Source organism: Epargyreus clarus, unplaced genomic scaffold (assembly GCF_041222505.1).
Source record: "Epargyreus clarus isolate Ecla_fem2 unplaced genomic scaffold, WU_Ecla_fem_2.2 ptg000013l, whole genome shotgun sequence".
NCBI lineage: Eukaryota > Metazoa > Arthropoda > Insecta > Lepidoptera > Hesperiidae > Epargyreus > Epargyreus clarus.
Genome location: NW_027332221.1, coordinates 754,390 through 826,478, shown reverse-complemented (window position 1 = coordinate 826,478; position 72,089 = coordinate 754,390). Strand labels below are relative to the sequence as shown.

At 36.0% G+C, this 72,089-nt stretch overlaps 2 pseudogenes; both read left to right on the top strand.

The window, feature by feature from the left end:
- Positions 1–24,317: 24,317 nt before the first annotated feature.
- LOC140746641 (tRNA endonuclease ANKZF1-like) lies at positions 24,318–52,348 on the top strand (annotated as a pseudogene).
- A 2-nt stretch (positions 52,349–52,350) lies between these two features.
- Positions 52,351–58,533, top strand: LOC140746640 (uncharacterized; annotated as a pseudogene).
- The last annotated feature ends 13,556 nt before the right edge of the window (positions 58,534–72,089 follow it).

Sequence of the window (72,089 nt, the reverse complement as noted above, 5' to 3'; positions counted from 1 at the left end):
CGTCAATTTCGACGATTTCGCCGACGCCTCCTATTTGACCTTCAGCCTCGAACTCCTGGTCAAGAGCGACCATACAGACTTCCCGGCAAAAAGAAAAACGGTCGGAAACAGATTCTGTTGAGAGCTGCTGACCCTCCACAATACTGCATTCCCGGACTGTCTGATTAAAATTCAAGTTTATGGAAAAACTGTAGGTGATAAGCATGACGCAGGCAGGAGAAATGTGGCATCTCTCAAACCAAGTATTTTCAGCTACGGTTGCTGAATGATTGTACCTGCCTTTTTTCTGGCATAAAAACTTCCCACACTCCCTTCGTTGAGAACCATATTTTTTTTGTGCGTCCTGCAATAACGCTCTCGTGGAATAAGTTCAATTTCACGTAACCACTCAAGGGTGGTTTCGCGAGTTCGCAAAAGTGCGCTTAAACTGAAAATGTTGTAGACTCGATCCATCGTACGTGATGCGAAGAGGTGCAATGAGCGATTGAAATCTCCGAAGTAGCGCAACGCTAGTAGAAGACTCGAAGATGTTGGGTGTATGAATATACAAACGTTCTCAGTTTCTTCTCAATATAGATATGTATATATATATTCCCAAAATCAATGTGTCTTTTACAAGCGTTTTGCAAGTTCAGTGATTTCAATTGCTAACATTCCCCGTTCGCACCTTTTGTGATTCACCGAGGTACAATATCTTTAATTTGAGCGCAATTCTGTAAAATTTCCGCATAAACCCGGTCGCTTAGGAGAAAATTGGAAAAAACATTAAAAAATTGTATTCTTTTGTGGATGTGTGGGCGAAATAGTAGGAGGGGTGGAAATAGTGGGGTGGGCGTTTAGCACCTCGGGTGTGTGGGTGAAATAGTAGGAGGGGTGGAAATAGTGGGGTGGGCGTTTAGCACCTCGGGGTGTGTGGGTGAAATAGTAGGAGGGGTGGAAATAGTGGGGTGGGCGTTTAGCATCTCGGGGTGTGTAAGCGAAATAGTAGGAGGGGTGGAAATAGTGGGGTGGGCATTTAAGCTGCGCACCCGAGTTTTCGCAAAATATACAGATGTCTAATGTTTTTTTCCATTTTTCTCTTAAACGACTGGGTCTACGCGAAAAACATACGGGACAAAAAATGTTTATCTTTTGATTGTCTACAACTTTTGTTCGGAACATTTTCCTCTAACATTCATATTTGTTGCTATAAATGCGAAAAACAGTAAAAAAATATATTTTTCAGCAATTTGACCTTGAAAATTCAATTTGCGGGTATTTTGATCATGATATTCTTACTCAGCGAGCCAAAATACATAAGTAAACCAAAATTCAGATCGATCGGAGGTATGTTCTAAACGGAAGTACACCCCAACAGGGTTTTGTTGTTTAAATCAATATTACATTAAGACTAACGGTCCATCTTTAAATATGGCGTGAGCTCGTAAACTTATAAAAATGCAAATTATTCTCAAATTAAATTAGAATAATACTTAACCTTCTGCGGCTGAGGTGCAGCGTGATGTTGTGGTGTCTCGCTCAGTACCTTCCTAAGATGGTTCGTGCTACATGATAGTCGCGGCTAGACGATCACACCATTTTAACTTTTTGAGTTACAACGTGTTAGTGTCTCACAGACGTAAGTACAGTAATAAATAACACTAGTTTACAAAATTATTTTTTTTATCTGTTGCCGCCAATTTTATGAATGTAAATGTTCATTTATAACTCGTTTTTTATATACAGGGTGAATTTTTAAAACGGGCCTTCAGGGCCAAATCCGAAACTATGAGGATTAGCGAAAAATGCTGAAGGAGTTACGAGGCCGATTTTGATAAAAACTAAAACTGCATCATTAGTTTTTTAAAATATCTTTTTCCCTAGCCGGGAATCGAACGAGTTCATTTTGAAAAAAAATACACCCTCTATATTATTCCACCATCTCATAGTGTTGCTTATAAGGATCAAATTCTGGGAAGTAATGTTAAATGACAAAGTAAAGGAAAAGCCTCATTTTTGAGAAAATTCAATTTTTTTCATAATAATTTGGCAGTTAAGTTTCCGCCATTCATTAATTTAAACATTTCGCGTATTAACAATTTTTTGGCCTAAAATTTCAAATCATTCGAAAGCGGACGTTTTGTTCTCCTAGAATTTATATTTTTATGTTCGACTTAGTTAAGATTATTTTGAGGACCATTATAATAGATTTTCAACTTGTACCATTGTAACATTATAATAGTGTTTCGTTTAATACAGGTGTAAAGTTGACAATTTGCGAGAATGACTTTTTCGAGTCAAATCCGAGTGATTACTTAACAAACAGATATTGAAAATCATATTCAACGTTGAAACAAAGTTGCAAACAACAACAAAATTAAGAATTTACTAATTAATCACTTATCTATTTTTATTAAAAACTAAATCCTAAAAACGGCGGGAACATAATTGCCAACCTATTACTTTCTCATACTAAGCCGTTTGTCATGGCCATAACATCGAAGAATTAGTTGATTAACCAACAAATTCTTCAATGTTATCACTTATGTATAGTCCTAAAGAATTATACATAAGTCATATGTTATGTATAATCCTTAAGGATTAGTATGCCAAGGTATGAAAAAATATGTATTTTCTTCAAAATTTTCCTTTTTCTTTAATTTGTCACATAACATTACTTCCCAGATTTTGATTCCTATAAGCAACACTATCAGATAGTGGAATAATATAGAGGGTGTATTTTTTTTTCAAAATTAACTCGTTCGATTCCCAGCTAGGGAAAAAGATATTTAAAAAAAGTAATGATGCAGTTTTATTTTTTATCAAAATCGGCCTCGTAACTCCTTTCAGCATTTTTTGCTAATCCTTATAGTTTGGGATTTGGCCCTGAAGGCCCGTTTGAAAAATTCACCCTGTATATACTCTCAAAAATATTTGTATAGCTCGAGTTCTTTTGTTTTCTTTTTTATATATTTTTTTTATTTATTAGTCCATAACGAGCATATTTTACTGTGTTAAGAATAATATCTGACTTTTTGTGACATGAGTACTTCAAGAAGACGTTGTTTGAATAATCCAAATAACTTTTGCACCATTTGCGGAGAGTACGTGTTTAAGAATTGTCGGAAAGTTATATCAGAGTTGGTTAAAAAAACCTATATTCTGTACTTTAATAGTCCTTGGGTAAAAAAGACAAGTCCTGGGTGCCTAATTGTGTTTGTATATCGTGTTTTGGATATTTAAGATTATGGACAAGTCGTAAAAGAAGTGCCTTTAAATTTTTTAACACCAACTATTTGGCGAGAACCACAAAATCATCTCCATGACTGTTACTTTTGTAGCACGAACATAAACTCCAAATATCGAATTTAATGGCAATACCCAAGTACTACTTGTTAACCGGCTTTAAAAAGGAGGTGGTTATCAATTAGACCGGTATCTTTTTTTTTATGTATGTACACGAATTACTCCGCCGTTAGTGAACCGATTTTAATAATTCTTTTTTTATTGTGTAGAGACGAGCTGGAAGTTGGTCCCATTTAAATATGGTTAGGATCCATCGATGGGTTCTGGAGAAAATGAGGGGAACTCCTCCACCCATGTAAATATAACAGCCATAACTTCGCCGTTTATGAACCTATTTTAATGCCTTTAATTTTGTGTGTGGACTATTGCTACAAGTTGGTCCCATGTAAATATGATGAGGATCAGAGTGGGTTCTGGAGACAAAAAATGTAACTCCTCAACGGATGGGAATAATTGAGTTGTGTTTGAACATATTTGGTTTAGGTTCTAATGAAATTGCAAAGCCAGTTCATCATTGACTATTGAGTTAGGTTAGGTTGGAACATATAAGACAATATAAAACTAAGCGAGCAGGGCGCGGCAGCGCCCTGCGAGCGAGCGGTTCCAATCAATGGAAATTCAGACCTTACCTTTATTCATGATCACGTTTATACAATTATATATTGTATTAATATAAATTTTATTATGTCATCACTAAAAAGGGTGAAATAAAATTTTTAGCAAAAAAAATACAACCGACTTCTATGTCACTACAAAGTAAATAATAATTCAAATAAATGTTGGTTTAGTACATATTTCTGGAGTCGGCGCTCATATTAGACACACTGTTTACATCGTTATCCAACGAAATACATTGAGCGCCGACTTCAGAAATATGTACTAAACCAACATTTATTTGAATTATTTTTTACTTTGTAGTGACATAGAAGTCGGTTGTATTTTTTTGTTAAAATTTTTTGTTCAGCTTCCAGTGCAATATACATCTGACTTGTTACTGTAAAAAAATATATCTGGACCCTTAGAAGAAATTGACACTGAAACACCATGCTCATCACCAAATGATGTTAATTTTGAAGGTATACCAAATGAGTCGAAATGCTTTCCCCAAAACGAGTTAGATGATCTTGTAAGAGATTTGGATCTTTCTAAACGAGCTTCAGAATTGTTGGCATCAAGACTTCAGTTCGTTCAGAATTCCCTAGCAGCTCGTAACAAAATCATCATTCCGCCATTGCATATAAAATTGGGCATCATGAAACAGTTTAAGTCACTAGATAAAAACGGAAATTGGTTTAGTTTCATTTGTCAAAGAAATCCTCAGCTTACTATCGAAAAGATTAAAGCCAGGACTTTTGATGGGCCCCATATTCGACAACTTAAGAAAGATTGCCAAATTTAGAGATTCAATGACTGAGCTTGAATTAAGAGCTTGGATATCTTTCCTCTCTATTATGCAAAATTTTCTCGGCAAATAAGAAATCGGAAACTTATATTGACCTTGTTGAAGACCTTCTTTTACAATTAAAAAATATGGGGTGCAATATGAGTATAAAATTCCACTTTCTCCATAGTCACTTGGACAGGTGTCCGGAAAATTGAGGAGATATGAGCGAAGAGCAAGGAGAGCGTATGCATCAGGACTTACGCGTGATAGAAGAACGTTATCAGGCATCCGAACATGATGTCTGACTATTGCTGATCTCTGATATGCCATTTTCCTAAATCAACACGTAACAGAAGAGCTTTAAAGCGAATTTTTTTAGATCTAAATGTTTAATTTAATTTTTTATTTATTTGTTTTCCATATAAACACTTGTTTTTTTCTGTTTGAAACGTATGTAGCTGAAACTGAAAAACTAAAGCTGATAAAAAAAATAACTTATATATTTAACATATGAATAATATACGTATTCAAGAACAGATATTGTTTTTTCCGGCAACAGATGTACTGTAAACTAGTGTAATATATTCTAATAGACGTCACATCAGCAAGACCATATTAATTCCCTTGTGTCTATAATACGGGTTCTCAGTAGATCATCAATAATTCCTAAGTATCTTAAACGTAACCTCATTTTCATTATGGTAAGACATATGTTTACCATTCAAAGGGACTCGGGATTGATTCCCGGCAGGAACAAACACGCAAAAATTACAATGTTTGTTTATAAGTTTGAGTGTGTCGTATGTTTCTTATTTACACTTTATTTACAAAAAAGCATTAGTATTTGTATCCGTGATGGTCGTGCTAAGTTTAGGGCTAGTTGGCGCTGTGTGTAAGTGGTCGAGCACTTATTTTATTTTTGTCCTTTTGTAGTTGTTTTACTAAAAAGATCACTGTATGCTTGGTACATGAGACTGTAGGGCAAAGTTAAAATACGAGTATTAAAAGTCAAAGTAAAAGTTTAATACGAAGAAATTGAAGAATGGCTGTATTTAGAAGGTGAGAAATGGTTCAAGATGAAAGGGAAAACCAAACCAAACCAGAGAACCAGGAAGTAATAGAGGAATCTGAAAATGATTTATCCCCTAGTGTGTCTTAACTTGAGAGGCCACCAAGAAGAAAATTATGCATCATTTCGACCAGCAGATTACTGCAGACTCAAAGACAAACAAGGTTCTCCTTCAGTACATGTTAAAAAGCCAATCTGCCTTGAGTGTGCCTCGCAATTTTGCGTAAATTATAAATTTAATTTTTTTAAAAAGGTCAAAACTTGATGCTAAATTGTGCTTAAATTAAGTGTGATTTCCATATATTTTCTATTGTAAGTCTTATACGATGTCATAATTAAAATAATAAACAAAAATGTTAAGTTACTTTGAATATTTAAAAAATACGTGTTGTTACTTATACCTAATGTAAACAACTGTTAAAAAGTCATATTTCAGTAAAAAATACAAAATAAATATTTAGCTTTATATATAAGCCTTCATATTTGATATTGTAAACTGTAACTAAGTATGTTTATGTCTATTTTGATATATTTTTTTGGCTTTATTTATATATATTAAAAATTGGCGTGTTTTATTTTGACGTCTGTCAGACTACGCCTCAGTCAAGTTTTACCAAAAAAGTCACTTCAGTCGCAGAAGGTTAATATAGAATGTAGGTATAGGCATTATCTACACTCTCTCTAGAACTTCCCTATTATCCGTTAAAAATAGCTTATATTCCTAATTAACTCTCTGTAATTCTTAAAATTACCGTAATTTGAAATTTTTGTTCTAGGCCTAAATATCTAGTGCATGATTTAGCTCAACAATGCACTGAAGAATACACCATGCAAAGGATTTGTCTTTGTCGTCCTGCAAAAGGAATAAAATGCAATTTTTGAAAATGGAAATATTTTTCAGTGGGTAGATAGATAGGTAGGTACATGCTCAGTCTATATAGTTTGTAACAGAAAGAAAAAAAATGTGCCTACTTTCATACATTTCGGAAGATAAGTTTTATTGCCCGGTAAATGAGGTACGTCTACCTAAGTTTTTGAAAAATATTAAACATTATTATGACAAAAACACATTGTCTATAAAATACATATCCATTGTTAAATTGATTTTAATAAAAAAACAAAACATAGTTAAATAAGAAATAATCCTACGATTATTGTAGGTAGTCCTTAGGTATAATGGATTCCAATTCGGGGTTACAGAATTAAGCTCAAGACTCCTGGTAGAGGGTACTTTTCCACCAGAGGCTTACCATCCCTGGTAATCCTTGGTTTCCACCAAAGCTGAGCGAATAAAATGTGTTATGAACATTTTATAGATAAGTGAATATTTTAGAACACAAGAACAATGTGTCTACTCCTTTATGTGATAAAACAAAGAAGTGCAGTGTCAGAGGACGCCGCCACAGGAGGTTATATGATTATTTAGCAATTTAAGTTAGCGTAAAATTACTCATTAGTCTTAAATAGGCTAGCTTATAATTAATATAACTAATTAACACAACTGAGCAGTGATAGCCTAGTGGTTAAGAAACTCGGCCTCTCGATCGAGGGTCAAATCCCAGGCACGCACCTCTGATTTTTAACAATTATGTGCGTATTAGAAATTAATGATCACTTGCTTAAACTGTGAAGGAAAACATCGTGAGGAAACCTGCACACCTGAGATATTTATAAAAAAAATCTCAAAGGCATGTGAAGTCTACCAATACCCACTTCGCCAGAGTGGTGGACTATTGCCTAATCTTTCTCATTCTGAACGGAGACCCGTGCCCAGCAGTAGGACAGTAATGGGTTGATGATGATGATAATTAATATAAAGTACCTATTACTCACTTGGTACTTTATACAAACAAATAAAGAATATGTTATTATCAATACATATAACAATTAGATCTTTAGTTTGTATCCGTGAATGCAATCCTTAGCTCGCATACATCCATATTCTAGTATTGTCTATATTTTTAGTATTGGCTTTCTTAGCAGCCACCGTTACATACTATGTAAAAATCTAGTTTTGTTTATTACAGGGGGGTTACTACCATCTCTTAAAACAATATTATTTTAATCATATTTTTACTTTTTCTGCAGGAAATTAAAGTTTTTAAGCAAAATATGACAAATTCAGTTGGTTTTATTCAGTGGATAAGCGAAAAATTAATCAGGGTTTAAGTTTGTTCAACTGTGTATAACGGAATATTTGACTGTTTTAAGGAGGAAATAAAACTTTCCTGAACTATGATAGTTTTTAAAAGATGGTGGTAGGCCCCCAGTTTACGAGATAGAGTCCTGTGACAGGCGAACAGACGAACAGACAGTGGAGGCTTAGTAGTAGGGTACCGTTTTTACCTTTTGGGTCCGGAATCGAAAAAAAGAAACGGTCGCTCTCGTCTGTCGGTCGTGTCAAGGGTCAAGTTACCACTTCAAAAAAAAAAAAAAAAGTCAAAAAAGAGGTGGTTATCAATTCGGCCGGTATCTTTTTTTTTTTTTTCTATGTATGTACACGAATTACTCCGCCGTTAGTGAACCGATTTTAATAATTCTTTTTTTATTGTGTAAAGACGAGCTGGAAGTTGGTCCCATTTAAATATGGTTAGGATCCAACTATGGGTTCTGGAGAAAATGAGGGGAACTCTTCCACCCATGTAAATATAACAGCCATAACTTCGCCGTTTATGAACCTGTTTTAATGCCTTTAATTTCGTGTGTGGACAATTGCTACAAGTTGGTCCCATTTAACTATGATGAGTCAGAGTGGGTTGTGGAGACAAAATATATAACTCCTCAACCGATGGGTATAATTGAGTTTTGTTTGAAGATATTTGGTGTAGGTTCTAATGAAATTTCAAAACCAGTTTATCATTGACTATTTAAGGGTCTGATAATGTGTCTCGGAGTCAAAATATGTAACTCCTCAACCGATGGGAATAATTGAGTTGTGTTTGAAGATTTTTGGTGTACGTTCTAATGAAATTACAAAGCCAGTTCGTCATTGACTATTTAAGGGTCTGATAATGTGGCTCTGAGACAAAATATGTAACTCCTCAACTGATGGGAATAATTGAGTTGTGTTTGAAGATATTTGGTGTAGGTTCTAATGAAATTGCGAAACCAGTTCATCATTGACTATTTAAGGGTCTGATAATGTGGCTCGGAGACAAAATTTGTAACTCCTCAACCGATGGGAATAATTGAGTTGTGTTTGAAGATATTTGGTGTAGGTTCTAATGAAATTGCAAAGCCAGTTCATCATTGACTATTTAAGGGTCTGATAATGTGGCTCGGAGACAAAATATGTAACTCTTCAACCGATGGGAATAATTGAGTTGTGTTTGAAGATATTTGGTGTAGGTTCTAATGAAATTGCAAAGCCAGTTCATCATTGACTATTTAAGGGTCTGATAATGTGGCTCGGAGACAAAATATGTAACTCCTCAACCGATGGGAATAATTGAGTTGTGTTTGAAGATATTTGGTGTAGGTTCTAATGAAATTGCAAAGCCAGTTTATCATTGACTATTCAGTTAGGTTAGGTTGGAACATATAAGACAATATAAAACTAAGCGAGCAGGGCGCGGCAGCGCCCTGCGAGCGGGCGGTTCCAATCAATGTAAATTCAGACCTTACCTTAATTCATGATCACGTCTATACAATTTTATATTGTATTAATATAAATGTTATTATGTCATCACTAAAAAGTGTGGTGTACTATGCGATGCACTATGATTGGTATGATCGAATGTATTGAAAGTATTGGTTAGTAATAAATCAGGACTCGAAGATTACGGTCGTTTCATTTTACTCGAACCTTAAGCATCTTACATTACATGGCGACCCTGCCATATACGGGCGGTCTGCCTAGGTTCGGGCGCGAGCTGCGTGCGTGTCGTGTAACAGACTAAAGAACAATATGTAAAAGTTATATTATATAAAACATCATGTGCCGGTCTTCTGTTGCCAAGGACGAGGTGTTCATTAACCAAAATACCTCAGGAGGTTCAAATGAAGCAACGGTAGTTCAACAGCACCTGACTACCATAAGCATAGTGCTCATCATTATATGCACTGTACTGGGCATCGCGGGGCTGTACCTCATATATAAAGTCTACAGAAGATGCCATACAAGCTGGATACAAAACGAAATCTTGATGAGCAGCCTACGGCGTTCGTTTTCCACACCGAGACAAGGGAGCTGGAGATTCTACGAGCGTCGCCGTGACCATGACCTGCACCAGGAGCGGTCGGCTCCGGCACCAGTGGCTGACAGTAAAATGTGATAGGGAAGATGACATTAATTTTTTTTTCTTTTCTCTTTGCGTGTGTGACGTTTATTGTAAGTTACATAAATAATTATAATGGTCAAGGTATATTTTGTTTATTTTTGTTCTTTAAATGTTGTTACACATGTTTTATTGAAGATATATTGAATTATATTGTATTATGGCTCATGACTTAAAAACTATCTATGAGAAAGTTAAAATTTTAAAAGAAAATTTGTTTAAATTAAGCTATGTCCGTAGAACTCGGGACGTTTTAGATATTAAAACTAAAGGAAGCTAACGAATTACGTTGTGAATTTGACAAATGTTTAATTGTTTTGGGTAATCAGATAGCCGATAAAAAAAAATAAAAAGCGAAGCGTTGAAAGAAATCCAATCATATTGCGATTTAATTAGGGATCACATTACACAAATCGAAACATTTTGTTCCAAAGATTATAGCTCGCAATCTACGTCGGAGAGCACCGTTCGCGATCAATCTGTCACAATGGAGGCCTTCGATTTTAGGACAGCGGTATCGTTGCTGCCCGTCATGACAGGCGATGAAGCCGTCACCAAGTCCCTGATGGATGGGATAGAATTGTATGGCTCCACGCTCACTGACCAAGGTAAGGGTATGCTTATAAAATTTGTTTTAAAGACAAGATTAACTCAGAGTGCAAAATTAAGACTATCCAATTCATACGACACGTGTGAATCACTCATTAGTGATATGCACAAACATCTTTTCACTCAAAAGTCGAGCACGGCCATTCATAAAGAACTGATGCAAATAAGACAGAATAGCAGCTCAATTGATAGCTATGCAGATAAAATTGAACAATTGTTTGTAGACTTGACGATATCGCAATCCGATGGTGACCAAAATGCGTATAAAATATTACGTCCGATAAATGAGAAAATAGCAATTAGAAGTTTCACGGACGGATTGCGAAATCGCCAACTAAATACGATTTTGTCTGCACGTAATTATACTACACTGAAGGATACCATCAGAGCAGCAAAGGACGAGGAGGCGTCCTGTGGCCGTAGTTACGAAACAGTTGAACCATCGATGTATTTTGGTAATCGTGGTGGTGTAAGTATGCGTCAAAATTATTCTCGTAGATATACAGGTAGTCGTATACCAGGACGGAGTCATCAGCAGCGACAGCAGCCAGATCGTCAAATGTTACGGAGTTCGGCATACCACGGACAAACGTCACGTGGAAACCAACATCACGAATTTCGCGGGAAAAATTCGCGCGCTTGTCATCATCGTAGGTATAACAAACGCGGACCCTTTCGTAGTCGTAACCAGAGAATACGTTGCATGGATCCGACGAGTCAGGTAACTCAAAATACCGAAAACGTTGATAATGACCCGGATAGTAACCTATTAGAGTTTTTTCGAGACCAATAATATATTTAGTTGCCAACTTAGCAATTCAATTGAGTTAGCGATAGGTAACACCAAATATAGATGGCTCGTGGATACAGGAGCATCGGTAAGCGCAATAAAATACGAGACGCTTACTAATCTAAACATACCTATTAATAAGAAACCGATTTACATAAATGGTATTGGAGGCAGGTTACAAACCGAAGGCTTTGTTTATTTAACGTTGTCTATAAATGGAATGGAATTTAATAATAAATTTCATGTAATGAAACAGTTACCAACTCGGACTTCTGGAATTTTAGGAGTAGATTTTTTACGTAAATTCAATTGTAGCATAAATTTTGAATATAATAACATAACTTTGCATAGTTCTAATAAAACAGTCATATTACCTTTGCAAATGGGTACGTTAGGTAATAATAACTTTTTGTCGATTTCTCTTAGGTGTGAAAAAATATTTTATATAAATTCGGTCATGAAAGAAGATTGTGTGATTTTTCCAAGAGAGTTGTGTAAAGGAGTTTTTCTTTCTGGTGGAATTGTAAAAGTAGTTGACGGAAAAATACCAATACAGATATTAAATACACGAGAGGAACAGGTCAATCTTAGCTACTTTAGGCCGGAAACAGATTGTTTGCGTAATTATTCAATTTGTAACTTTGATAAATATGATATTAACCCCGAACGTGTTCGTAAAATGTTATCTTTATTACAATTAGATCATTTAAATAAGGAGGAGAAACCTTCTATCATGAATATTTGTGCAAAATTTTCTGACGTTTTTTTTGTGCCAGGAGATCAATTAACAACTTGTAACTTATATGAACATAATATTCAATTAAAGCATAATGCGGACCCGGTGTATACGAAACAGTATCGCTTACCTTACTCCCACAGAAATGAAATAGAAAATCAAGTGAAAAGTATGTTACAAGACGGAATTATTGAACCCGCTTGTAGCGAATGGTCAAGCCCAATACTTTTGGTCCCCAAAAAGTTTGGTAGTAACAATGGGAAAAACTGGCGCCTGGTTATCGATTTTCGTAAATTAAATAATCGTATAGTTGACGATAAATTTCCATTGCCCAACATAACAGATATTCTAGATTCTTTGTCTGGTGCTATGTACTTTTCTCATTTAGATCTCAATCAAGCTTTTTACCAGTTAAAACTTAGTCCCTCTAGTAGAAAGTACACAGCCTTCACAACACCGTCTGGACAATACCAGATGACCAGGATGCCCATGGGATTAAAAACAAGCCCAAGTTCCTTCTCTCGAGCAATTACTATTTCCATGGCTGGATTAAATTATGAAAAAGCACTCACATATTTAGATGATCTCGTTTGCATTGGCCGAAATTTAGAAAGTCACAATAAAAATTTAATAGATATTTTATCTCGATTAAGAAAAGTTAATTTAAAATTGAACCCGTCTAAATGTGTTTTTCTAAAAAAAGAACTACTATATCTCGGTCATGTCGTATCTGCCGACGGTATCAAACCTGACCCGAATAAAATTTCAGTGTTACAAAACTATCCCGTTCCCCAAAATGTAAATGATGTTAAGAGACTTGTAGCATTTGCGAATTATTATCGTAAATTTATACCGAATTTTTCTGAAATAGCATTACCCCTAAACAATTTATGCCGTAAAAATGTAATATTTAATTGGGATAATAATTGCAAAAAATCGTTTTCTAATATTAAAAATGCTTTAACGACCCCACCGTTACTTCAGTATCCAAATTTTGACGAAAATCATAAATTTATTTTAAAAACAGACGCTTCAGGTTTTGCCATCGGTTCGGTCCTGTGTAACCAAGATAGACGGCCAGTGGCATACGCTAGTCGTACATTGAATAAGGCTGAAAGAAATTACCCTACTATAGAAAAAGAATTATTATCTATAGTATGGGCCGTAAAGTACTTTCGACCTTATTTGTACGGACGCGACTTCATAATAGAAACTGACCATAAGCCTCTCGTATATTTATTTAACATGACAAATCCGTCAAGTCGATTGACTAAGTTTAGGCTATTGCTCGAGGAGTATAAATTTGTAATACAGTATGTGAGGGGATCGGATAATGCAGCTGCAGATGCATTGTCACGCATCCAGATATCGAGTGAAGAATTGAAAGAGATGAACGAGCATATAGTTTCGGTACTCACTAGAGCTCAAAGAAAACGTTTGAACGACGTGCAAGTTAATTCTAACAAACCTACGTTTGATAAGGCAACCCCTAACGATTGGACTGATCACCCGAGAGTTGTGGGAACACTTAAAAAACCGGAGGATTGTGTAGAATTACTATTTGTTGATGAAAGCGAGTGGAAAAAGATTGAGAGTTGTAAAGAAAAGCATACGCTGTTTTATTTTATTTCCTCAAAGTCAATAATTTGTGTAAACCCTTTATTCCGATCATATTGCGCACGAGCTGCCTTTGTGAGGGAGTTGGGTTTATTTTGTAATGAGAGAAATATAAATCGTCTCTATGTTATCCAAAATAAAAATAATATTGAATTAATAAAAGAGTTAACTCGTACGATAAATGAGACACCAAATTGGTCCGGACCGCGTTTACTTATTTTAAATGGTGTACAAAGGATAACTAATCACGAGACTAAGCGTATTATACTAAATGACTATCAACTGTTGCCGACCAGCGGACACGCCGGCATAAGACGCATGGTGAATAATATACAAAAGAGATTTTTTTGGCCGGGATTAGTCAAAGATGTCACTAACTATGTTAGTCGATGTGACAAGTGTTTAAGACAAAAACACTTTAATAAATATATAAAGGAACCCATGAGTATCACAGATACGGGATATTCCGCTTTTGATAGAATTTATTTAGATTTAGTAGGGCCCTTATGTAAAGATAGTGATAGTGATGCATATATACTCACACTACAGTGTGATCTAAGTAAGTATGTGGAAGCATATCCACTTAGGAATAAGGATACTATTTCAGTGGCAGCAGCATTTATTAATAATTTTATTTTGCGATACGGAATTCCTCGCCAAATAATATCAGATCGTGGCACCGAATTCGTATCAACCGTCATGAAAGAGGTTTGTAAAATTCTCGACATACAACAGGTAAGTTCAACCGCATATCATCATCAAACCATTGGGTCTTTAGAAAATAGTCACAAAAATTTAATGTCATTTCTTCGCATTCAAACAGGTAATGAACCTCAAAACTGGAGCACCTGGTTACCCTACTGGTGTTTCGGTTACAATACTACAGTGCATACGGAAACTAAATACACACCGTATGAACTAGTATTTGGAAAACTATGCCGTTTGCCAAGTAATTTAACTTTAGATATAGATCCTTTATATAATCATTATAATTATCCCCAACAACTAAAATACATGTTACAAAAATCGCAATATGATGCAAGGACAAATTTAATTTCAAGCAAACAAACCCGCAAAACAATGTATGATAATAATATTAATTTAAAAAAAAATTTTAACAAAAAATACAACCGACTTCTATGTCACTAGTGACATAGAAGTCGGTTGTATTTTTTGTTAATTTTTTTTTAATGTTCCTAAATTTAATGTTCTTACTAAACGAAAAAGAGTTTAATTTAAATCTTCGGACATCAATTATTTAACTGTGAAATAATTCGGAATACTAGATACCTAATACTTATAAAAACAAAAATAAACATTTTTTTTAAATTTGGTAATTTTTTAAAAGTTGTTATAGCATTATATCTACATATTTTGTGAAAATTTCAAACGTCTCTGTGTATCTATTACATTTCCAGACAGCGAAAGCTTAGTAATAGGGTTCCCTTTGTGTACAAAACCCTAAGAAGAGATGGGAATCTTGCAAAGAGCTATCTTTTCAAATTTAATAGGAAGTAAAAAGTGTTCCTACTTTTCAGGAGTAATTTGGAATATGATATTTTATCTTGTAAGTTTGTTTAATAGGTTTTGTTTTCTTTACGAGGGGGAAACTTTAAAAAGGTACCCGACGACGTGGGAGCGCCGCTGGGTTATGTGGGATTTTTACCGCGCTAAATCCCCCCGGTGGCCGTCCTCAACACTTATTCGAGAACTCCGGGATCTCTGACGGAACGCAACCGGAGTCCTCCAAGCGCTATGCCCCGATCGGACTCTGCCCTGGGGGAGTTTTCGCTTCTCCCACACCATCTGGTGTTCACGACGATATGCGACACATACCGCCGTTCTTCCCGGGATCGCTTACTAGACGGTTCGAACTCCTACTCTTGCCCCCCGCAACCCCCGAAGGACCCTTTAGTCGCGTCTTACGACAGGCTGGGAATACTGTAGCCCTATTATAGTCCCGGAACTACAAGGACAAAGTTTGTTTTGTACATACATGTCCCTTACTACACTCCATCTCGAAGTGTTTTACCGTCCAGTAATGCAAGATTTCGTTAGTGACAAATTTAATGGTCAACCATTTTCAAATGGCGAAACTTCATTTATAATACAAGTTATATGTCAATAAAACGAATAATATGTAGGTTAGTACTAAAGAAATTAGGTAAGTACTAAAGAAGGAAGTACTAGGTAAGTACTTACTAAGTTAGGAACTACGCACTTGAAAAAAATTAATGTTTTGGTTAATTAAACTTTCTGAAGCTTATCAAAATACAACATTTGCTACTTCGCATTATCTACGTTTTGATTGTTTTTGTCCTCCAATTTATAATTACGATTTAAATATTATTTTTTAGAAAACGGATAGCTAATAATTTAGAATACAGTGCAAGTAGCGCCATCTCTTGGCAAGTGACATATAACTTTTATAATTATTATAACAAAAATATTGTAGGATACTTAAATGCTCAATATTTAATATCACAAGTATTCGAATTTAAGCATCTGAAATAAAAATACATTATTTCGATGTTTGCTTAGTAGGGATTGAACCCGGGACCCGGAACCCAATGCACGACAAAGGTTATAAAACTACTGTAGAAACGTAGGTAAAAGTTTATTCTTATCCCTGTAGTTCCGGGACAAGAATAGGGCTACGGTATCCCCTGCCTCTCGTAAGAGGCGATTAAAAGGGGGCTTCTGGGGTCGTGGGTGGCAAGAGTGGGAGCTTGAACCGCCCAGCCAACGGCCCCGGGAAGGACGGCGGTATGTGTGGTCGCATACCGTCGTACGCACCAGACGGTGCGGTGAGCGATAAGCTCACCTGAGCGGAGCCCGACGGGGCAATGCGCTAAGAGGACTCCGGTTGCGTTCCTTTGGAGATCCCGGAGTCCTCTACGAAGCGCTGAGGACGGCCACCGGAGGGTTTTAGTGCGGTAAGAGTCCCACATAACGCTGTGTCGCTCCCAAGGCAATTTATAACTGTACATTACATTAGTAAATAAAATGTTGACATTGTAAAATTTTACTCTAAAATATATTTTATAAAATAATTGACATAAACATCATTAATAATTGTAATACTAACTATGATTTTATATTTGCATGCTTTTTTGGCAAAATAAGAGATCATTGTGTTAATTGAAACCAATTGTATAACCTTATTTGCAAATAAAGACTGATTTGATTTGATTTGACTGACTCTACCCTTGACTAACCCTAAAAGCTCAATACATATCTGCATTTTATTATAGGTGGTTATTATTCTTTAAACCTAAACCTAAACCTTATCATTCAAAAGCAATGATAGTCTAGTGGTTAAGAAACTCGGCCTTTTGATCGAGGGGTCCGAGGTTCAAATCCCAGGCACGCGCACCTCTGATTGAAAAGTTATAGATCAAGAGCCCGCGGCCCCCAGACCTTCCTTATTTTATAAAAGCTGAAAGTTTGTCTGTGCACGACCCTAACACACATGAAAACGTTCAGCGACTATGCAGTTTGGATGATGGTGGCTTTGGCAGATATCAGGTAGTAAATGTGTGAAAAATAGTACCTTACTTTCGTTAAAGTATAAAGCTCAGTTCTTATATATTTTATTTGTAATAACGTTAAAAACGACCTCGTTCATTGCCAGACACCTACTGAAGTGGCCACGCCCTGCCAGACACCCTTAAAGTATAAATAATTATAATTCTACTTTCGTCATGGTATAAAGGCTGAACTATAAATATGTTATTTGGGCAACTATAAAATGATGTTTTCTCTGTAGCCAGACAGTTCCGACTTTCCGAGAGTTCCCCTATCTTCCCAGACACATTGAAAATCACTCTAGGTGCGAGCGCGAGAGTAGGTGCGAATGAAATACTGCGTTCTATTTACTAGATTTACCAAGAAAGAAGAAGAATAAGCAGTGAAAGCTTAGTGGTTAAGAAACTCGGCTCTCTTGATCGAGGGGTCCGTGGTTCAAATCTCAGGCACCTCTGACTTTTCACACGTATGTGCGTATTAGAAATTAATTATCACTTGCTTAAACGGTGAAGGCCAACATGTTGAGCCTTGTTGAGAAATCTTAAAAAAAGATGTTTTCAAAGGTATGTGAAGTGTACGCATTTGGCCAGCACGGTGGACTATGGCCTAATCCTTCTTTTTGATGAAATTTTGATGCTATCAGTTTACCATCTTGTAAAAGAGACCAATTACAACAATTTTTGCTAACTATATTAGTAAAATTTAGAATAACGCTCACCTAAAAAAACAACTTCAAAAGAATCAGAAAATAATGGCTGACCAATACCATTTTAAATTGTTTGAAGGGCATCAGCTTACTTCCGTGATTTTCTAAGGACTTTGTCAGGTATGTACTTATAATATGAAATTATTTTAAATTTATTCAGAGGAACTACAATACAATTTTAGAAATACAATTAAACAATATTTAAAGTTAAAATACTAAGATTAACACGAAAAATTTATAAATAAAATAAAAGAGCCAAATCGCTGCCCCGAGGAAGTGTGCCCAAGATACTGGTAGCATTACCTCGCTGAATTGACAAACTAATTTGCTGGCCGAGGTAAGCTATAGCTCTTCATCCCATTATTTTAAATAAATCATAGGCTATTCATAATTATTTTAATTTGTTGAATTATTGTAGAAACAGACGAAGAAGGCGATAACGTTAATGACCAATAAGTACACAGATTGAAGTGGCAGTGAAGATAATGAAAATATTGATGCAAACGATGGAGACGATTGAATATATTTTTGGATTTAATAATACGTGTTTGAAACATAAATTTTTATGTATAGTAATGGCTATAAGTTGAATTAAATTTCATTTTTCATTGGATTTATTAATATCTCAATAATTTTCCCTCTATAGTAAACCCAGCATACTTCCAAATAATTCTATTAGTATTTTAATAACTACAAATTTTAGTTTTCTCAAATGTCCGTTTCAGTCAATAAAAGTTGTTTTAAAATGTTAAAATTTTTGTAGAATGTAAAAAATCATAAAGTTTACACATCCCTACAACTTAATTTGTTACATTACACGATTGTTAATTTGGTAACTTTATTATACATGATTTTTTCTTTATTCCTTTTTTAAAACTTCTTTTGAAGCCCTAATAATATTTTAAACAACAATTTTCATGGTACCTCTAGTTAATAGAACGCAGTATTTAATATAATAATTAATTTCTATTACGAACATAAGTGTGAAAAGTTAGAGGTGCCTAGGATTTTAACCTCGGACCCAACGATCAAAAGGCCGAGTTTCTTAACCACTAAGCTTTCACTGCTTATAAAGCCCTAATTATATTTATAAAATCAATTTTCTTGGTAAATCTAGTAAATAGAACGCATTATTTCATTCACACCTACTCTCGCGCTCGCACCTAGAGTGATTTTCAATGTGTCTGGGATGATAGGGGAACTCTCGGAACTGTCTGGCTACAGAGAAAACATCAATTTATAGTTGCCCAAATAACATATTTATAGTTCAGCCTTTATACCATGACGAAAGTAGAATTATAATTACTTATACTTTAAGGGTGTCTGGCAGGGCGTGGCCACTGCAGTAGGTGTCTGGCAATGAACGAGGTCGTTTTTAACGTTATTACAAATAAAATATATAAGAACTGAGCTTTATACTTTAACGAAAGTAAGGTACTATTTTTCATACATTTACTACCTGATATCTGCCAAAGCCACCATCATCCAAACTCCATAGTCGCTGAACGTTTTCATGTGTGTTGGGGTCGTGCACAGACAAACTTTCGGCTTTTATAAAATAAGGTAGGTCTGGGGGCCGCGGGCTCTTGGGTTATTATGTGTGTATTAGAAATTGATTATCACTTGCCTAAACGGTAAAGGAAAACCTCGTGAGGAAACCTGCATACCTGAGAGATTTGTATAAAAAAAAGTCAAAGGTATGTCTAGTGGCGGACTAAGGTCCGGACGGAGGAGGACAGGAAGGAGGCCCGAGGCGGAAAGATGAATGGAGACCTCCAGTGTAAAAAGTTTGTGATTAGGTGACCTTTTTTTCGTTGACTGCATGCTGACTAATACATATTTCATAGATTGTTTGGTCTGCGCGGTAGACCATGGCCTAATCCTTCTCATTCTGTGCCCAGCAGTGGCACAATAATGGGTTGATGATGATGATGATGATGATGATGATTATTCAAATAAATATTTTTGCGTCTCGTTTATAGTAATACTCATAATCATAATAATAATGTAATTTATATTAGACATTTATTCAGAAAATATTATATTCTGTGGTCGTGAAACTGTCAAATCAATGTATGTCAAATTGTCATTTTAAGGCAGCAAGAGCAGCAAGATGGGACTTCATACCCACCGGTCTCTCATATGCCGCGTCTGCGTTTGCAATATGGGGGTGGGTAGGGATTATTCGGGTCTCGAGGGTACCCTCTTTGCCCGGGCAAATTCTCAAGGGGGTGAATACCCCCCGGATTTTAATATTATTTCATAATAATATAATATTATTAATAATATTATAATAATATTATAATAATATTATAATATAATGAGACAACATTAAAATTATACCAACCCCGCTGTTTAGCGGGGGGTACAGGACTCGGTCAAATTACCAGGCTGGCAGTCCCCCTCCTGATGGTCGGAGGGAGAAACCAACCCTGGGAGCTCCCGCGGAAGCGGCCGCCCCTCAGGTGGTCGATCGTGAAGGGGCGCGAACCCCTTTAGGTGGGAGTGTGGTCCGGCCTCAGCCCGCTCGTACATCGAGCGAGCGAGGCGGACCACAAACTCCTCCACGGACTGCATTTTAAGGTCGCGCTCCAACACGTCGTTCCTGACGTAGCGACCAGCCCCAACGATCACTCGCAAGGCCAGGTTCTGCTGCGCTTGGAGACGCTGCCGGTTCGACCAAGAGACCAACGCATACCATGCCGGCGCCGCGTAGGTGAGTCGGGAACGAATGTAGGTCTTGTAGATACCTAGTCTCGTTCGTAACGGTAACCTGGATGTAAGCACCGGTCGGAGCATCGCTCGGGCCACTCGGGCCTGGTGGATCGAGTGCTCCACCTGCGGGGTCATACGCAACGAGCGATCGATGCTACATCCTAGGTATTTAACATGGGTCTGCCAAGCTACCTCCGTTCCCCGGAGACGTAGCGGCGACGGCATAATACGCTTGCGGCTGAAAAGTATTGCGACTGTCTTACCGACATTGACAGCCATGCACCACTTATCCAGCCACATAGGTAGTAGGTTGAGCAGGCGCTGCATCCTGGCGGCAGCTAGTTCAGCTCGGCGGGATGACGCGAAGTACGCACTGTCGTCTGCGAACAACGCGAGCATAACGTCTCGTTCCCACTCCTCCAGGTGACCGCGAAGGGTGGGAACGTCGTTGGTGTATAGCGAGTAGAGCCACGGCGAGAGGCAGCTTCCCTGCGGAACCCCCGCACATATGGGCCTAGGGTCTGAGGCGACGTCCTCGACCGAAATATAGAACTGCCGCTCACTTAGACACGATGCTATCAACCGTGTCAGCCCCGCCGGGGCAGGTGTATCCATCATTTTGCACACGAGCCCACTGTGCCATACACGGTCGAACGCCTTCTCTATATCAAGAAAGACGCCGACGGTGTGACGGCCGTAATTAAGCTCGGATGCCAAATGATGGATAACCCGCGTGAGCTGTAGCGTTGTAGAGTGGCCAGCGCGGAATCCGAACTGCTCGTCCCTTATATTAAGGAACGGGCGCAGTCGTTTCAACGCCAGCCTCTCAAACAGATTGGTCGTGGTTGACAGCAGGGTTATGGGGCGGTAGCTACCCGGGAGACGGCGGTCTTTCCCCAGTTTCGGGAGGATGATTACCTTCCCTAGTTTCCAGATGGCCGGAAAATGGCCGGTGCGGAGAATGCCGTTGTAGACCCGGGTCAGAGCGACCAGGGCCCCTCGGGACAACATACCAAGCGCCATGTTGGGGATTCCGTCGTGGCCTGGAGCCTTACGCCTGGGTAGGCGTGAGGCCGCCTTCCTTACCTCTGTAGGAGAGATAAACTCAATCCCTTCGAGTGCCGGTGTCGGACCCCTAAGGAAATCCCTTACTCTACCTTCTACCTGCTCATGGTGCGCGGAGACGTATGGTGCGGGTGGGTGGTGTGAGAATTGCACTTGCATGTACTCCGCAAGCACCTCCGCGCGGTCCTTTGCTGCGTGGACCCCCCGCCCCTCGCCATCTAGGAGGGGGGTGACGGGGACCTTAGCTCGAGTCAGCTGTCTGTTCAAATGATGAAGTGACGTCTGCGTCTCGCTCGCCTGGTCGATCCTCATCTCCCAGGCGGCACCTCGCAGCTCCACCATCTCAACATACAGCCGCTCGGCCAACGCATTGAGGTCACGCTTGACCCGGGGGCATCGGGTGCGCGCCCAGAGCTCACGCAGTCTACGCTTTTTAGCGAGGGCCTCGCTCAGACGAGCTGGGAGAGGTGTTGAATAGCGACCCGCCTCCACAGGAATCAGGGTGGTCGAGGCCGCCAGGGCATTCTGTATAGAGGTTTGTAATACCTCGGTGGCGGCCTCGATCCCCTCGGGTGAGGAGAGTGGGCCGCTGAATTTAAGTGATGGTAATTCGTTTTTAAATTTCTCCCAGTCCGTCTTACTGCGGGCTCTGGGGGGCTCCACACACGCCGCCCCCACGCCAAGGGTGACGAGGATGGGCAGGTGTTGTGTGTCTAGGTCATACAACACCTCCACGTGGACCGGACACGGGATGTTCTTGTGGAACACTATGTCCAGGACATCGGGACGGTGGGACTCTACCGAGGGGATATGGGTGGGAGCCCCAGTACCTCATATCCTTTAGCCTCAGCGTCTAAATACAGCTTCCGTCCCACGGGGCTGATGACTCTAGAACCCCACGCCAGATTTTTTGCGTTGAGGTCACCAGCCACCAAGGTCGGAGCACCACCGTCCAGGATGTTGTGGATGTCCTGCGGGTCAAATTGGGGACCTGGTGGGCGATATGCCGCATAGAGACGCAGCTCTCCTTCCGCCACTTTAAGTGCGACCTCTATAGATCGCGTATAGTGACAACTCCTCGTGTATCACGTCGTGACGGACTGCCACCGCAGTGCCCCTGTAAGGGAGCCCCACTGGTGTGGTTTCGTCTCGCCGGTACACGTGGTAGTTGGGCAGCTTCAGGTCGAGGCCTGGCCGCAGCTTAGTCTCGCCCAGGAGTACGACATGAATGTCCTGCTCGTGTGCGAGACGTCGCAGCGCACTCAGGTGGGATTTAATCCCCTAATTTTAAGGCGATGTCTCCTGGAGTTGAAGTTTGACAGCTGTCATCGTGTAATGTGGCCAGTTATGGAGGTATTGCCCATTATTTAAGCGATACACTCTAAAATAGTATAGCTATAAATAAGGTGATAAAATATATTTATGAAGTTATACTTCCTTTGGGGCGTTGGGAAAAATAATGAAAGTGAATTCATATAAACAAACAATTATAATCGACGTAATAAAGTTGGCCAATAAATATTAAAAGATTTGCAGAAAAATATGTTTTTCGGTGTTATATAATTCGATATGATGTTTCAATCGTGTCGTATAGTGTAATATCATTTTGTACCAATCATTTTGTAATATTTGTTTGTTTCAAATAGTTTCACTTCTTGCACACATTCATATATATACACTCTTTTTATTTTCTATTACATACACCAAATCACTATTATTATAGCTTCTTATGTGCATATATAAATAAACGCACTTTTTCCTGAAAATGCCACTACCTATAATAAATCTAATGTAGGAGTAATAAACAAACGAAAATCGTGTATTTCTGCACCGCTTTTCGTGTATAGTGCAGTTATTAGAATAAACTACGATAAGTTCTGTGTTGTGCTGACTTTTTGTTTTAATATGTAGTGACATCTATATATATAAAAGCGAAAAGATATTTCACGTTCAAAACGTATTAATCAAGGTTTTGACTAAACTACTGAAGCTAGAATCATGAAATTTGAAATATAGCTTCATTTTATAATGTAGATGCGCACTAAGAACGGATTTTTTGATATTCCACCGTTAAGGGGGTTAAATGGGGGTTGAAAGTTAGTATGAAAGTCCGTCAGTTTTAAAGCAAACTGCATGAAAATTGGTATTTAGCTTTCTGATTTAAAGTTATAAAAATCTAATCTAAGGGTTTTTCCAAAATCAACCCTAAAAGTGGTTAAAAAGGGGTGGACAGCTTATTTTAAATTTTGCCATTTTGGAAGCCAGCACTATGAAAGTTCTCCATTGCTTTACTGGTTAGATATAATAGAAGTAGAATAAAGTAGTTATTGTTAAAATTGTTAAAGGTACATATTTAAGATTACAGTTATTTGTAAGTCATATCATATTTTTTTTTACGCGGTCGAAGCCGCAGATTCTGCTAGTATTGTATAAATTTATTATGTATAAATTTGTAAGCAGTCCGTCCTATTTCAAACTTTTACTTATTAGCATTTATTATGTTTATGTTCATTTTATCATCTATTTCCATCGAATTACCAAACTATACTATCATAATTATTGAAATTACTAAATCGAACATCACCTTAATTTTTTACAACATTAAAAACAGTTTGGCTTACTTCTAGATCCGTTGTCGATACAGTTTAAAAATATATAATGGGGAATGACTTTTAGGGTAAACGTATTTAGTAAAACTAGCAACATTAATTTTACTATCATTCATTTCATTTGTCAGACAAGTTTAAGTAGTGTAGTATAGTTGTCAACATGTGAAAGAGGTTATTTCTTTTTCAAAATTCTTAGAAGCATTATTATGTAGGCACTTGCACAACATTTTAGATTTGTGACCTTGGTTTATTTATTCGTATATTAAATACTTGTGCCCATATTGAGTATAAATTTGTGTTAGAACTTAGAAGTTAATTTACTGCCATGGCGTCAAAAGATACTGTGAAACCTAAAATTGTAAGGGTTTTTGAATAAGATGACTTTGAAAAGTTACTGAAGGGCTTGAAAGTAGCAGCATGCATGATAACAGAGTCGCACCAGATTGGTAAGTTGGATGAAACTTAACTAAACTTTGAACATTAAAAAAGAACTTATAGGCAAATTATGAGTTTCCATATTACAATATGTGTCGTAATAATGCACATAATAAGGAAAGTGTAAATTGAAACGTTGGAAGCTATTCTTTGTTTTATTTTTTAATACATTTTCCCTCATTCATAAACTCAAACATTAATTATTTAGCTAATTAATATGTTTTCCCTTTCATTCATAATAGTTTGTATGATAGAGAGATAAGGCATTCAATAGACGATAACTTGTATTAAGAATGAACTTACAATACCTATGCAGTGTGTTACAGTTAAGTTACATGGTGATTGCGCAATATTAACATATCCTTAGTTAGTTACAGAAATTATTTTTACCTGTGTTGTTAGTACTTGAGCGTTTTGTTACATTTTTTAAAATGAAATTAACTATAAAAAATATATATTAAGCACCAAATTTTACAGGGTATATATATTAATGATAACCCTCCAGATCAGGTAGGTAGATTAGGATTAAAGAATTTTGCTTTGTACTACTATGAAACCATGTGATATTCACCCAAGATCATACTTACACAAATTGCTATAGACTGGTTTTGGCTCACAAATGAAATAAATATATTCAACTCATTTTTTACTAAATCATCCTTTAATTGTTTGTATATGTAACAATGTCATTGAAAAAGTAAAAAAACATTATAATTGTATTTCGTTTATTTATTTATTTATTTATTTATTGCACCTCTATAAAAATAAAAAGATACAATAGGGCAAACTTAATGCCTGATGGCATTCTCTGCCAGTCAACCCTGGGTGAAAGGAGAGAATGGCGGTAGGTGTTAATTATATATACATAAAATACATATACATATATATATATACGTATATATATAGTTCAGATATATATCAAAATATATACAAATACATACATATTAACTAAACAGTACAGATGATTACGATATTGCAGCGGTGTTTAGAAAATGCTCTCGGACAAGTTTTTTAAACACTGTTTTACTTGGTGCTTTCCTGATATGCACGGGCAGAGCGTTCCAAAGCAGTACTGCCTGAACAGAAAAAGAAAAATGAAAAAAACCAGTCGTATGCGGTGGAATATCTGCCCTTAAGTTACGAGACGACCGAAGCATTTTGTCATGGGTTAAGAACCTGTACTGGAAGTAATCCTTGAGGTAAGGAGGAGTATTATTATCATTCAAGATAGTGTAAAGCTGAAAAAGGATTCTAGAGTTACGCCTCTGACGAATAGTAAGCCACTTGAGTTGGCTGCGAAACTGAGATATATGATCATATTTACGAAGGCCAAATATGAATCTGATAGAATTGTTGAGAAGGCGCTCTAGTTTATTCAGAAGTGCTTCGGTAAGATCTGGGTAGCACACGTCTGCATAATCAATGATAGGAAGAATGAGGGAGTTGACCAGCATAAGTTTGGTCTTAACAGGGAGGAAATGTTTGAGACGGTATAGAGATCGCATAGTGACGTTGACCTTCCGGGATACTTCAGTGATGTGCGGTTTCCAGCTTAAGAAGCTATCAACATGAAGGCCAAGGTTCTTTACGGATTCAGAAAACGGAATATGTGTACCGTTATAAACTATAAGTGGTACTGAATCACGATCTACTTTGGCCAACAGTCTCGAACTACCAATAATTATAGCTTGGCATTTGGCGGGGTTGACTGACACTCCGTAGCGCAAAGACCAGTTTAGGAGAGCATTTAAATTATTATTTATTTTATCAATTGCGCTTTGAAGATCATCCACGTCAGCTTGAGCATAAAGTTGTAAATCATCAGCGTACAGATGATACGAACAATTGAAAACATGTGTGATGGAGTCAATAAATAAAGAAAATAATAATGGAGAGAGAATACCGCCTTGCGGGACGCCAGAATCTAAATCAGCCCAATCCGAGGAAGTGTTTCCAATTCGAACGGACTGCTGGCGCACGCGAAGATATGAAGAGAACCAATCCAAGGCGGTACGAGAAATTTGTAAGTGGTTTAGGATGGCAAGGAGAATATCGTGGTCGACTGTGTTAAAAGCGTTTGAAAAGTCTACAAGCACCATCACCGTGAGCTGTCTATCGTCCATCCCGTGTCGGATATCATCACATACTCTAATTAATGCGGTGGTGGTACTGTGACCGGAGCGGAACCCAGACTGATAAATATTCAGCAGGTTATGTTTAGATACATGAACAGAGAGTTGCTTATGTACACAGGCTTCCAGAATTTTAGAAAGGAAAGGAAGTATAGATATTGGACGATAGTGATTAGGAAGGATTGGATGGGATATTTTGGGAAGTGGACGTACAAAAGCTTTCTTCCAGATAGAGGGGTACTGTCCGGAGGAAAGGGAAAAGTTAATAATGTGAGTAATGGCGGGAAGAAAGCTGTCAATGACATTGACTAGCATAACTCTATTCACTTCATCACATCCTACCGCCTTAGATTGGATACTGAGTAAAATATTTTTTACCTCATCCTGATTAACGGGAGAGAGCTCGAAGGTAGGAGCTAGAGAAGATTGCATTGAAGCAATGGAAGCTATGGTGTGCGTACGGATTGTATTGTTTAAAGAAAACGTTGATATAAAATGACGATTCAAGTCATCCGGAGAGTGAGGAGAACAACAATCCATCGCAGGTGGTTTACCCACACCTAAAGATCTAAGGAACTTCCACATATCAGCGGCTGACGAGATGGAGATGTTTGAATGGATATATCGGCGTTTAGCTATTCGTACCATCTGATTGCATCGATTACGAACAGCTTTAAATGCAGCCCAATTGACTTTAGTCCGCTCCTTCTTATATTTCCGAAAAGCCCGATCCCGTCGGGCCATCGCCATACGAACATCATTTGTGAACCAGGGAGCAGGTGGACGCCTCAACTTCACTTTATGCATCGGAGCATGAGCGTCATACAGTGAAATAATAGTTCTGTTAAGGAAAATAATTTTATCATCCACTGTAGCCGTATCCGTTAAAGGTTTAAAATTAATAAGCGCGGCATCCCTCTTAAGATTTACCACATCCATGCTTGCAAAATTTCGCAGATATAAAAAAGAGGGCTTTTTTTTGGGTGGTTTCAATTTGTAGCTAGCAAAGACAAGATCATGTCGTGAAAAACCGGGTGCAGAAAGTTGACCAAACGTCTCAACGCACTCAGAAGAGGCAGTAATGATAAGGTCTATCCAAGAGTCATCGGTGGTGATATTATATATTATGTGTGGCAGATAAACCAAGAAGTGTGAAATTAACCGACTCAATCATGGATCTAAGTTTTAAGGAACGAGGAGTGCATTTTAACATGTCTGTATTGAAATCACCCATTATTATGCAGTGCGTGTACTCAGATCCCAAGGTCTCAAAAACTGACTCAAGAGCGACAGAAAATTCAACGGAAGGAGGACAGTATACTACACCCAGAACGGCCCTGGTGCCCATGATATCTATCTCAACGAACAAATACTCAGGGGAAGCTGTGTATCGTGACGGAGATGCCACAATAATTTTGTACTTTAAGGAATTCCGTAGGTAGATCGCAACACCACCACCCCCTTTCTCTGTTCGATCATTCCGAATCAGCGTAAAGCCACGAAGAGGAAATAAGGCTGAATGGAGCGAGGGTTTTAACCAAGTTTCCGAAATTAGAATAGCATGCAAACTATGTACACTAAAGGCAGCCTCAAGTTCGGAATAGTGACTTGGGATACTTTGCGCATTTATATGGCATATATTTAAGAAATTATTTGAAGAAGAGAGCACCCTAACCAAGTTACTATTTAAGCTATTATCCGAAGAGCTACGACAAGAACCAAAAGATTCTGAAGAGTCGCTAAAAAAGCAATAATCATCATCTGACATAATTTATATACTAAATAATATATTTAAAATAAATAAATGTAAAATAATAATAAAGACTACAATTTAAAATTACAAAAATGATTAAAACTAAAATTCAAATTTCATTATCCGGCACCAATCCCAACGGTTGACTGTTCACATAACATTAATTAAAAGTACCTACTGAGGACATTTGCAACATACATAACAAAAAAAAAAAAACATGACAAGAAGTAGTCAATAACAATAAAATAACTACTGTAGTAGTTAAAAATGGCTGAAACACGGTGTATTTACAAAATCATGGCATTAAGGTATTAACAAAGTCTATGAAGACTACTAGACTATAATGTCAGCAATCTATGAACGAATTAACAAAGTTTGTAAGACCAATAAATTACTAAATACACTAAACATCGCGGTTTGAACACATAACGAAAATAAATGAACAAAATTTACAAAACAAAACAAGATGTGATGTAGTAATTGGGTACTTGACAGTTATAACAATAAAATATAAAATATGTTGGATATGATAGCTTATAAGTAAACATAAATTATGCAGTATTTCGTTTATTTTTTAATACGTTCTAAGTATTTTAATTTTTAAAAAGAAATTTTCGATTTTTTATCTGTGGATTTTAAATCCCAAAACGGCGACAGTGCTGCCTCAAATGTCATGTGACGTCACTACATCAAAACCAAACAAGACAAATAATAATTAAATCGTTTGCTGTTAGAGTTGGTTGAATTTATGTTGTGAACCGAAATGAAGCCATACTATATTAAAGCTGATAGCGTGAACCTGCTTAAAGAATCTCCATATATGCAGTGCAATAAATCAAAATGGATACAAAAACTTCCGTGAGATAACCTATGGAAATATCAAATAATCAATGTAAGTAAAACATTCTTTATATTTACATTTAATCATATCGGACAATTAAAACATTTCTTAACTGACTTCAGACAGAAGAAAGGTTGTCTTCAAGTGATTATTAAGATTTTTTTAAATATACTTATATTCTTATGTGAACTGTTTTAAGGTTATTAATTGGTTATATTTATATTTACAGATCTTCCCGACAATCGTATAGTGACGACGTTATAGAGTATGTGCAGTTTAAGAGGAAGGCAAGTTTGTGTTTCATGAAAAGTAAAAGTTGTCCTGAACACAAGGTACATCAATGAAAATGAAAATGTGATGACTGTCCTGCCTAGAAGAAGTGAGGAGCCAAAAGTTTCGAAAGTGGGCACCAGTCTGAAATACATAAAGTAAAGTACACGGGAAATAGTACTTCTTTACTTGCGTAACCTACCCAACAAGATGAAGGAAGAAAAGTGACCATACAGTTCCTATTATTGCATTGCAATTTAATTCTGAAAATGACAGTGATAAAAATATATATCCATTTGTTACGGAAAATAATTCTAGTAATGAAGAAAAGCAGACACGCAAGCAGCACAAAAATTTAGCTTAGGTGATCTGTAGTAATTATTGTAACTGTAACATATGATAAATATATACAAAAGTTCTACTGTGTGTACTCACTAATAGAACCATATAAACCAAATAAACAAAGAAATCGGTTAATAAAATACTAATATTAGCAAATCATGTATTTTTAATTATACAATCATGTGACTTAATCAGTGCACATGCACCATCAATAATAACACAGTCATGAAATATTTTGTGTCCTATTAATTACAGAATGGGCCCTTAAAATAGAATTCTCTTCTAATTCTATTCTTATCATAGACATCTATATAATATATTAAATATATGAATACTTCCACTTGCTGTTTTGTTTTGATTACGTCCCGTTCCAATGATTTGGAATTGACGAATCACTCGAGAGTTACTAAATTTATTCCTTTTTTTCAATAATACTTCTCTTACATAGATAGTATAAAATGTCATTGCTTGCAAACAGAGGATTTAAACATATAAGAATCTGCAAGTTCTTTAACGTTTATGAGATTTGGGTTTAGGAACTTGTAGAAGCAAATTTGTTAGGATATTTAGCGATCGTACTTGAACACATCGTCACTGCACACGCCTTGTAATTTGACATTCTTGCAATTGTACTAATAAAAGTTAAATAATTCCCAAGATTTCCCCTAAAGTATGTGTAGCGTCGAAGTTTATTTCTATATTTTCAATGTGTTGACGTCACGCTACGAAATGACACTTGACCGCCTGTTTTGGCGTAACGTTCCGTTTACCGTAATAAAAATATGTTTTTTATTAATAAATAGCCCTTTTTTTCGAAAAAATGATCAATGAAAGGCATATATAATACGTATATGAATTCATTAAAACAGTTTCCCAAAAAGTGTCAAGTAGCCAATTAACAAAATAAAACTTGTGTTACCGCAACATAAAACGTGAAACGAAACGCAGATTACAAGGTGGGACAGATGTCACCGAGACATGACGTTAACATTGACATTTGACAACAATATTTGATAGTTGACATAACTGTGCAAGAGTTATTATCGTTTGACATTATTTTGAGTGTAATAACAATAAGTAATAACTAAATATGACAACCAATCGAGCCGTAGTTGTTTTAGTACCCACAAAGTATGAAAGAAAAGAAAATTTGTTTACAACCTATGTGAATCAAACTCACTTCTTGGGGACAGCACGTCTGCTCCGCTTGAGGTCGTCTCCAGACGTACCACCAAGAGGTAATTTGCGCCGGGCGTCTTGTATGCGATTGGAAGACTGCAGAGGGACGCGGCTGCCTTTCTTACCGCTCCCAGAACCTCCAGACCTCACATCAGATGATGGGGGAGAGTTAGTCTCGGGAAACTTTGAGATGAGTTGTTGGAGTTCTTCGTCCGAAGTAATCCTCTTTCGACAGCCGCCAGGAACTTTGATGTGTATCGTCCCATCAAGTGACCATACATTTTTAATCCCAAAATGCTTCCGTGCTTTAGTATGGATTGACTGTCTGAGGCGAGTTAAAAATTCGGACAGAGTTATACCGGTGCCCTTGAGCTTGCTTTTAGCTTTCCACACCTCGGATTTAATGCGATGGTCTCTAAAATGCACCAGAACTGCACGGGCACGGTCACCTCCTTGAACACCTAGACGATGACACCGTTTGAAGGAAGACTCGGAGATATGAGTATGGCCTAATTTGTCACCAATTATCCTTACTACTTCACGCTGGATGTCAAGCTCAGGATCCTCAGGAATACCTTTAAATAGCAACACCTTCTGCCGCTGCCTCATATCCATGTTGTCTATTGTTCGGGTGCAATCCACAACCTGCTGGCGAAGCAAATTAAGCATGTTGCCAACTAAATCCTTGAAAGCTTGGAAATCTTGAGCGAGTTGCGTCACTGTGGGATTCGTTGGAGCACTTGCAGCCTTGAGCCGGTCCTCAAACTCTGCCATTCTTTTGTTCCAGTTCAGTTCCAGTTCATTGACATTTGCCATGTTGAATGTGGAAATTGTGCAAATCAGTGTAGTGAAAGTGATGAAAGTAAGGCTGCACAATTGGTACTTGTAGTGCTGAAGGATGGTGCAGGTAAAAATATTTTAGCACTTAATTAAACTAGGCATTTATTATGCCAAATTGTCCCCACAATAACTAGTTAGCAAAATAAAACTTTTAATAAAATGAATATTTATTTAAATCATACTAATTGAATTTAAATACAGGAGGGAAAAAATCAGCTGTTTACAATTTAACACCTACCCTCGAAAAACATTTGTTTCTTCGTTGAGTTTCTTATAACTTCTTATAATTATATTATATTCTTATAACCCGCAGGCATATACAAAATAAATACATTTAATTTCTTTTTTCCACAGTGGATGAAGCTAGCGTACTCAAACGCCTCAACGCTCTGACTCTGAACAATGCGTCTGATGGAAACTGTTGTTCTTGCTGTGGTGTTGGACCCTTCGAGACCTGAGCACAGCAAACCTCCCATTACAAGCAACATTGGCACACACACAACCTGAAGAGAAAGCTGTTTGGGAAGTCTCCACTATCATTGGGGCAGTTTAACTCTCGGCAAGGTGAGAATAATATAGAAAGCAATTGCAAGCGATGGAGATGAGGGGTCCGAAAATGAATATCATATTCTTAAGTCTAGCTATAACCTCTTAGGAGGGAACAAATTTTCATAAGTATGAATACCTAACCCCTCCAAAGATACAAAATTGTGTATTTGATGCAGTGATCCTAGATCTCTCACTGAAAAGAAATGGGCTCATAAAGCCCTAATTTATATGAACAGCTTCAAAGAGAATAGGACTTGTATGTTAAGTCTTTTTGGTAGGCTTTATAAACTGGTGCATATGAGTAAATGTCCTACAAATAAAACCATAAGCATAATTATTGTGTCATAGCTAATAGTCTTTAATTATAACTATTTTTATTTTTTCTCATGTTCATGTTGTATTATAAAACTTTAATATTATTGATCTCATTGAAACGTAAACAAACAAAATCGAAATGCAAGAAAAGCCTAGATATATTTATTGTGTAACCCACATAGTATTGTCTTGCAGATGACTCCAGTGTGTCCGGTAGCGATTCAGAAGCAGAGGAGACCAGTCAACCGTCCAATCCTGCAAGTGACCTATGTGCAGCGGCCACCAGACACTGTAAAGCTTTCTACACCAACCACTCTAGCCAGGTGTTCTGCACTTATAGATATATACTGCATGATAAAAAGGTATATTTCATTTTTTTTGAGATATGATTGTAGAGTTAGTGTGTTGTTGTGTTAATTTACAAATCATAAATATACCCCATTGTTTTCATATAAGCTTAGTATAATTTCATTACATGTTATTGAAACAAAAGGTATAATTATTTTATTTCACTTCATTTCGTCAGTGCTGTCACAAGACATAATAAAAATTACAGACAATTTTATTTTAATTCTTTTTACTAGTGAAGATTGCTTATATAGTTTAATTAACAGATTTATTATAAACTGGTGAAGTTAAAAGTAGTCACAAAGTCTATTTAAATAATGAATATCAAACTTTTACATTGATTTTTAATTTTACATTAATGAGTGACTATTGTATGTAACATGTGTTACTTATCTTTTTATGTTTGTCATAAATAATGATTTTAATATAACTTCAAATAGGAGGCTCTGTATTCAACCGCTATGTATGTATGTAAATTGGATTGTCTGTGTTTTTTTTAAACTTCTCATCCAATTTGAATGGGGTTTTGGTTAACTTAAAGTATTTGAAACAAGGAAGCTTTTAATATTTAAATTATATTAAGACTTTTTTAAATATCCACTCTATCCAGGAAGAGCTATCAACTGATGGTGATGGTAGCGCATGGATGGAGCGTTGTACACGGCTGTCCATCCCTGGCTTCCAGCGCTGGGCCATCCTCATGGTCTCCGGTGGCCATTTTGCTGGTGCTATCTTCTCAGGTATATCTGAAAATAAATATTTAAAATATATAGGCATCTGAGAATATTGTATTATTATACATTATTTTTTATTTGCTGTAATATACAATATAGATTATAGTAATGTAAAAATATATACATTTTATATTTTATAAAAATCTAAAATTATGAGTGTACCTAATGTATTAATCACAACAGGTTTGTGGTATTAAGTAGGCAGACTTTATTCATCATTAAAAGTTAGTAATAATATGAGGATGTTATGATATCACATAGATTAATTATGTAACTGAAGTTAAAATATTTGGAAAATGTAAGGAAATAAAAAAAATACATGCTCAATTATAAGTTTTATATCTCAATGTTTTATTATAGGCTACATCATTGTTTTATATTTCTATCATTGTTTAACAATTTTATTATACAAATACGCAGTAGTCTACAATTATACCAACTTACTTCTTCTTGTTTTCATCAGGGGGTGTGGCGGTGGTTCATAAAACATTGCACTCGTACGTGACGAGGCGGGGCCAGGAGCAGGCGCAGGCGAACAGAAACTCACACGGCAACGCCCCGAGATCAGGTGGATCCAGTCTGAGGAGATACAATCAGGCGCAGTTCCTGGAGGTAGGTTGCTTACCATCAGATGGACTGCATGCTTTTCTGCTATTCCTGTAATATAAAAAAAAAATTGTAAGTCTTAAAATTACACCTAAAACAAATTTGTTTTTTAAGCCATAATGTTTGACTTGGGTTTTAATTTCCAGCACGTCCAAGAAATCGTACAAAGTTGGGAAAAGGATCTTGTTGGTTGTTCCCTGGTACTGGGCAGTGGGTCCTATGAACCAGGCGGCTCTCTTTGGGAAGAACTCGTCAATAACTAGAGACGATATGCGCGTGTTAGAAAATCCCTAAGACCCATGTTAAAATATATCAGATAATTCAATTTATTTAGGAAAAGCTAATGATTTTAGAAATATAGGTACGGAGTCTATGTAGTTTTATTAATCGTGTAAGGGATGTTTTTAAAAAAAACAATAATACCCTCATAAATTTATAGTTTATTTTTAAGGTTACATAACACCTTTACATTTGTTACGAAAAAGAGAACTTTAGACTTAAACAGGACATAATATCTTAATATTATATTATTATACATTTACAATGACAGAGTAATTGGAAGGTAATTAGAAATAATGACCAGTAGTCTTACTAAAACGTAATCCAAAAAAGTAGTATAAGTAATACTAAATAGTTAGCTTAAAAAAATAGCAAGTACACAATAAATAATCACAAACAATTGAATTACAGAGGAATATAACAAATATTAATTATTAGATACCTAATAGTCAGTACACAACAATTGATTACAAAGACAATGAAAATAAAATTATATTAAGAAGTAATTAACTTACGTAAGTGCGGCGGAAGTCCAAAAAGTGGCTTCCCTTTATTGTCCTTCCTTTTTATATCCTCTGAATTTTACACACACACATCAATTGTGTAGCCAATCAGCATCAAGCATAAGTTATATTTAAATTGTCTGACAGTCCAGTATCACAGCTAAGATTCTTAATACAATAATTGTTTTAAAACATATTTAGATTATTCTTATACATATTGTTATTAATTTTATTTGTGTTTTAATAGCATAAAAGAGTTTATTTATGAATTACCATTATCCAATCAGTGTCGAGAACCCCCTTGACCAATCGTATTTGATGCAAATCAACTAATGAACTATACTCATTGCACATTTTAATTTCTATTTTTATTTATTTTTCTTTCTCAACCTCTAAACTAAAATTACTTTAAATATTATATTTTTTTAACATTTTAAATCATGTCTCATATATAGTAAATAATGATAAATCATAAATACATAAAAATCACTTGAGGTAAATAATCATTAAACCTTCTTAATAATAATGTAAATATTATTATAAATAGTACTGTATATTTGCTGATACATATAATTAAATAAGACTTTTTTAAACATTATTACATAATTACATAAGTTATAAAGTGCTGATTTTAAACCGGAACTTCGTTCCGAGTACTGTAAGGATCTAACCCTAGTGCCATCTAGTGTCGAGTAGGATTATTTTATTTCGATCAAAGCAGTGATAAAAATTGTAAGTGATTGCTAAACTAGTGCCATCTAGTTTTAATTGATACAATCATTTTGATCAATAGAAAACTACAAGTTATCGCTAAACTGGTCCCATCTATATTTTATAAATACAAAATGTTTAATGGCTATCAATAACAGTACCATCTGATAATTTGGTAAAACATTTTACAAAGCATTAAAAGGAACTCTACTTATAAATTGTCACGCGTTAGAGCTCTACCCTTTCCTACGCGAAAACCAACGTATAAGGAAGTGAAAAGGGTGCATGAGACAGTTGCTAGTATTGAGGTTTATGGTGAGTATTTTTGACTTTTGTTTAGCCGTAAGAACCTGTTATAACAAAGACGCACGACGGAACGGTCACTATACTGGTTTCTTTTTTATTGTTCAACCTAACGATTAGGCAGACGTACTACCTGATGAAAATTAGTCAACATCGCCTATGGACATTTGCAACACCAAAGGAGTCGCCAATGCATCGCCGGCTTTGTATGAGAGCTCTTTTTCACCTTTTTTGAAGAGTTCCATGACATAGCGCTCCGGGAATACCTCAGGTCTGACCCCGACCAGACATTCATCAGAATGATGAATTTCGATATCTGGTCCGGGTGTGTTTGCCTTTATGAGTGTCCATGATATATGACGCAAAGAATCCTAATGTGGCGCTGTGAGTGTAGAAAGCGTCTTTTTTAAATTAATAAATAAATCTATTCAATGTTTTGTCTATCAGAAACTTCGATCACTAATAAGAACTAGATACACAATCAGCGACAAAAAAATGGCGCGACGAAAAGAGCACCCAAATAGACATTTGGGTGCGCTTTTAGGTTAGTAGTGTTTGAACGTTCGGAGAATAAACATGCCTCAGTGCTCGTTCAAAACTGCAAAAATCACACGTCTAGTGTACGCTAACAAATGATGGAATATCGTATTTTCGGTAAGTATTATTATTATAAGTAAGTAATTGCTATCACTCAATTATAAATACTGCTATTTCGTTCGTAAATAATTTATTTTTAAGTTTTAAAAATTATCAACAAAAATCAACAGAATGTATAAACCATTTAAATTGTAAAGTCTGTTAGTAAACGTACAATTCTTACTATTGCAAGCCCACTTGATTTGTTCGGGTTACATGGTGACTCTGTTCTAACTTGAATGGAGACGCTATTGTTTTATATTTTTTCTTTAATTTAATTATTTTTTTTTCTATTTTTTGTTATATAAAAATATTTGTTTTGTATAATAATTAAACATAGGCAATGAGTAAATAGTAAATGAGTGAAATTAAATTATTTTAAGTAAATTATTATTTAATATATTTTATGATGTCTTTTCATCCAACTGCCGCGACAATAGTCATAGAATTATTATAATAAAGTCTATTGTCGAAAGATACACTAAAATAAGATTGCTTAACATAGCCAAAAAAGATACGGAAAAAATAAAAATCCATCGAAAAGACTGTTTTCCAATAAACTCACTTTATTCAAGGGAATTAATGGCATCCTGTTGATTCCATATTTTTATTTTTACTCGACTGCCAAGGAAGGGTTATGTTTTTTGCACGTATCTTGTATGTATCTTTATAAGCGGACTTTAGCTGCACTGCATTTTATTCCCTCGGATCTAACATACGGCTGGGTGAATTTCGACAGTTAAGGTGTCATTATATTCGTCTCAAATATCCAAATGTCCTTAGATAGGTGTTGGAAAAAACTCTAAATTTAAGAAGAAATATACAACGGATATCTGTCACTACAAATTAAGCAAGTAATTTAATTAAAATAATCAAAAACCCGACTGCACTATAAAGGCTGAAGTAGAATTTTCAAAAACAGTGAAATAGGCGTTTCATCATTTTTTAGCAAGAAAGCCAAAAAAAAGTTTTATAATAGGTATCTGCTTCAAAAACAAAAGATGTTCAAACAATATTATCCTATTTTATCTTCGTAGGGCTCATTTACGCTATATAAAGAACCTATGTGTAAAATTCCAGCACGCTAAAGATCCGCGGTTTCCCTTTACGTTGGTGTCTGGCGCAGCAACTTACGCATTTAGTCAGACAGTCACCTCGATGTGTTATACACATGTATATATCATATAATATGTGTGTAATCACCTTTTAATTTCCTTTATTTTGATACCCCACTCTATAGTTTTGGTTAACTTTTTTTAAAACGTGTTACTCTTTCGGAAAAAAATCCACCATTTACGATTTATAGAATATATAACTTCAGTAATTCAAAGTTCTAGTAATTATTTTATATCGTTAGGGGTAGAATTTCATTATTTTTATCCAACAAGCCAGATACAAAATTTCATAGTGTTTGCGTCAAAATTGACGGTTGTTCAAATTAACTTTTAACCCTTATTTTGCCCTCTATGGGGTTGATTTTTCGGAATGGGATAAATAGGTGTGTCTTTATTCCTATCCAGAAAGCCAAATACTAAATTTTACAGTAGTTGCTTCAAAATCTAAATAAAATAAAAAGGATTTGAAAAAAACTGTCATCCCCTGTTTTACCCTCTTAGGGGTAGAATTTCCAAAAGGCCTTTCTTAGTACTTATTTACGCTATATAGCGAACCCATGTGCAAAATTTCAGAACTCTAAATTAAGCGGTTTTGGCTGTACGTTGATTTCTGAAAAATGAAAAAATCATTTAGTCAGTCAATCAGTCAGTCACCTTGCTATTTTATATATATACAAATTATATGTTTTTATAATCTCCGTTTAATTTCCTTTCATTTGATATCATACTCGATAGGTTCGGTAAACTTTTTTTGAAATATTACTATTTCGCGCCAAAAATCCGCCATCTTGATTTTTTTTTCTAACACCTATCTAAGGACACTCGGGTCATTGAGACGAATATAATGACACCTTAATTGTCGACATTCATCCAGCCGTTTGTTAGATCCGATCAAATAAATAAAGACAAACATACAAGATACGCGCGAAAAACATAACCCTTCCTTGGCAGTCAGGTAAAAATAATTGAAATAAATGTTGGTTTACTACATATTTATTTAGTCGTGGGCAATATATTTCGTTGGATAACGGCGTAAACAGCTTGTTGATTTTTTAATTAAATTACTTGTATTTGGTTATATTTTAATTTTAAACTTATTATATTTTTATTATAATAAATTGTGACTGCATATTACTTACTTTCATTGATAAATTATTATTATGTTCATTAAAATTAATTACTTCGACCTAATAAAAATATTAAAAGTAATGACAGTTCGTCTCCACTAATTCCTTGTCCAAGTGACAAACCACGGTCGTCAATTTTTTTTTTCTTTGTTTTTAGCGTCAATTTGACGCCAGTTTTTAAGTTCATTTTTGTATGGGATTGTGTATCTAGTTCTTATTAGTGATCGAAGATCAGAAATCTATATTTATCAATTTCTGTCCATTAGTATTTGTAAATTAACGCATATTCTACAGCAATGAAAAGATTATCCTAATGTAATAAAATTTCTAATATACAGGGTGAATTTTTCAAACGGGCATTCAGGGCCAAATCCGAAACTATAAGGATCAGCGAAAAATGCTGAAAGGAGTTACGAGGCCGATTTTGATAAAAACTAAAACTGCATCCTTAATTTTTTAAAATATCTTTTTCCTTAGCCGGGAATCGAACGAGTTCATTTTGAAAACAATTACACCCTCTATATTATTCCACTATCTGATATTATAAGGATCAAATTCTGGGAAGTAATGTTATGTGACAAATTAAAGGAAAAGGAAAATTTTGAAGAAAATACATATTTTTCCATACATTGGCATACTAATCCTTAAGGATTATACATAACAAATGATTTATGTATAATTGTTTAGAAACATGCATAAGTCATACCATTGAAGAATTTGTTGGTTAATTAACTAATTATTCGATGTTATGACTATGATATATGGCTTAGTATGAGAAAGTAATGGTTTGGCAAATAGGTTACCGCCGTTTTTAGGATCTATTTTTTAATAAAAATAGATAACTGATGAAATAATATATCCTTATTGTTTGTTGTTTACAACTTCAGACTAAAATTATCGCGGAATTGAGACATTTTATTATGTAACGGGTACTCACGATATGCGTTTTTTATTGCCGATATTTCGACCCAGTTGCATGGATCGTGGTCACGGCGAAACTGAGGTGGAGGGGAGAAACCGTTGACAAGTACTAGTGGTAGATTAATCTATCTACCCTACGTCTAGTTCGTTTTTCTTTTCTAGGTTTCATATCACGCAACTGGGTCGAAATATCGGCAATAAAAAACGCATATCGTGAGTACCCGTTACATAATGAAATGTTTAAAACTTCGTTTCAACGTTAAATATGATTTTCTATAACTCTTTGTTTAGTAATCACTCGGATTTGACTCGAAAGTCATTCTTGCAAATTGTCAACTTTACATTTGTATTAAACGAAAATCCGCCTATAGCAAGTTAAATCAATTATCATGGTCATAAAAATAACCTTAACTAAGTCGGACATAAAAATATAAATTCTTGGAGAACAAAACGTCCGTTTCGAATGATTTGAAACATTGAGCCAAAAAATTATTAATACGCGAAATGTTTAAATTATTAGATTATTTAATTTACACGCTCCAGTTAGGAATGTGCGCGTAAAAGAGAATCAGCACCCATGGGTGACCTACAACTTTAGGTTAATGATGAGAAAAAGGAATGAAGCACAAACTCGTGCGCGTAAAACTAACCGTGATTCTCATGTACTTTACTACAAACAACTGAAAACAGCCGTTGTTACTGCGCTGTATCGTGAGAAGAGGGCTTATTTTAATTATTACGTCAATTCGAATGTAGCGAATCCCGTTCGTCTGTGGAAGCATTTAAAAAACCTTATCACATTTAAACCCTCCAGTAGCGTATCTCTTTCGACGGACTTTGGTGACGAATACGGACGTATGTAAAGTCATAAAAACATTACATTCGAATGCTATAGGTACAGATGGAATTTCGCTTAAAATGCTGCTAATGACATTGCCGACAACCCTCGATCTTATAACAGACATCGTAAATACTTCGTTTATCACCGGTACTTATCCCGACCTATGGCAGAAGGCGCTGGTAAGGCCCATAGCAAAAAAAAATAACCCCCAAGTATTAGCAGACCTGCGGCCCATCAGTATTAGACCAGTGCCGAAGCCTTTAAAAATGGTAAAAAATGAAAAAAAAATACAATAGAATGAAACCCATTGGAAAAGGAGGGGAATATGATCAAAATGAAAGGAAAAATAATTTACGGTCGATCCGAGTTCGGGAAGTGGGAGGGGGTGAGTTTTTAAGGGTAAAAAATGGTTTATCTTGATTTCCGGCTAATCTACACGTCCTATGCGAAAAAGTTAAATGGCAAAGTTGTAGGTAATAAAAAGGTCTAGAACTTTAAAATAAAAGTAGTAATATTTTCTTCTCTGAATATTGTGCCACGAAGTGCTGGAACAATTTGCCGCCGCCAATTCGTTGCCTGAACACACACACACACACACACACACACACACACACACACACACACACACACACACACACACACACACACACACACACGCATACGTCTTTCTCATTTTACTGTTATTTACTTTTGTTTTTTTAGTTATTTACTGTAGATAATACATTTAGTATAGTGTAATTGGTGTGGCATCGTTGGTCAGAGTTGCACGACGTACAGGGCCGCACTGAAAACCAATCGCCGGAGTCTGTTATTTCTCACAGGCATCGGCAGAGACTGAGTGCGACCATTTTTGCTGCTATACTGTATCGTTTACGTCACGTGTTATTTTATTTGTTATTATTTTTATTGTATCCCTTCCATTGTTATTATTTGCTTTTGTATGTTGTAACTTGTATAGCATGTAAAATAAATGGTTTCTTTCTTTCTTTCTTTCTTTCTAAATTGATGAATGGCGGGGACTTAACTGCCAAATTAATATGAAAAAAATTTGTATTTTATTAAAATTGAGGCTTTTCCTTTAGTTTGTCATTTATCATTACTTCCCGGATTTTGATCCTTATAAGCAACACTATCAGATAGTGGAATAATATAGAGGGTATATTTTTTTCAAATGAACTCGTTCGATTCCCGGCTAGGAAAAAAGTTATTTTAAAAAAGCAATGATGCAGTTTTAGTTTTTATCAAAATCGGTCTCGTAACTCCTTTCAGCATTTTTCGCTAATCCTTATAGTTTCGGATTTGGCCCTGAAGGCCCGTTTGAAAAATTCACCCTGTATATAAAAAGCAGTGACATTATTAATACTCGATCTCATCCTGGAAACTTTCAGGCGAAATATTTTATTGATGAGTGTAACAATATTACATTTATTAATGCTCATATTTAATTAATTAAATTGTAGATACAATGGAGTTATTCCAAAAGGCCTTGATTGCTTCTACGAGCAAATCGACTTTGAAATCAACCTCGGACACGAATGTTGACCGCCCGAAGAAACAAACCAAGAGCAGTCCTAATAAGCCCATTGATAGAGCTAAGTCAAGGTATTTATTTTAGGTTCAAATTCACTTTTTAGTTAATATGGATAAGATAAAGGAGTTCTTAAATTATTGGATTCTTACGGTTACCTATACCATACCTCAAGGAAAATGACCCTATTACTAAACCTTGCTATCTATCCGTCTGTCACAAAACTCTATAATACTATAATACTTGATTTTTGGATGCCGCAATAAGAGCAAATACTAGTGTTCAGTTTTGTCTATGGTTCTACGTATTAATTATCTGTCGTTGATATTAATTTTAATCTGTAGGTTTAAAAGCATAGAGATTTATAGTTTGAAATAGTTCGTTGTAGTTCCGTTGTCGTCGTGTCGTTCGCGGTGGCGGGAGCCTGATGGCTTCCGCCACCGGGATTTTTTCTTGTTCGAGAAGCTTCGGAGTCGTCGGTCGCGTTCGCGCATATTTGTCGTTTTAGTTATACTCCGAAGTAGAAGCCACTATTCGTATTCGTAGCGTTTCCTTTAAATTCGCGTTAACTTCATTGTTCGCGGTGCAACGTGCTGAAAGATCGACGCCACGTGAGAAGAGGAAGAAGGTAGAGGTAACCGGTAGACCATTCCGAGGTAAGACTAGCTAGCTCGAGCTTAGGGTGAGTTGAAGGTGCCTTATACCTAGTACAAGAGGCTGCGCCCATCAGCAGCAGGTGAGTGCGTGACCCTATAGCACTTTGCATCTTATTTTCGTATATACAGTCCACTTAACCTTCTTCGGGACACGGTCATCCTGTCCATCGAAGAGAGGAACATTCGGTTCCTTATTTGTTCTAACGGCCGCGGAAATCTTAATATTTTCGGTCTCGGAGCCGAATGCATAACATTTTTGGTCTTCGAGACGAATTCACCACATTTTTGGTCACTTCGGCGGATCTTAATAGTTCCATCGTCCTAAACACCATTTTTGCTATTTTCCGTCGACCGAACATAACGAACATTGAAATTAATTTTATCGTGTCGTATTTCGCTAAAGGAACGAACATTTACGTAAAGTGGCTTCTAAATTTGTCGTTTCGTGTCGTATTTCGTATTAGATTTGCTATTTTGTATTGCATTTCTATAAAATTTCGTAATTTTCGTTTTGTCGATTAACATTTTATGTTGAGGGTGGGTGTGATTCTTTACAACTCATCACTTTGTTAGTTGTACTTAGGTCCCGCCATCTTTGCGCTATTTTTATTAATAGTCGTTGGTTGTCAGTATTGCATTGCGCCATATTTATTTGTCGTTGGTCATATTGTCAATACTGTCAAATTGTATTAGACTTTGACGTATTATTGTGTCGAAGTCAGCTGTCAGTGACATTGCAATTATTTGCTATTGTTGTCGATTTCGTTAAGTTTATAAACTTATATCAATTAATGACAATGTCTACTGGGAGCAACGAAAGTGGCGCAAGTGATGGGGACGTTAATAGGATTGCCCGGGATTACAGTATGATGCGATTGGAGTATATAGCAGGATCGGATATGACAGGCTGCGTTGAGGAGGACCTTAGGGAACTTTCAAATGAATTCCATAAAGCGCAAATAAATTTATTGCGTTCATTAAGTGCTGCCCAACGCCAGTCTGAAATTGGTGTAACTGCATCATTTGATACAAAATTTAGAAGTGTTTTGGCCCGTCTGCGGCATTCAAATAGTGACCGTCAGATTAAACAAGAAGTAGTTTCGGGTTTTGCTAAGCTGCCTAAAATTAACATTAAGCCATTCGATGGTAAGCTAGAAAATTGGTTATCTTTTAAACAATTATTTGAGTCGTTGATCCATAATAGAAATATTCCTAATGTGGAAAAGTTACATTACTTGTTAACTTGTGTCGAAAATAAAGCGTATGATTTAATCAGGAACTTTCCACTCACGGATGAAAATTATACAGACGCGTATGATACACTTAATAAATATTATAATAAGAAGCGCTATATAACGGCCTCCTATTATCAAAAGTTGTTGTCATGTGAGCCAGTGAAAACAAAATCAGCTGTAGAACTTGAGCGTGTTCATAGAACTTTTGTGGAGAATTTAAGTGTTTTGGAAAAGTTTGGATTACCAGATAAGAACTTCATGTTGTTCCATTTATTTTGGTCAAAATTAGATCGGGCCACAAAAGAATCATTTCAATTAGAATTTAATTCAGATGAGATACCAGAGTTCACTCAAGTTCAGGATTTTGTTGAGAAACAAGTTAGGGCATTAAGTGAGGTAACTCCGAACCCAATATTAAGTAATGTAGGAATATCAAAAGAACCGAAACCAAGTAACTTTAAAAAGTCCAAATCCTCATTTGTCGTGTCGGGAGTGACTTGTGACTTTTGTACTGGCCAACATAGTCTTTCATCATGTAAGAATTTTCTAAATTTAGATATAGATTCTCGATTTAAATTCATTAAAAATAAAAATCTTTGTATCCGTTGCTTTTCGAAAACTCATAGGGTAAAAACTTGTCGAGTCCCTATAAGTTGTGGTGTATGTGGGTGTTCACATAACACATTGTTACATTTTAAAAAATCGGTTACACCGTCCGCTGATAGCAATTCCCAACCTGATACTGAAGTTGTTAGTTCCATTAATAATAATGCACAACTGAGTAATATTGTTTTAACTTCTGTCGGTGGTAAAAGTACAATCTTGTTTTCTACTGCTAAGGTTCTTATAAAAGATAGTTGGGGAAACTTTCAACCTGTAAGGGTGTTGTTGGATTGTGCAAGCGCTTGCAACTTTATTTCGGTACCATGTGCAAAGCGCCTCGGGTTATGTATTAAAAACACTAAACAATCAATAAATGGAATCGGATCTTCTGTTGCTGAGTCTCGTGGTTCACTATGTTGTGAAATAAAATCCTATAACTCAAATAAAATCGATTTTAAGTTTGAAGCTTTTGTTTTGTCGTCGATATGTAGTGACCAACCTGCACATTTTGTTGATTTTTGTGGTTGGTCACATATTAGGAATTTACCTTTGGCTGATCCAGACTTCGCTCGTCCAGGGGCTATTGACATGCTATTGAATGCGGATATATTTGCTTCATCTCTCATACCTGGTCTGAGACGAAGGAGGCCGGGACAACCAAAGGCTCTAAATACTATATTTGGTTGGATTCTAATGGGTGAGTGTGAGGGAGATCACACACACAACTGTCGTAATAGTAAACAGAGTGATTGTTTTTTCGTCGATAACTCTTATTTATCAAATATAAAATTAGATAACACTTTAAAAAGATTCTGGGAAACAGAAGAGGTTCGCACTCCTGTCTGTAAAATCCTTTCGAAGGAGGATCAAGCCTGTGAAAATTATTTCACTAATAATTATAGTCGTAACGATGATGGTAGATTTGTGGTGCCTCTTCCATTCATGAATCCTGCAGTAAAGCCATCGTTCTCACATTCCCGTGAAATTGCTTTAAAAAGATTTCTCTCTCTCGAGCGAAGACTTAATATAAATGTTGAATTTAGAGATGCCTACGTTCGGTTCATGAATGAGTATGAGGTTGCCGGTCATATGGAGCAGGTGGATCCCCCGACTTCAAGCGTTGGGAAGTTTTATTATATCCTTCATCACGGAGTATTGCGACCAGATTCTGTTAGCACCCCACTTCGTACTGTGTTCGATGCAAGTTGTAGAGATGCTAATGGATTGTCTTTGAATGATACGCTACTTGCTGGGCCTAAACTGCAAACTAATATTTTCGATTTACTTATTCGGTTCCGTTGGCATGCTGTCGTTTTTACTGGTGACGTCAAACAGATGTATAGACAAATCTTGGTTTGTAGAGATGACACCGAGTACCTACGCATTCTGTGGCGCCCATCTGCTGACGGTCCTATACGTGACTATAGGCTTCGCACGGTCACTTATGGCGTATCATCTGCACCGTTTCAGGCTCTTCGTGCGATCGCTCAACTAGCAGAAGACTCTACCCAAGAACTTCCGGCGGCTTCTACAGTTCTTAGTAGAGACATTTATGTCGATGATATCGTGTCGGGCGCTGACTCGGTAGAGCAAGCTCTACAATTGCGCTCGGAACTCACCAAAATTTTGTCGTCTGGTGGTTTCCATTTAAGAAAGTGGACATCTAATTGTAGTGAGTTTTTCGTTGATCTTCCATCTTCTGACTTATACTCAGAAGAATTTAAACATTTCGAAGAGATGTCAGACCTCTCCTTAAAAATTTTGGGACTTTTATGGCATCCGCAATCGGATGATTTTAGATTTCGTGTCGTCAACCCCGATGACTCTAGGTGCACCAAACGTACCATACTCTCCCATATTGCGCGGATTTATGACCCTTTGGGATTTCTAGCGCCGATTACGTTTTATGCTAAATATCTTATGCAACTTCTTTGGACTTCGGGAGTTTCATGGGACGATAATGTGCCACCTCACATTGCACACGAGTGGTTGCGATTTAAGTCTCAATTGTCGTCGTTAGTTTCGATTACCATTCCTCGGCGTATGGTAAATTCTTTCGTGTCGTTACAGTTGCATGGCTTCTGTGACGCTTCAGAACGTGGCTATTGTGCTGTCACATTCTTTCGTGTCGTTGAGGCGGATGGCTCTACATCCGTTCATTTTTGTTGCGCAAAGTCGAAAGTCGCGCCTTTGCGAAAATTGTCGATTCCAAGATTGGAACTTTTAGCTGCTGTCTTGTTATCTACTTTAATGGAATCAGTGGTAGAGGCTTTAAAACCATTTCATGCAGTTCAAGAACTTTACGCATGGTCTGACTCTACTGTCACTTTGGCTTGGATTAAATCTTGTCCATCCAAGTGGAAAACGTTTGTGGCGAATAGAGTCAGCCACATTCAGAGTAGAGTAGCTCCTGACCATTGGCGTCACGTGAGCTCTAGTTCGAATGCTGCTGATATTGGTTCTCGTGGTACGCTTCCAGCTGACCTCGTTGACTGTTCCATGTGGTGGAAGGGCCCTTCATGGCTTGTAGAGCCAGAGAATGATTGGCCTTCTTCATTATTGGTAGAACAGGACACAGACTCTATCGCAGAAGAACAAAGGATTCTTTTTATTATGTAACGGGTACTCACGATATGCGTTTTTTATTGCCTTAAGGATTCTTAGCCTTCTGTCACCGGAAAAGGTGAATCTCGTTAGCGATTTGTTAAATCGTTTTTCGTCGCTTTCGAAAGTAAAGCGTGTTTTGTCATTTTGTTTTCGTTTCGCTCATAATTTGAGAAATTATAAAAATAAATTTGTCGGTGCATTACAGTCTTGTGAGCTACGTCAAGCTTTTGAGTTGCTCATAAAGCAAGCACAAGTAGAGTCGTTTTCGTTTGATTGTCTAAGTAAAGGTTTGCCTAATTCGCTACCCAAAGCCTTGCGTAAATTGTCTCCTTTCGTTGATGACGCGGGTATTTTGAGGGTGGGCGGTCGGTTAGCTAACGCTAATGTAGAGTTTACCGTTAGACATCCTATTCTTTTACCTCGTAATCATAGATTAACATTTCTTACTATCGATGAGTACCATAAGAAATTTATGCATCCTGGTGCTCAAACTCTACAAAATTTACTTTCGCAAGATTTTTGGATTCTCTCGCCTAAACGAGCTATTCGTTCCGCAGATATTGCTCTCTGTTGTGAGCGTGGTGCGAGAATTTAGAAGTCTTTCTTGTCGTTTTCGTGAACTAGTTACGTTTCAACGTAACTCTTTCTTGTTGTAGGTTAATAATTTGTGTCGTTTTCGTAAGTTAGTTACGTTTCCACGTAACTCTTTCATGTCGTAGTTTATAGTATGTGTCGTTTTCGCCAAATAGTTACGTTTTAACTTAACTCTTTCTTGTCGTAGGTTAAGTAATGTCTATTTGTTTTCGTAAATACGTAGTATTTAGGTGGGCGGTATGTTCAGTTTTGTCTATGGTTCTACGTATTAATTATCTGTCGTTGATATTAATTTTAATCTGTAGGTTTAAAAGCATAGAGATTTATAGTTTGAAATAGTTCGTTGTAGTTCCGTTGTCGTCGTGTCGTTCGCGGTGGCGGGAGCCTGATGGCTTCCGCCACCGGGATTTTTTCTTGTTCGAGAAGCTTCGGAGTCGTCGGTCGCGTTCGCGCATATTTGTCGTTTTAGTTATACTCCGAAGTAGAAGCCACTATTCGTATTCGTAGCGTTTCCTTTAAATTCGCGTTAACTTCATTGTTCGCGGTGCAACGTGCTGTAAGATCGACGCCACGTGAGAAGAGGAAGAAGGTAGAGGTAACCGGTAGACCATTCCGAGGTAAGACTAGCTAGCTCGAGCTTAGGGTGAGTTGAAGGTGCCTTATACCTAGTACAAGAGGCTGCGCCCATCAGCAGCAGGTGAGTGCGTGACCCTATAGCACTTTGCATCTTATTTTCGTATATACAGTCCACTTAACCTTCTTCGGGACACGGTCATCCTGTCCATCGAAGAGAGGAACATTCGGTTCCTTATTTGTTCTAACGGCCGCGGAAATCTTAATATTTTCGGTCTCGGAGCCGAATGCATAACATTTTTGGTCTTCGAGACGAATTCACCACAACTAGAAATAAAAAATAAATGGTTCTCGCATATTTCGCTTTATCCATTGTAATCCGTATCCATAATAGGTAGTAGGTTCATAATGCATTTACTTTTAAGGCTGCTATGATAACAACTAAATATAAATGAAAATTTGGTGATATGGAATCCTCCATGTTTGACGCTTACTTGGCCAATTATTTATTCTATTTTATAATTACTTGCTACTGTATAGATTAATAATTGGTAAGACATAAATACTAAACATAAAAAAAATATGATAATTTGGTCGTAAGGAATCCAATCCAATTCCATCAAATTCAATCCAATTGCTTATTGCGATTTTCGATTTAATTAATCTGCTACTTTCTATTCTAGAGAGCGCGCACCAAGAGAACTGCCAACACAGATCATATCCAGCGAAGATGAAGGCCCATGCTACATAGATTCAGAGACACCGGTCGGTTGGATCAAGACCCTTTCCGAACAGAGTTAAACGGGGTCATAACTAACTCTAGGAAGGACCTGCTGATCAACGATACGTCTATAGTCAGCTGTGAGAGCACTGATAATGAACAGGACGTTGAAACAAAGGAGAAAGTAGTGAAGAAGAAAAAAAAGAAAAAGCCAGAAGAGTGTAAACCGGTTAAGAAGGGAACGCCTAAGATACCGGCTAATATTAAGAAGGTATTTTATTGTTGTTATTAAATTCATTGTTGTTAAAAAAGCATTCATCGTGTGAATCAGAAATAGGATTGTTGTGGTAACTTTTAGTTTATGAGCATTCGGTCCACCTGATTATAAGTGGCTACTGCCATCCATGGACATCTGTAATCAACCCCAGATAAGATCAGATTCTTACCTGAGGTCGCCCCTCAAATGTGCCGCTACCCCTGAGGACTAAGCTGGAATGCCTCGGATAAGTATGTCTACTTATCCGAGGCATTCCAGCACATCCTTCAAACCAGAACACAGCAGCGTTTAACACTGAATTATTAGGCAGAAATAGGTGTGTCGCCGGAGTCGAACCACAGAGGGTTCTAACTCCTTCAAGATTTACACATGATGCGGTAATGACCACTTTCCGTAAGGTTGACTGTGTGCTTCTTTGCTACACCTATCTTGTAAAAAAAAACACTTATTTCTCCATTACAGATGTGGAAGATAATATCAGACAAAGAAGTGAACTCTCTAGAAACGATATTGGAGGGCTGGGAAGCCTCCGATCTCGAGGCCGCGTGTAACACTCAGGACCCGGCGGACGGCAACACGGCGCTGCACAAAGCCGCTATTGCCGAACAACCTGAGATGGTCACCTGAGTTATCATTTTAATAATAGAATACTTCAGTTCTTGGAGTGTTTTATTATTTACATATGTGTATTATAACCTCTCATTGTCCTTTATTTTTGAAATAAGGGTTATTTATTAGTAAAACCTTATTTTGCTACGTTAAACGTCGTGATGTCCCTGTAGTCCCGGGACCAGAATAGGGCTACGGTATCCCCTGCCTGTCGTAAGAGGCGACTAAAAGGGGCTTCCGGGGTAGTGGCCGGCAGGAGTGGGAGCCACCTTGGGGTTTAGTGCGGTAAGAATCGCGAAAGAATAACCCCGTGTCGCTCCCACGGCATAGGGTACCTTTTGAAGGTTTCCCTCTCGTAAACAAAAAAAAAAAAAAAAACGTGAAACATGACTTTAGTATGGAATGTTGCGGGAATACTATCGGTCACGTGACATGTGTAGCATATGACGTTACAATATATTTAACAAGGTTTACTTTTTTATATAATATAGGAGTAGCAGATGAGCATGCAGTCCACCTGATGGTAAGTGTCTACTGCCGCCCATAGACATCTGCAATCAACCACAGATAGGATTAGATATTCCTACCTAAGGTCAGCAACGATTACAAAGTTATTGGTAAACTAGCTTTTACTCGTGAGTTCACTCGCATTCAGAGGTCATTATCTATGCATAGGAAACGATACTTTTCTTAGAATAAAATGTACCCTATGTCTCTTCTGAACCTTTCATAACGTGACAAAATGACGAACCGATTATGTAAATATGGCGGGACAGTGTAACAAACAAACATTCGTATTTTTATTATGATATTGTTATGTTTTGTAACAAACAAAGAAACCAACATTCAGTTACGTGTAAGGGACAGCCCTACACGTTAAGGCTGCATCGCGCCAGCCCTACACCGTTCTCACGCTGCATCGTGTCTTCGCGGAACGGTCAACGCTGACGAGGCGCGTCCCACGTGCAGGTGGCCGTCCGCCATGGGAACAGCTCACCTCCATCGCGGAAAGTGACTCTACCTATCACATCACTTATTTTTATTGTTAGAAGTTGTGTAAAATTTGTGTTGTATAAAATAAACGTATTAATTCGTTCGTGAAATAGACTGCAATTCTTTCCTCGACGCCCAGCTCCCATAACTATTCGTATTTTTATTATTATTGGTAATTGTTTGTTCAGGCAATTGTTGTCGGCGAGCGGGAATCCGTGTGTGAAGAACCACGCGCTACAAACGCCGTACGCTTCGTCGCCGCACAACGACACGCGCGTCGCGTTCAGACTGTTCCAGACTCAGTTCCCGGACAAGTATAACTATGCTAAGGTAATTATATTGCTGAATATATTTGTTAGCAATACCGTACCAGTACCCTTAGTTAGAATGAGGTATTACCTTGGCACGAAAAGGTTCACTGTTAACTATAACTACTTATATTGTGGATTTCCCCACAATACCTATGTCTATGTAACATAAATATTAATTTATTTAATTCATTTACGTAAATGAACTACATTACGTATGTAAGAGAAATAGATAAATGCAGTGTAACAAATTAAAATAATTTAATTTAGTTAATTTGATTATTTTAATTTATTTTGCATATTTATTTCCTTGTTCTAGTCACAAATTCCCGGTCCCCTCACACCAGAACTTCTAGAACTAGAGAAGGAGTGGAAAGCGCAGCAGAAGAAAGCGAACGGCAGCGAGACAAAGAGAAACAGAAGGAGAACAATAAAACCAATAAATTCTTACAACTCACGGACGCTGAGAAGTAAGTTATTACTTATTACCTTTTTGAAGTTTGGGTTTAGATATTTATTTCTCATTAAGAATTAATGACATTCGCTTACATGAGAAAGTTTACAAAAATGTACTATGCTATTACAATTCATTAGAGAGCGTACAAACAAACAAAAGCGGTAGTAATAAAAACCCACATTTTGGGGTACCCACAAAGTTTGGACAAGCGTAGGTAAACACGGATATACAGTTAAACTAGAAGTCCCTTTTGTCGATAGACGATATTATTTATAGTAGATAGATAGTATAGTTTATTTTTTAGATACACGGATGTTTATAATTCTTTATTATTATTATTATTTATTTATATATACAGGGTGAATTTTTCAAACGGGCCTTCAGGGCCAAAACCGAAACTATAAGGATTAGCGAAAAATGATGAAAGGAGTTACGAGGCCGATTTTGATAAAAACGAAAACTGCATCATTACTTTTTTTAAATAAATTTTTCCCTAGCCGGGATTCGAACGAGTTCATTTTGAAACAAAATACACCTCTTTATTATTCCACTATTTAATAGTGTTGCTTATAAGGATCGAAATCTGGGAAGTAATGTTATGTGACAAATTAAAGGAAAAGGAAAATTTTGAAGAAAATACATATTTTTCCATACATTGGCATACTTATCCTTATGGATTATACATAACAAATGATTTATGTATAATTTTTTAGAAACATACATAAGTCATACCATTGAGGAATTTGTTGAAAGATCAAGTAATTATTCGATGTTATGACCATGACATATGGCTTAGTTTGAGAAAGTAATAGTTTGGCAAATAAGTTACCGCCGTTTTTACGATTTATTTTTTAATAAAAACAGGTAACTGATTAATTAGTAAATCCTTGTTGTTTGTTGTTTGCAACTTCGTTTCAACGTTAAATATGATTTTCAATATCTCTTTCGACTTTCGAAAAAGTCATTCTCGCAAATTGTCAAATTTACATCTGTATTAAACGAAACTCCGCCCATAGCAAGTTAAATCTATTATAATGGTTCTAAAAATAACCTTAACTAAGTCGGACATAAAAATATAAATTCTTGGAGAACAAAACGTCCGCTTTCGAACAATTTGAAACATTGAGCCAAAAAAAAATGTTAATATGAGAAATGTTTAAATTAATGAATGGCGGAAACTTAACTGCCAAATTAATATGAAAAAATATGTATTTTGTGAAAATTGAGTCTTATCATTTAGTTTGTCATTTATCATTACTTCCCAGATTTTGATCCTTTTAAGCAACACTATCAGTTAGTGTAATAAAATAGAGGTGTATTTTTTTTTTCAAAATGAACTCGTTCGATTCCCAGCTAGGGAAAACGTTATTTTAAAAAAGTAATGATGCAGTTTTAGTTTTTATCAAAATTGGCCTCGTAACTCCTTTCAGCATTTTTCGCTAACCCTTATAGTTTCGGATTTGGCCCTGAAGGCCCGTTTGAAAAATTCACCCTGTATATATATATATATTTATATTTGTTTATTCTATATGTTATTTATGTATTAGTGTACGATTTATTTCTTATTATTATTTTTATTAAATTAATTTTTTTAGCGCGTTTGGGACGAAGTTGCGAGCGCCATGTAACACATAATTTATTTATTTCGCCTTTAAGTCGTTTTCGAAATGTAATGCATAATTTTTTTCATTAATTACATTAAAAAAGTATGAATTTAGAGTTGAATATACTTGACGCTTTTATACTACAACGAGCTTTTGCCCGCGGCTTCGCTCGCGTTACGAAGTAATATTTTCATCCCCTATTTTATCCCCTTGGGGGTAGAATTGATCAAAATCCTTTCTTAGCGGATGCTTACCTCATAACATCTACCTGCATGCCAAATTTCAGCCCGATCCGTCCAGTGGTTTGGGCTGTGCGTTGATAGATCACTATGTCAGTAAGTCACCTTTGAGTTATACATATATTCGCATTTCATGCTATTTCATAGAATACTTCCCTTCCTCCATTATTAAGCCATTAATCATACACATCCATTTACAGTTGCAAATAAATCCCCTGTAACATTTTTTTTTCCTTTGCAGAACACGTGGTGGCGCAACGTGCTTATTCTGTTTTATCCTATTTTTTTTTAAAGCGTAGCTTGCTTGCACTTTCCTTCTTCTATTACTGGACAATATTTTCCAATTTTTTTTTAATATTTTGTGAGCTACGAATATATTCCTTTTTGCCATTCTGCAAGCTTTACTTAATTTACAATGGCTACCGAAAGTAAAATAAGTGATTTATGTAGGAAACGTGGTTCTATTAAAGCTAAGCTTACGCAATTTTCCACATATTTAGCTGTTGTAGAAAGCTGTGAGAAGTTGAGTCAACGTCAATCCTCAGAATTAGATGTACGCCTAGTCAAAATTAACAACTTATATGCAAAATATTAGCTTTACAGACCGACATAGAACAGCTGGTGGAAAATCCCAACGAACAGTATGAGGAACGAGAGCGGTTCGAGAGCCAGTATTACGAGCTGGTGGCCCGCGCTCATTGTTTGCTCCCGCGCAGCAGCAAGGCAGCTACGGGACTTAATACTTCAACGGTAAGCTCTTGTGGCGGATGCAAAGATGGACACAAGAAACGCGTTAAATTGCCTATTGTAGAATTACGTACCTTTGCAGGTAGCTATCAGAATTGGCTTGAATTTAAAAATACCTTTATTTCTTTAGTTCACAATGATACAGAGATGGACAACATAGACAAGTTACATAATTTACGAGCTTCTCTTAAAGGAAATGCTTTATTGGTCATTGATAACTTAGATTTTAGAGGCGATAACTACAATATAGCATGGGAGCTGCTTTGTCAAAGATTTTATAATAAGCGACTGTTAATTAATAATCATGTACAGGCAATTTTTTCAGTAGAATCCTTTCATAAGGAGTCCAGCGCTTCTTTACGTTACATAATTGATGTGACCAATAAAAACTTACGAGCCTTAGCCACATTAGGTTCACAATCGGTGGATCACTGGCTTGTAGATACATTAATAATAAATATTATGACAAGTAAGTTAGATAATGTAACCAAGCGACAATGGGAGGAAAATAGAAATACTTTAACCGATTCTCCCTCTTTGTCTCATTTCATTAAATTTCTTAGCAATAGGGCTGACTTGTTAGAGACTTTGGAAGAAGGGCAGGTTCCAAAAAACAAACCTGAGTCACAAAAACCTAAAAGTTTTGTTATAACTACTGGAAAAAGTGTTAAACCCATATCATGTCCTTTATGTAAGCAATCTCATTTTTTATTTGCGTGCCCTGATTTTAGAAAATTAACCGTAGATGAACGCGTAAATAAGGTTAATGCGTTTAACGTTTGCATAAATTGTTTACGTCCCGGTCACAAAAGTTTTTCTTGTCGTACATAATACACTTCTTCACGTACATAACGACGTACCCCAATTACAAGAAAGTAATGTTGCCTTATCTGCAAACCATTCCAATAACTCAAACATTGTGTTACTGTCCACAGCTTTGGTGAATGTTCTGGATGCTAATGGGGAGCCGCACAACGCCCGAATCCTTCTGGACAATGGGAGCACGACAAACTTTATAGCTAAGGATCTTTTACACAAACTTAATCTTCCTAGTCATGCCACTGGTTCAAGGGTGATAGGCATAAATAGTCAGGTGTCAAATAGTTCACAATCATGTTCAATTACATTAAAGTCGTCGATTAGTGACTATAAGATTGGCATTGACTGCTTCATTTTACCTGAAATTACTTCTTCTCTTCCTAGTACATTTATTAATATTAATAACTTATCTCTTCCATCCGGTATTCGTCTTGCCGATCCTACCTTTAACATTCCGTCGTCCGTTGATATATTAGTTGGAGCGGAAATATTTTGGGACATTGTAGGCGCGAATCAAATTCATTTGGGTAAAAATAAACCCACTTTAGTAGAATCAAAATTAGGTTGGCTTTTATCAGGTGTGGTACAAAACAACAAAAATAATTTACCTGTACCTGTATGTATGTTCACACAGAATGACCGTTCAGATTTAGACTTGTCGCGTTTTTGGGAACTTGATACGATTCCTATTAAACATGAACTTACATCAGAAGCATGCATACGTGCATGCGAGAATAGCTTCATAGAGTCTACAGTACGTAATAATAATGGGCAGTTTGTTGTTACAATTCCTTTAAAAGAAACGCCTAATAGTTTAGGTAGTTCTTTTGAAATGGCGAAACGTCGAATTCTACATACTTCACATACACAACGTAAGCCGTTTGTGCGCCATCGCGTCTGTGAAGTTCGGGTAGATTTTAGTAATAATACGTGGCGCTACGTTTCTTCCCATGATAATCCCGCTGACCTCGCGTCGCGAGGCCTCAGTGCTGACCGCATAGGAGATTCATCTCTTGGGTGGTCAGGGCCGGACTTTTTAAAATTAGATTCTCCATATTGGCCTTCTGAATATAATTCTTAATTTCTTTGTTAATTAATAAATTATCTAGCCTTACACAACTAAAACGTATAATTGCTTATATTTTCAGATTATAAATAAATGTCGTAAGGTTAAATGTACGTCGGGACCTTTAACGTTAGCTGATCTAAACAACGCCACAAATGTACTTATTAAATTTTCTCAAAAAAATTCCTTCCCTGAAGAATATTCTGCCTTAAAGGCTGGCAAAGCGTTACCCAGTAAAAACAGACTTTTGTGCCTTTCACCTTTTCTAGACTCTGATGACATTATTAGAGTTGGGGGCAGGCTTAGCAATTCATATTACGAATATAATGTTAAACACTCTGTTCTTCTTTGCAGCAAACATCATTTAAGTACCCTTATATTTGACATGCTTCATAAAATTCTTCTACATGCGGGTCCACAATTACTGCTGACTACAACTAGACACATTTACTGGGTCTTAGGTGGAAGAAATTTGGCAAGAAAAATTACTCGGTCTTGTACTAAATGTTGTCGAATAAAGGGGGAAACTATACAACCCATTATGGGAGATCTTCCAAGGGAGCGTTTGCACTTAGAATTTCCATTTTTAGATACCGGTGTAGATTATGCCGGGCCAATAATGATAGCTAACCGTAAAGGTAGAGGATGTAACTTAATCAAATGTTTTATTTGTGTCTTTGTTTGTTTCACCACACGAGCCGTTCATCTTGAGCTAGCCTCGGACTTAACAAAGGAAGCCTTTTTAGCCGCTCTCAGTAGATTCATAGCTCGAAGGGGAAAGCCGCGTAGCATGTTCTCTGACAATGGAACAACCTTTGTCGGTGCATTTAACGAATTGACTAAACTTCTTTCACAGGACCTACTAAGCGGCTGTCTTGAGAAAGGTATTAATTTTCATTTTATTCCCGCCTATACTCCACACTTTGGTGGCTTATGGGAGTCAGCGGTAAAATCTGTTAAACATCATTTAAAACGAACCTTAACCTTAACTAATTTCACTTTTGAAGAAATGGCTACTTGTTTAATTGAAATAGAGGCAATTCTAAACTCTCGACCTCTCACTCCACTTTCCAATGATCCATCAGATCTTTCTCCTCCTACTCCAGCTCATTTCCTTATTGGACGATCTCTGATAGCGTTGCCGCATCAGAACATACGCAGTCAAAATATAAACAGTTTGCAACGTTTCCAGCGGATCCAAGCACTAAAACAATATTTTTGGACTCGTTTCTCTAATGAATATATTTTGTGGCTTCAACAGAAGACAAGGTGGAGGCAATCAAGAGGAGAACTAAGGGTGGGTGCCTTAGTCCTGATCAAGGACAAGTCCGCGCCACCACTTCAATGGCTTCTGGGGCGCATCATAAGGCTGCTGCCCGGAGCTGACGGGGTTGCGAGAGTAGCCGATATCCAAACGCGCAAGGGTGTCATCCGCAGGGCTTACACAATGATATGCCCTCTTCCCGTAACATCATCAAATTTTGAAGAGACTTCAAGGCGGGGAGTATGAACGCGCCACAGCCCTGCGCACGCGATCAGGTGCGGGGAAGCGGTGCGGTGCGGGGAAGCGGTGCGGGGCGCACCTTCCTCCGCCCCCCTCACCAAGACGACGGAGGCGGGAGTTCATTTATCCGCGAGCGACCAGCCAGTCCCTTAAAAACGTTCAAAGCGACCGCACGCTACTATTCTGTAAATTTTCAGTTAATATTATACCAGCTCAAACACAGTATACATCTTTTATTTCGGGGCAGTTACCCCTAACTCAAGGAGATAGGGACTGCACACCACCAAGGGTAATGATTATGGCAAATATCTAATTACCAATGAAGATTTAAAACAAATATTCTGACAATGAACATAAATAAAGTTAAAATCATTGAATTCAACACCAAGAGAAATAGACATGTTAATTATAATGACAATATTATTGACGACACGATAAGAATTAAATTCTTAGGACTACATAAGTATTTATTATAAAATATGTTTTTTTATACATGTCTAAAAATAAATCTATTAAATTTACTTGTTGAAACAGCAGTTAATGACATAATATCAGTGTTCTTGCCTCACGAATTATGTTTTGAGGAAACCCCACTAACAGAACTTGTCTTAGAGCGAACAATATGCAAGCAATATACATTTTGCAATTTATTAATTTGAATTGAAGATATTTGAGTAAACCACATTAAAAAAAAATAGTAACCTTTCCTTAACTTTTCACATATATTCTATCTATCTTCTATACTTATAATAAATCTGTAGAGAGGTCAATTCTGTACATGAAATATATTTCCAAAATAACTGTCAGGGGTTATAAGGGATCGATACTGATACCAAAAATGCAATCCGTAAAATTTTTATCCGTCTGTCTGTCTGTATAACCGTTATAGAAACAAAAACTACTCGACGAATTTCAACGAAACTTTGTCCAATTATTTTTCATATTCCTGAGCTGGTTATAATATACTTTTTATCACGCTACACTCAATAGGAGCAGAGCACTGAAGGGAAATGTTGGGAAAACGGGAGAAGTTACTCCATTTTTTAAGCTTCCATCACGTGTGCAACCTTAATGGTTAAAGCTACATAGAAACCATGTATGACGGAAATGTTCTCCTTAAAATTGTATAAAAAAAAAAATCCCACCACAGCGAATGTTTATATATTTAATGGTTGACTCACAATAACACGTGTAACTTCCGATAGCTTAGCAGTTCGAAGCTTTCCGATTATATTTGAAAAAAAAGTAAACAATATTAACTATTCCATAAAAAATAATCATAGAAATCATACCCCTAAGTGATTCTAAATGGCAACACAACGCTTGCCGGGTCAGCTAGTCACATAAATGTGCTGTGTTCTTTAAAATAAAATCTGAAAGATTACAATCCACTTTAATGCCTACTTGTTCCCCTTTTCAGTTTATCAGTTCAGCTTTTACGGAAGAGCATCAATTACTAATTATAATAATATATTGTAGCAGAATGATTTTTAATCTGTGGTGCGGTGAGGCGCGGTGCGGCGTGGCGGGAGAAATTGAGTTTTCGGCGGGAAGCTAATTGTCATAATCTTCATTGTTATAAAGTATTTATGAAAATATATCATCCTCCTCCAAATGTTTCTTTTATTGTGATACACTCAAGAAATATAGCTTTATATTCAGAAGTGGTATAAAGTGCTCACAATGAAGAGAGTAAAGATATAAAAAGGATATTATTCCCGATGAGAGAAAATAAATTATTCCAACTGATGTCGGAACATTAAAGTCGTAATTTGTAAGCACTATTATCGATGATGGTGATGATGAGGATGATCGTAGATGATGATGGCAATTTATGAGAAGCGGCTGATGTGAAATAGAAGGCCCAGTAGGTGAAGTCGTACCTAAGTAAATGCTTGAAGTGGGACTCTGAGTTTCATACAGGGACGTGTGACTTGTAACAGTTATAACATTTCAAGATGACCATGATGTGGAGTAAAGTCAGACGCTTAAGACTTGTGTTATACCCTTGGCAACAAAGACTGGGTTGTAGAAGAGGAAATGGAGGTAGCGATGGTGCTGTTCGTAGCACACTTTGAGCGGTTCCTGAACAACACCACATTATGCATGATTAACGCAAGTTAAGTTTGCTAGAATTTTGTATGGATCTGGTAAATAATCTTCTTTATGATGTATGAGCGTGGAGCAGCAGCATATTCTCTATTAATTTAGAAATTTGAGAGAGACATGATACATTACTGAGACATCTCCAACAAGATATTATAATTAAATCTGAGGTTTGGTTAAAGAGACAGTCATAGGTAGGTACTTAATGACTACTTACATTTTGAGTTTTAAGAAATTATTATTTTACACAAATAACATCATTAATATTATAGAGTCAAAGTCAGAGACATAAGTAGTGATAGCCTATTGGTTTGTGATTCGGGTTCTCAGTCTGGGGTCCGAGGTTCAATCCCGGGCACAGAACTTTGACTTTTTAAAGTTATGTGCGTTTTAGAGTTTGTATAAAACAAGGGAATTGTTTTAACAGTTAAGGAGTTAAACTAATTTGACAATATACATAAATGATCATTGGGATCGTTAGTTACAGGTGTATGGTGTATGTTATGGTCGCTCACTGAGAAATGAGAATAAATCATAGTGTTAGAGTTATAGTTGTTGAGCATTATTGTGTGCCTAATGCAGGGTAAGCGTTAACGATTGAGGAGTACTGGTTAAGCATTAATGTTAAGAGTAGCGCTTATTCAACATTAGTGGTATAAACTTTTCCGATTGAGCATGGTGGGGTACAGTTGCAGGAGAGCTAGATTACTAGAGAGGAGAGATAGATTACTACAGTCATAATGGTTTAATAGGGAAAATATTGTTGGTGGACCAATTTGTTTCTGTGCTATTCAATGTGACTTTTCACCTATGCTACCTAAGGAGCCACCCACGAAAAGGAAATGTCCTCGTGTGTCCTGAATATTCCTAAGCATGAATGTAGGCTATGAACATAGAAAGTAACTCACTGACAGTAGATACCTACTATAAGTACGCTCACAATTAATTGGGAGAAATGTCTAAAGCAAATATTTAAAAACAATTTGACGATTATATCTCGTACGCGAATGCAGCGAGTAGTGGTACTTAAAATAATAAACTCTGTTATTTAGCTTATAGCTCTTTCGTTACATGGTTGCTTGTTAAGCGTTAGTGGTTGAGCTAGACTGGTTAAGTATAGCGAGAGAATATTGACGAGATATAGAAATAAAGCTAGGTGCTCATTAAGTGAGTAACGTTAGATAATAGTAACTAGCGATCGAGTCATAATGGCTTAACATTTTAACTTAACATTTTATTGTCTGTGTCGTTTATAAACGACATTATTATCTTATTAATTTTTGGGTTGAACAGATTTGTACAGGTATTAGATATTAGAGATAAATAACTTAATCTTTGTTGGTATTATGCATAAATACCTGTTTGTCTATTGAGAAGCACACTATTCTCGATCCTCGTTTCCGTAAATGCGGTGGTGAGATGAGCTGAGTGAGATGAGTATTGTTAGTGCGAAAATATGATGAGACGTTGAATTAGTGTTAGTTGTCATAAAAAGGAAATACCCTTGTTGCTGCAAACCCTATTTTACTTATCAGAGTTGCAAACATAAGATGAGCCATTACAGCCGATATCATATGAAATATTTCATTTTATTTCGGGTGTTCCATTTACCATACTTAATAGAACTTGATGGCTTTGGTTTAGGTTTTAAAAAAATGTACCTATTGTGGTGGGAATTCTAATACACATAGTCTAAAATAACATTTTTGCAGTCAGGATACCCTTATATTAGCCGGATAACGAACACATTTGCTCTCTGAGATTTCTTATTTCAGATATATTTGGCAAATAAAGATTGGGGTGACTCCTGCTAGATGAAGTGATGCACTGGGAGTCGAGTAGAGAATGGATGTGAACAACCTGATGCATCATTGGAGAATGAGCGGTCAGAATAGACGCGTCGGTGAAGAGGATACTGACATGCATGAAAAGTTTTTGTGTCCAAGTATAGAGAAATAATTTGCGTGGTCAAAGGCTATTTGAAAATATATAATTGTTATCATCGTTAATAAGAAGCTTGGATATTAACGATATCACATTTTTATAACGTTACATTAAAGTAATATGTGACTCATTTGACACTACAGTTTAAAAACAGATGCGGGTAGGTGAAGTGGGGACGACACCTTGGCGGCGCTCGAATTAACAGAGAGCGACATTCTGGTCGGAGACTTCAGCAAGAACAGTCGAATAACGGAGATACTTGTGTAGTTATAATACTTCTAATCACTAGTGTGAACTTACTTACGTATAGTTATTATATCGTTACTCTGTACCTTTTATGTGACTATAAGATTACACGCCTTCAAGACCTTCAAGATGACTATTATTGATATCAGAAGTGCAAGAATCCAGCTCGCAATCATGAACGGCGATTCGTAAGTACGAACATCCTTGACACAGGACTAAAAACCGTGAGTTAAAACATTATTTTGTCATATGTGAGTTCAATCTCGGTAATAAGTAAAAATGAAGGTAGATAAATGTCTTTGATGTAAGGGCAAAGTATTTGGATTGGATAGATTGAGACTAGTATGTTGAAAACAAGATATAATTGATTAATATAATTATTGTTGCTATTATAATTGGAGGCTCAAGTTAAAAAAAAATATATAGTTGTTATCGTCGTTAATAAGAAGCTTGGGTATTAACGATATCACATTTTTATAACGTTACATTAAAGTAATAAGTGACTCATTTAATACTACAGTTTAAAAACAGATGCGGGTAGGTGAAGTGGGGACGACACCATGGCGGCGCTCGAATTAACAGAGAGCGACATTCTGGTCGGAGACTTCAGCAAGAGCAGTCTAATAACGGAGATACTTGTGTAGTTATAATACTTCTAATCACTAGTGTGAACTTACTTACGTATAATTGTTATATCGTTACTCTGTACCGTTTATGTGACTATATTATTACATGACTTCAAGACCTTCAAGATGACTTTGATTTCATCAGAAGTGTACAGAACAGAAGAACCCGCTCACAATCATGGACGGCGATTCGTAAGTACGAACATACTTGACACAGGAATAAAAACCGTGAGTTAAAACATTATTTTGTCATATGTGAATTCATCTTGGTAGAATAAGTAAAAATGGGGGTAGATAAATGTCGTTGATGTAAGGGCAAACTCATTTGAATTAAGAACATGGATAGATTGAGGCTAGTAATTCAATGAGATGTTAATACCCTCTGAAAATGATATACTTAAATTTAGTGAACAAACTTTACTCTTATCAAATTACTTGTTAACATTGTAAACTGAGGTGTTTACTTCAAAATAAGTGCATTTTCTGTGAAGAAGTGTCTAAAAGTAATTTTGCAAGGCAGTTCTTGTGGTAAATCTGTCCATTTGGTTAAAGTCTGTGGTGTAAAAAGTAAATCCTAATTGTTCTAAAGTTACACCTACTTTGAAATATATAGAAATACACGTACTTATGAAAATATTTTAAGGATCTTTAATCTTAAATGTTAGGCTTTATAGATATGGCAACCTAATGGTTGTTAATATAGGCTAAAGTACGCCAGAAATTGCATACGGGTTAGATTTGAATTTATTTTTGATAACTTTTAATGTTTCAAACTGGGTTTACGTATATGCGTTTGTTATTATTGTATGGAAGGGACTATGCGGTAGCAACAAACGCAGTTACAGAGTACAGTATACCTACTAGATATAAGTGACACGTTTATTAAGTTGCAAAATTTTGATTATTCATAATTGTACAGAAATGTATAATATCTACGTGGTACATATTTAACTGACTGCAAATAAGTATCACGACCACCGTATTGAGTGGCTGAGAGTACCCACGAGGGAAATGGTAAATGAGTTTAAGGTTTATTGTTTTTTTTCGGATATTAATTGACTATATTTAAAAATAAACTTGCATTCACATCTACATTGTTCACATTTACATTTTATAAATCAATGAAATTTTCCTTTTGATTTCATATACTTGATACGTAATTGTTATGAAAGAAGCATACGTACGTTGCCAAATTTAGCTTTCCATCAATTCTAGGCGAACTCACGCAGTACTGTGTACTACTATGTTTTGACTCCCATTAAGTATAAATGCACATTAGTTAATGATCTATAAGAAAACAGAGAAACTTATGCGCAGCGGTCTTTTGAATATTATATATAAAAAAAATCTCACATTTTACTTCTGACTGACTCACTTATACAGAATATTAAATGTCTGTTTTAAATTTAGTATGCAACGTTTCGTTTTGTATTGATATTTCTTTACATCTCGTAATTTTAAACCTTTAAATTTGAATTTAAATTTGACACATTACACGTCCTTTTGGTTTGAAAATTGGGCACTATCAAATACTGGTAAATGAAGTTTGTACCTTAAACGTTGAGACGCTTAGACTATCGATATTATCAATTATGTGAGCCACTTACGAAATGATAAACGGGATCCACTTTGTATGGGATTCAGAATAAATAATTTTAAGTAAAATATTAATAATAATAATAAATTGATGCTTTTATAACTAGAGCTTACTTCTATTTACAAGTTACAGCAATAAAGTTATTATACGTATTAAGTGAGAAACGGTCACTGAAGCCTACATACATTTAGATAGTCTTTTGTATACCATATTTAAAATGAGTCTTGCCTGCGACTTTGTTCATGTGGATTCAGAATATAATTTGAATTGCATTTTTAAAATTAGTCTTGCCTGCGACTTTGTTCATGTGGATTCAAAATATAATTTGAATTATACAATGCCCTCTGTCAAGATCACGGAGTACGTTGGTAATTTGGAATTCCCATTACCTGGTCATGTAATGTTTAAAAAAAAATGTATACTTTTGATATCAACTTCGTAGTTTTGGTTTTAATGCATTTTCAAACATACAAACCGACAGACATTTTTTTTTTCTTTTTCAAATATATTCGATGTAAACACGTGAAGATTTCATTCTTATTATATGTATATCAGATCCAAATGAATAATAATGTTGTTTAATAATATAATTAAATAAAACATAGGTACATTTCGATGGCATTTTCTTATACAATAATTTACTTTTCATATAAATTTCATACGGTTCACAATTGCGTCATGTCTAGGTTTTCTCTATAGAAACATCGAGCGTCTCCTTGAGAGTGTTGGTTGTAAATGATACATATTATATTAACATAATCTATACAGATATTACGCACTAATATATTTTTTATTACAAACTATATAAAAGTCAGGTGAAGCCGAGGCGTTTGAAATATATATAATAAATATGAATTGTTTGGTAATAAGGTGTATCGTAAGATAGTTTGACTAACTGTTTGTTTGGCTGGCTGGTATAAAATCATGATCAACTTTAAAAGACCTTTTTCAGGTCATAGAAATTTTAGGTTGTGATTGATAAGGAGCCACATGTTATGTAAAACAGTTATAGTTTTAAATCTGACAATCCTGATGAGACAAAATTAGAATTGGACAAGATTATTAAAATCATGTCATGTCATAAGTATTTCAAAATTTTTAAATAAATCTGACCGTTCAAAGTAGGTAAAAATCGAATTCAAATATTCCGTTACATACATACAGGTCAAGTTAATAAAAGCGTGGCAAAAATAAAAGCGTGTTTAAAAAAAAATCTTTTATCAGTTGTAGACACAAATAAGTATAGTTAAATAATGGCCGGTTTCTGAAGTCATTTTTCTTGGTAGGTAGTTTACGAGTATGTATTCAATAACACTATCCGTTTGATAACTACGAAAAAAAAATCCGCTTCCGAGGAACTCAATGTAAGACAAGGTCTATTTAAACTCCGTTTAGATTAACGGACCATTTTAATGTGTTTATTCTTTCCATAACATTATTTGATTTTTTTTTAAAAAACGACGTTTTACGTAAAGTCTAGCAAATCTTCCTTAGTATAATGCATAACTTTAACAATAAAATAGCCCAAACTATAACTTCCTTATGGGAATCTTAATTTATAACTTTTGGTGAAATAAAAAAAAAAAGTTAAGTAGTTAAGCTTATCACACAATTGACAAGTATGTCGCTGACTTGAACGCATGGGTCCTTTGCTTTATTAATGAAATTTTGAAATTCATGTAATAGTTTGTATTATTATAACTGAATATAAATTCAATTTAATGTAATGAAATTTCTTTCTGACTTTCAAAAGTGGGTTATGTGGCCCTACTTTGAAAGAAATAATTTGAATTTGTGATAAATAACGTAAAAATTTGGGTTCATACAACTTATTACGTGTTATATTGTGTGAAATTCATGGTTTGTTTACCATTATTTAGTCTTTAACTTTGATATAATTCATTTCAAATATAAACGATATATTATTATTTTGATACTGCTCCATCAGTTGATAAAAGACGTTGGAAAGGCAACTATTTGTATAAAATAACATTGTAATAATTAAAAGAAGTACTAAGTAGTAATAAAATAATGTTATAATAGTATTTTGAGTCGCACAGATTCATTTAGTGGCCAACTATAGATCTATCTATCTTTAAGTATAACAGTTATTGAACAGGTTGTTGAGCATTCCGAAACGGACTAATAAGATAAACGTCGTTATTCTGATGCGTAACTATATCGAATCAATAGTTGTTGGAGATTTAACTATTGGACTTAGAATCCAGGCATAAGTAAAGTGGGCAGTTAGATGTTGTCATTACTGTAGGTGTAGGAAACTGTGTGGTTTGATTTTTATTTATCTGGAGTTAAGATGGATTAGTGCTGATGCCTCTAGCAATGTGATGTTTACGGGTGTCTCTTGGTGATGCATATGGTTGGGTTGACCCAAGGCATCGAGTACCTGGAAGACATTAAGTGAATATTGCATTTTTGGAGTAAATTTGAGTTGAGCACTGGCTGAATGTTATCGTAAACAAGGTACAAAAACTGCGGTGATACATGACTAGAGTGATCCTATATGAACATCACCTAGTTATAACCGTGTTTTTTATTATTTAACAATGGTCTAATGCATTCGCTTCAATACCTGTCGCGCATATGACATTTATGTAGAGTCCTTATGAACTATGCCTGCAACAGAAATCCGTGGTGAACACTGTTGGGGCAGATTTATAACCTAGGTAATACACAACTAGTGTGATTCTATATGAACATCACCTAGTTTAAGCCTTGGTTCGGATCAACAGTTCGGGCCTTTTACATGCGAGTCGGTATTGCAAGAAAATGCGTATAGTTTAAGCCATGTTTTTGATAAACAGCTCGGGCCTCTTACGTGCGAGTCGGTATTACAAGAAAATGTGTAACTCTTCTGGACTTAGGCATTAAACAACTGGTTTTCTTTTGCAGCTCTTGCATCAGACCATACACGATCGAGGACGACCGACGAACGTGTGAGCAGGACGGCCGAATGTTATCGTCGTTAATAAGAAGCTTGGATATTAACGATATCACATTTTTATAACGTTACATTAAAGTAATAAGTGACTCATTTAATACTACAGTTTAAAAACAGATGCGGGTAGGTGAAGTGGGGACGACACCATGGCGGCGCTCGAATTAACAGAGAGCGACATTCTGGTCGGAGACTTCAGCAAGAGCAGTCGAATAACGGAGATACTTGTGTAGTTATAATACTTCTAATCACTAGTGTGAACTTACTTACGTATAATTGTTATATCGTTACTCTGTACCGTTTATGTGACTATATTATTACATGACTTCAAGACCTTCAAGATGACTTTGATTTCATAGTACAATTGTGCATACCGATAATTCTTGATACTGGAACAAATTGTCCTAATTGTTACAAAAATTAACTAATAATTAAAGGATATGTTAATACCCTATGAAAATTTTTTTCTTAAATTTTGTGAACAAACTTTACTCTTCTCAAATTACTTGTTAACATTAAAAAACTGAAGAGTTTACTTCAAAATAAGTTCATTTTCTGTGAAAGTGTCTAAAAAAAATTTTTGGCAAAGCAGTTCTTGTGGTAACTCTGATCATTTGCAGTGGCGTAGCTATCGTAGGGCCCGGTGGTGCAGTGCACCAGGGCCCCGGACCTCGGGGGGCCCTTTGCCCATAAACCTAAGTTTTGAAAAAAGCGGGTCAGCGAACTCGCCAGCTCCTAAAGCTAGGAAACCTCGACCCTGCTCACAAGATTTTTTTTTTTAATTTAATGATTTTAGGTGAACATAACATCGACAATAAGAGAACTCCCGATTTAAGACTTTCAACACATTCGCCGAACTTTCTCCATAAGCATGTGCTGTTTAATATTGTTATTTAGTAATTTAACAGAGTTTAACTGAGTAGTGAGTACGCCACTACGCACATATTGCATCAGCGATAAGCTCACGTGCTTGACGGTCGTGAGATCAATTCGAAAATTTGGCCCGTAAACTATTTATTGAAGTTTTTATTCGCTCTACTAATATCTGCTCTCATTTATATTATTCATTGAGATATTTTCAACTTTCTGGGATGCACTACAATAGTTGACGCTACGCTAGGTGTGTCTCTGTTGTAATTCTCAATTCTCTACTACCAGCCTTATTTAATCGAGTATTACCGACATTCCTATTATTTCTATTCCGTACAATCATACATCTAGCATTATGGCACTATATGTTGCTAAAACTCATTTTCGCTAAATAAAATTTCCGATGATGAAACATGTGTACAAATGATACAGGCTGCAGCACAACAGCAACGGTATAATATATACTATTATACCATCTACTATCTCACAACTTGATCGAAAACGAAAAATAGAGAATGTTTTTGTAAACTCAAGTTTAAATTGACGAATGAAGACCTACGCTGTTCTGTCATTCTGTGTTTTTTTTTTGTTGAACTTGCTGCATAATCATTACTACTTGACTCTACATTGACAAGTTGAGTGAAGTTATAGATGAATTCGCAAAAATTAAAGCGCGCAAGAGGTTGTGAACTGGACCGCAAAGTCTGTTGAAAATCGTTTTTTTTTCTTCATTGATTCCATTTGTGTAATATAGTACATTACGATACGCGTGGCCAAAGTAGCCTATTTTTGCACGGCGTGAAGTTAGCACCCGAGCGCAGCGAGGGTGCTAAACGCCATGCAGATAATAGGCTATTTTTGTCACAAGTATCGTATACTATTTTATAGCTCGTGTGACATAAACCCGCTTATACTTGTGAAGAAATATGAAAAAATATGATAATTATTTTGAAACTTATAAATGATTGAAACTAAAAATTATGAACTAAAAAAAGCAATAAAAATGTGACACAACCAAAACCATTGAAATTTAGAAAATTTAGTAATTATTCTGCTCTTGTGATAAAGACAAATCTAACACCACACATACGTCGAAATCTATCAAGCCATTTAGGCTACATACAGGCGTCTAGACCAATGACTTATAATGGGAACTCCACCTAAACGTATTAAAGAAACATATGATAAGCAATCACATAATTTACTAGTGAGTCTGAAGTTAGCCGAAATTCGAAAGTAAAAATGTTCAACATGTCATTTAGATTCGAAATGTAGCGTGATTTAAAATAAAAAAAAAGGAAACCAAATTTTAAGGAAATGAACTAGATATGCCTTCAAGTATATATTTTTTTTGACTTACCATTCAAAAATTATATTCAAAAAACTTTTTCACCATGAGATTCTGATAATTTAAATTATCTTAGGAATATTTCGGAGTATGCTTTTCTTGATTGCGATATTATCTGCTGGTGCCTACTTTTTTTTTTTCGATTTTCGAAAAAAAAATTTACCTTATCATATCTCTTAAAAAAATAGTTATTTTAAAAAATAAAAAAAAAGCATTTGTTCAAATTTGAACCATCTAATGGTGCCTATTTTTATTTTTTTCAATTTTTGAATTTTTTGTTTAAATAATTAAATAAATTAATTATTTCATTTATTTACATTGTCATATTAACTTAAAAAATCAATTTATTAACAAATACTAAAATGTCATACTTTGCTTTTTTAATTATCTACATGTGATCATTTTTATTTCTTCTTTATTTTTTATTAGTTTATTAATATGACACGTTAATTATAAAAACACTATAAATCAAATTATTTTTATAAAATTGAGTAATATATATTTTATTTTTACTTTTTTTAACGATATTTCTCTTTATTTCTCTCGTTACATATTAACATTTTACATTTCTCGTTAATTATTTTTATTTAATCTATAAAATAACAAAGTTATCAATTCAAAATCAATAAAAGAACAATGAAAAAATTTTAATCAATAAAAGAACAACAAAAATATTTTCAGAGTTTGCTCCAATTGCGACATAGGTCGCATTTGTAAAAATAGTCTTTCATTTCTTTAACAGTTTTGTTTAAATATTTTAAACATACAAAATGTGTCCATCTCTTACACATCCCGCACTCAAACCACCTTGTTTTTTTTTTATCATCACCCCGTCCACAAACTGTACATAGATTAAATACATTTAAAGAATTAGTTACGCACTCTTTCTGAAGTTCTTTCCTTAATTCATCAGGGTTTAGTCCATCAATATTATTTAAATTACCCAGCAGAATTTGTTTGATATAATGTATAATAAAAATACCACAGTTGAAGTCATCTTCTTGAAGAGGGTATTTTACTTCCTTTACGATCCAAGTTTGCCTTCTTTTTGGAAAAATTTTACTAAAGTAAAAACTAAAGTTATTCAACAGCTTATCACATTTTTCCTCATCACTGGATACTAGCGGGTCAAAATAGTACACCTCATAGTTTATCAAATTAACGAAGAATAAAACCCAATGTATATTTTTTAAATTCAGTGGAAAAAATATCGCCGACTTATTTGTCCACTCCTTCCTTCGTGCAGGTATAAAGTCGGATCCAACAACAGCATGAGGATCTAAAAGTATTGTTGAACTTAGCTCACACAATGTGTATGCAAATTTTTTATAATATTGAGAATTATTAATTAAAAAATTTACACAATAATCGATGGTAAAATTAAACAGCCATTTACAATCATACAATCTAATGTAGTCTTCGCCCCACAAATATTCAAAACGATTGTCATCATTCACATTTTTTACCAACCCAACCAAATACTGCCGAGGAGCATCTGGAAAATAATAATAATCTTCATTATTTATTGTCCCATTCTCATCATTAATTTGCAAAGTTTTAATCTTCTCGTTTGTTTCATAAAATCTCTTCAATCTTTTTCCTTCTTGATAGTCAGCTGATGTCTTCTGTTGTTTAGGCCTGTTCCAACTTTCAACGGAGTTCAAATTATCTGGCTCATTTATTTTTTGAGAACGTTTTCTAGTTTGGACCTTGGGTGGTACCAGATTCAAACGTTTGTAATCAGCAGTGATTGCTGAGTACAACGTGTCGATTGCTCGGCCGACTTTAGTGTTGTCGTCGATGATTGTTTTACGTTGCTTGAAAAAATTTTCCACGGAACTGTTTGTTAGGTGTTTTTCTTCTGGAGTCATTATTATTGACCAAAAAGGTATGTACGGAAAAATTTTCTGCATAAAATAATCAACCACTTCTGAATTAATTAGTAAATCATTTATTATTGCTGATTCACTGCACTTTTCTGCCATTGTTTGAACCCTTTTTAATATTGTTACAGAATCTTGATAAAATGGACTAGATTCGAATATAGTTGAAGCTGAATCACTGCTGGTTGAATCTGGAACTTCAG